The 72,089-nt window shown below is 37.2% G+C and overlaps 1 protein-coding gene across 1 annotated transcript; it reads right to left on the minus strand.

The window, feature by feature from the left end:
• Nucleotides 1-2,177: 2,177 nt before the first annotated feature.
• On the minus strand, nucleotides 2,178-34,082 carry LOC149806172 (TNF receptor-associated factor 6-like). Its single transcript, XM_089935260.1, has 7 exons — nucleotides 33,925-34,082; nucleotides 28,835-28,892; nucleotides 24,003-24,107; nucleotides 21,860-22,018; nucleotides 15,569-15,733; nucleotides 15,043-15,215; nucleotides 2,178-2,858 (listed from the first exon to the last, which is right to left on the minus strand). Exons 1-7 carry the CDS (start codon nucleotides 34,080-34,082, stop codon nucleotides 2,351-2,353), a joined length of 1,326 nt encoding a protein of 441 aa, XP_089791386.1. The 3' UTR covers nucleotides 2,178-2,350.
• Between the last annotated feature and the right edge of the window lie 38,007 nt (nucleotides 34,083-72,089).

The raw sequence follows: 72,089 nt of genomic DNA on the forward strand, positions 1-72,089 counted from the left end.
AGGTTGGGGACAACTTGCTGTTGTTCTTGTATGGAAAAAAACACCAACCCATGAAAAGCTATTGGGAATCTTTCTCACATACCCACATTGGCTGAACCTGAAACTTGAGCCCATGCAGACAGAGGTGAGATGGCAATGATCTGTAACAGTGAGCGCTTTAGACCACTAGAAACCCTGGGGACAACTTTAGTTATTGTTCCAAACTGAAACTGGTCAGATGAACATCACAACATAAGACAATCTGCCTTACAGTGGGTAATACAAGTAAAAAGGGATCAGCATTATACCACTGGGAAAAAACCATTTAAAAGAAAAAGAGTTACTTTTTCCCCCTGAACCTAGATGAAACAAACAAAATGTAACTGATGCTTATTTACACAGGATGAAATTACATAAAAATATAGACACATACAATTTTAAAAAAAATATTAAAACAGAATTAAAATATTGTCTAAATAGTTTATTAAAAAAGTTACAAACTACAAATGCTTTTAGGCATTCTATTTAGCATAAAGAAATTCTATCAAATTCTTTAATACTAGTGTAGAAAAATACAAACACCTGACTAGATCAATATAAATCTCTACTGTTATCAACAGAAACTGAATAAAATGTTGGTCACTAATGCAGTTTAAATGCCAAAATATGAAACGTCAACGATAAAAAAATAAAGAGAACAGCTTTACGAAAACATTATTGAGCGACTTGAACAGGAGAAGAAATACTGCCAGAATTGTTGAATGAAAAAAAATTGCATGAAATATTAAGATATAATCACATTATTTTATGTTAGGAATCTACACAGTCTCTCAGTACTCACTTGATTTTCTTCTGTACTACACATTTGTCATAATTTAATTATAAAATTTGTCATAAAAGTGTATATATAGTTGTAGTATTATGTATCACACAAATTTTTCAAAGTCTTTTTTGGGGGGAAGGGGGTCAAAAAAGTATTCTGCTCAAATGAATTAGTACAGGCAAATTTAATTTGAAATTTCATATGATGGTATACATCATTCTACAATTAAACTGAAGAAATTTCATTCACATTATGGCTAAAACAAACATATTATTACACTATTTATGCTACTTTAAACAATATTTATGACTTCTTTTTTTTACAACACTAGTGTAAATCAACGTTCACAAGACTGAATAAATACTGAAGGTAAACATAAAGAAGAAATTAAAATTTGTACATACAGTAAAGAGTCCTATTCAACATCATGGAAATGTTTTAAAAACTAATAAGTGTAGAGCCGGCAAAAGAAATCAGATAGAAAATGCATTCCAAGTTCACAATTTGACATTTTATTATGAAGGGACAAAAGAAACACAACAAAAGGTAATAGTAATATTTATGTCTTTGCATCTATTTCAAGACTTCAGTTGACCATGAATGTAACAAAATTGTTTAGTATAAGTTAAAGAATTATTTTGATCATCTCATCATAGCAAGCCGCACACGAAAATCCATTACACTCTTTTTTCACAGATGGCTGCATTCGACAAGATTTCATCCTTTTAAGTGAACAAGCTTAAAAAAATGACATAAACAATACAGGGAAAAAAGTTCTTAACATCAATGAAATCTGCTGTTTTTGTTGATTAATAAATGACTGTGTTAAGAAGAAGTCTCATTAGTTTAAACAGCATGAAAGGTCATGTTAGATCAACTTTCCAAGAAAACTGTCCTCAGGTTCACAATGATCATTTATGCGGATTTATTCCTATTCACTGGAAATGCTGAAATTTTATCTCAGGTAGTTATCAGTGAAAAAGGCAAAGTGGAATTTCGCTTGTGGCTTGTGGTGACATGTGTTGGCAGGAAATTTATGTAATGTTTATTGATTTATACTCAATATACATATGTCCCAAAATTATGTGAGGTTTATATTTTCTTCAGCTGTCTTGAGATGCAAAAGACCAGAGATCTGCCCTGCTTCCATGGCACAAAGCAGTTAAGGATAATAGACTCCACATTGGTGGGACAAAGTCCATAAAAGATGAACCTCACAGTGGATGATGAAACCATCCACAGAGATTCATTGACTGGTCAAGTCCCTCAAAGGTGGATTCAACAGCAATGACTCGCATGTTTATTTACTGAATGGTCCTGGCTCATTAGAGTAAAATTTATGCAAATAAGAGATGAGCTACAGTTTTAACAAATTTCAAGTTATGCAAATATGTGATGATGTTGAATATTTTGTCAAATTGAGTTGATTCTTCTAATTCTGCAAGAATTACAAGTAACTTAAGTAAATCAGGAAAAAACAGCTGATGATGATAGATACAAATCTGTGAAAAATTGGTCAAGACAGCCAAATGAAAAAATTCTGGTTTTTCAGGAATATGGTAGACAGTGATTCACCACAATATCTAAGTACAGACAGCCATCAGCGATGAACTTCTGACTCAAAAGCTCTTGGGTCTTCATAAATCTCAATCGCCCACGACAAAAATTAAAACTTGGTTCCTCACTCTGGCAACGAGACACATTGGTACAGTTAATCACAACAGTGTATGGCTGTGAATGATCTGATTGGTCATGAACAGTCACATGACAAACTGAATTGAATGGAAAACGAAGAGAGTCGTCAAACTCTCCTTTCTCCAAGATAACAAAGAAGGATGTGTAGTCTTCATTACCTTCCTTATGACCTGACAGCTCCAAGCAGACAAAAACTTTGTAGCCAGGACAACCAGTGTAGAAAGAATCACTCTTGAACTTTTGTACCCTCAGATCTGATATTGGAATCTTCCAGTGTAATGTTCCATTGTAGCTGGTGTTCTTAACTAAGTTCAGCTCTTCATTTTGATGAAGAAGCTGCTGTGCAAAATTCTCTATCACACTGTAACAGAATCAGAGCAGTTATATATATATATATATATATATATATATATATATATATATATATATATATATATATATATATAATTTTATACAGAGCCCAAAAAGTTTTATGTAGAGTGTAAACATACTGCTATAATAAAAAAAATTTATGTCCACATATACAATTTAGTATATGTTATATAATTCATTTTTGTCTGATTGTTTCTTTCTATGAAGTAATGCCAACCCATCCCATACCAATAGGAAACAGGAACACCAGCTTTATAAAAAAATCATGTAACATTTTCACATTTTATCCAATTATTTATTTTAAGTATGAAGTCTTATTTATTTAAAGTGGTTTTAGTTTGAAATATGCTTTCAAAGGTCATTTTTCCAACTGAAGTCTGTCAAGAAATGACTGTTGAAGCATAGTATTCTGTCTTGTTGGTGCCTCATATATGCCATCTTTATCACTTATTTTGTCCTTCAAGGGATAAACCGACATCAGCCATTTTCAGTTCAAATTTTACATCTTTGTTAAAAGTTCACTGTGTGCTAAGCTGATCTGACATGATCTTCTGGCAGGTGAGTATTCAATTGTTTTTGCAAAACAAGCACTTATGTACCATTTCACAAAAGATTTACAAACATACATTACTAGCATTTCTGTGATCTAGATATACCAGCAATGAAGTTCACATATAATCATATCTGATTTGAAAATCTGGATCTGAGAAGTAATTGTAGTGGCATAAAATGAGGTAATAATTAGAATGAATCTTTCTAGGAACATAATTTTGCTTTTAACTAAACGAATACCATATAACAAGCAATTTAAAGCCAGAAGTGTGCAATATTCCTACACTTTTCTCAGTTGTCACTAACACCTTGTTATACATAGGAACAACAGTGTGCCTATCCCACTAGCTCCACCATGTAGGAATTAAATTAACTGCACATATCTAAACCACTCCCCAAGTTTAAAGTCTCTGTCTGAAACAGAGCAGCAGGAGTGTGGAGTGTGACATGCATGGCTATTTGTTTGGACAGCAGGATCACACAACCTCTAATTTGTCCCTCCAAATAGACCCCTCCCCCCCAGGTTATATAGTGTTTTTTAAAACAAAAGCTTATAAGAATTAAATTCATGACCCACTCTAGATACTCAAGAGAAGGCCGTGCAAGAGTCCATCAAAGGGACTAATGCTCTACTGAACAAAATGAGTGTGTAAGGAACTCATGAAAGTCCATTTCATCCCTCCTTTTATCTTTTATTTCAATGCTGAGTTTTGAAATCATTTCATATTCTGGAGAAACAAGAACATAAATTTGCCAACAATATTTTCTTTTAAGTTTGAATTGAACCTGTTGATTGACTGATCATTTTCACTGTGCAGATATTTACAATAACTGAATTCAGTGACAGAAAGACCCCCAGATGTATATGTACATCAATAGAACATCTCTACCTTTCATTATTGTGCTCTAATAATCACACACCCACGTCTTTCAAAAATGTAATGGGGCATTACGTAGTGAATATATGGTAGAAGCAAAGGAAACAAACTTTAAACTATAGGTATTTTAGTGAAAACCCAATGGGAATGGCACCATTTTCAAAAGAAGTAACTGTAACAAATATTTTTACAGGTCATATCAGCATGTTTTTCATCATGAACCCACAACATGCTGTGAAAGTGGTTTAGTGAGAAGTCCATGCTGATACAACCATCTATATATAAGAAGATAGAATACTAGCTTTTAAAGATGGAATCCAAAGGCGGCCATTTCAGAGGTTTGATCAGCATGATTTCAATATATGACCAGCTAGATAATGGTTCTTAAAAACAGAGTTTTAAATAAGACCTAGGAAAATGAGGTTGGTGGGGGAAAATTAACTTTAATGATGTAATACATACCTTTTGTGATTGCATAGCTGGTACTTTTCCAGGAGGAAAATATCATTACCAAATGATTTTATTCTCCCATCAGGGTGATCCAGAAGCTTCAAGAACATTGAATGACCATGGCATGAGAACCCCACACATATTGGCATGCATGCCAGTGTCTTTTCAACATTTTATGGGAGCAGCCTCATTTACTGGGACACTGGTGTGTTATGGGAGAAGGGAATCTGGCAATAGCAACAGGTAAGTATTATATCATTAAAATTAGTTTTTCAATTACAACCAGTAATAAGATATTTGTTACTACTGCATAGTTGAATTTTTCAGTTTGGTGGGAGGCTGATCATCCCACAACTGGTAAATAAAAAGCCAATGCAAGGACTACTCACTCTCACAAAAGAGTAGCAGACTAATAATGCAGAATGGAATACACATGGCCCATTTTTTATGTGAAGGCAGATTAGCCCAGTAAGAAAATGTCTTTTCTTTAGTAGGTTAAGAAGTAAAGGCAGAAAGGTGACAAAAGTAGTGTGACAGTCTCAAAATGCAGCTATCCCCACATCCTCCATTGATAAATGTGTCAAATAGGACCACAAGAGAGCAATGGCTTGAACCTCATGGGATCTGATTTTAATGACAGAAAGATCCATATCCGTAAAGGACTGGTAAGCTTTCTTGACAGTTGATACAATCCAACTAGAAATGGTGGAAGCTGAAGTATCAGCTAACTTTTAATAGGGAGGAAAAATCACTTCCTACCCTTCTTTCACTCTTTAGAGACTGCCAAGTAAGAATATAGGGCTATAACTGGACATTAAAGTTGACCTTGGTCATCCTGATTTCAGATACGGCTGAGACTGGGGATCTCAAATGTGAGTAGAACAACTGAAAGAAGCTGAGTTTCTTTTGCGTAAAAACCTGCTTTTTAATGGACAGAAACTGACTTTGCACGGAACCTTTTGTGCTCAATGGATAGAGCATGAAGCTTGATCATTCATCTTGTAGACTAAGAAGGCCAGCAAGAACACCTTCTTTAGAGTAAGATTCTCAATACAAAACTTCACCCAAAGATTCATAGGGAGTTTTATTTAGAGATCACAAGCCGTTAGAAAGATTCTGTTTAGGCATTTAAAAAGATACTGGCCTTTACAATCTGAAATAAATGATCTATTTGCAAACTGAGAATCATCCCACTGGCAGGGCCTTTTAAAAAGCTGAGAATGCTGGAATGTGCTGCTCCACAGACCTTAATAATAGAAAGGAAGCGTTTGAAAAAGAAGAGAAGAAAATCAGCCACTGCACTCAGAAGGAAAGCTAGGATTCACATTTTCACTATACCAATCACAAGCTATCCTCCATTTTGCAATATACATTTTAAAGTCAATCTTCTCCTGGAATGATCGATGCACTTGGCAACTATGACTCAAAAACTTTTTTTGCAGAGAGATTGTTTGAGATGAGCTAAGCATGAAGACGAAGAATCTATGGGCTGTTGTGCAGGAGAGTCCCTGTGTCGCTACAGGAGGTCCCTCTTTTGAGGAAAGGTCCTGGCAGGGTCCACCAGCAGATCAAGGTGATCACTGAACTATGACTGCTGGGGTAACAGTGGGCAAATCAGAATGAACTGGGCCATGAAGTACCTGACTTTGTGTAGGACCTGTGGCATTATCCTGATGGGTGGAAAGGCATAAGCAAGTAGACCATCCCACTTCAGGCTGAAAATATATACTGCCCATGCCCTCTGCTTGGGGACTGGGAAATGTTAAAAGGGAGCTTGTTGTTCAGCTTACTAGCAAACAAGCCCACCAAAGGAGTTCCCGAAAAGGAGGAATAAGGATTCTGCAACATTTCCATAAGGACTATCTTCTCTTTACTTTTCTGACTCTTCTTTCTGCCAGGAATTTGGTGAATTCAGGTGAAAATTCCTTCTGGTTCCAAACCTCGATGCAGAGACAAGGTACATTTGTGCCTCCTTGTCTCATGAGGTATGCTACCACGAATTTATTGTCAGAGAAGACCATTAAGCAGTGACCACTTGTCTGGTGGCCTAAGAAAATGTCCCTCATTATTTCCATATTGTTGATGTGGGGTTTAGATTCTTCCTGAATAGGCAAAAGTTGGGTTTGAAGAGAAGGAACAACACACGGACTCCAGCCAGATTGAAGATAATGGTCAAAATACCAACCCAGAGAAATTGGAGAATTCAATAGGTCCCTGTGCAGTTGCCAAGCAGCTAAAAGGAGAAACTAGAGAGGATATAAGTGCAATCTGCCTAGGGGAACCAAGCCAGCTACATAGTTCATGGTTGCCAGCAGGAAGATAAAAAGACAAGCTGGCAGCATGGTCATTACTCTCAGCATCTCCAACAGGGACAGGATCATGTCAACTCTGTTGAGAGGGACATGGTCTAACCCTCTGCTTGTGGTGAAATTCATCCATAAATAGGCAACATTTTTAGATGGATTGAGCTCCAATTTCTCTAAGTTTGGTAAAGACATAGCCTGAACACTATGGACTAACAATTACACAGGTATAGTGTGAGGGACTCTAAACTGCCATTGTGGATCAAAAAATTACCAAAATATTAGAGGACTAGGATACCTAATGACCTGAACTGGGCTGCAACTACTCCCATCATCTGGTGAAAACTCTGGTTGTAGAGGCTAGACTGAATGGCAGAGCTCAAAATTGGAAGACCTTCCCTTCCAAGCAAAACTGGAGGTACTTCCTGTGTGTAGAAAAGATATAAATGTTAAGGTACTAATAATGAAGATTGATGGCGACCATCCAATTGCAAAGTCTTATGGTATCTCTTACTTCAAGTGCACCAGATTTAACTGGTGGAAGCAAATAGGCGACCTTATTAGATCTTTGAATCTAAGCTGGTACCCATCTCTTATGATAGACGGGAACCATTATGCCTGATCAAGCCTATTAAAAGAGGCAGTTTCTGCAGGATAGAGAGAAAGCCCTGGGGGCTGTCTACCCTTACCTATTGGAGTGGGGGAACTTGTGTGAACTTCCTTCCTGGGCTTTTGCAGTGCACCCTTCAAGGACTTATTTGTCATGGGGTTGTTTTTTCTGGGGCTGGTGGCTTGAAAGAATTTAGCAAATGGGCCCTCAGGGTGGTCAGGATGGCTTTGCTTCTTGACTGGTTTCAAAGAGTCAGAAGTTTGGATGCAATGGCCAAGTGTTGATGGTCTCTTAAATCCTTTGCAGCCATGGAGGGAATCAGAAAACTATCTTTGCCTCTAGGGGAGCAGCCCTCAAGCTTCTAATTGTGCTACAGATAAATGTTAGAAGCGTCAACAGCAACACTGCTGCAAAGGTAAAGCTCCACTAATAAGACCATGGACAATGACATAGCATGCCCAGAAATTTTTGCCACTGTTCTGAAAGCATCATGGAGAGCCATTGGCAACAGTGATTCCTTCTTGAACTAGGCTGCAGTAAAGATCTCTGCATGGGAGGCTACAGTTACTAGTGACCTTGCCTTTTATTCTAAGGATTCCAGTGTTTTACTGGAAGGCGAGTGAGGGTCCTCAGCATCAAAAGTGGGAGGTTTAGTGGGCCATGAACACTGTAGCTAGAAACATCTACCTAGAGTCAAAACATAAAGGGCTGGGGGGGACAGGCCACCCCCTACATTGTCTAGCAAAAATTTGGCCCTTGCTAAACCTTAAGAGTGTACCTTGATTTTAACTGAGGAAGGAGCAAGACATCTGGTCAAGAGCAAGTGAAGAAATGTTTTCCAAACTGCAAAGAATTCTGTAGTCACCAGAACCTAAAGGTTTGGAACATGGATCACTGGATAACAGATGGTAAACCTCATATACTGAGATGCTGCCAAGATTTTATCTAAAGGGGGAACTCCACCAGGAACTGCACTGGGCTTCACCAATGTCACAATCTGTGATTTTGTTTCCTTATTAGCGACAAAATATACCATCTGGCAATTTCTGGGGTGACAACATTTTTGGCTGTTAAAAATTGTTTATACTGTCCTGAGTTGGGAGTGTAGAAATTCAAAGGCACCACGACAGGAAGCCCATAACATGGATGGAATCTGTTTGTTACATAAACATATCCTTTGTTCATATGGACAAACCACCCTAACAATGCAATGTTGTATCATAATCTGTTTATGCCGATGCCTGGCCTTAAGTACTGTATGCTGTAATATAACTAAAATAGTCATGCTACTTGACTAGCCACAATCAACCACCTCTGAAGGCAGAAATGGGAATGACTACAATTGACCAGATGGTAATATGTTTTGTTTTTGAAAAATATACCAGAACAAACAGTTTTGCCCTATCTTCAATGAAAACTGATTACCTTTGAAGCACCTATTGTTCTGTATATATACTAAACAAATGAGAGATAAAAATTCTGTCGCAGTCAATGTTCTACAATTGTTTGATGTTGCCGCAGCAATGACAAACAGGCATTTGTTTGGTCCTTCAAAGAGGGACTTGAGTGACACCTTCAACAGCACATGCACCTTCATTAAAACAAGCTGACGACCTTTGATCAAAGAAAGTCAGCAATAAACTTAAATAAAAATACTGTTTCATTTTTCAAAGTGACTGGAACAAATATATTGTGCAGTGAAAGTTTCCTGTTTGCAACAAAATGTTCATGCTTACGATCGGTAGCAATGGTGGCATAAAACCCATTAAATTTCCAACATTTTGAACCAATAGATATCTGTCCATCAGGATAAATAAAGGTGGGACATCTCAGAAGAATGTTAAACTTTTTAATTTGAATTTACATGATCTAATACTTGAATTCATGGATTTTTATATACACATATAGTACACAAATGAAGTTGTCAATATACAAGTGTTTTTCTGACTAGTTATCTTGATTTAATCAAAATTTTCATTGTTTTTTTTTCCAGTGTGTGTAAATCCTAGTTACTGACAACAGGTCACCTCTTAAAGATTTCACTTGCATGCAAACTTTCAATTTGTTTTCAGACCCACCCCCAATTTCATCTAAACATCCCCTTATGTTGGTCCCAATGATGTCAAGAGAAACAGAAAGTACTGTATTATAAAACGGTGACAAGAGAAGAAACGAAAATTACACTCTACTTTTAAACTATCTGTGTTTTAATTGGCTTGTGAATCTGCCTTTTCTACAGCTAAATTAGAAATACTGCTGAAATGAGGAGTTGACAGGTATGCCATGTTTTTTTTTTTCCAACCAGTATGTACAACTAACTTGTATTTAACACAATTTTGGGGTCTAAATCACTTACTGGTATCTACAGCAACACTTTCCCAGCTCTAATAATTATAGGTTACTGCATTTGTATGGGAAGTTTTTCTAATGGAAATACAGCATGACCTTGAGAGTGCAGTATATCCATCCGACATGTTCATATTTTCCCATACAAATGCAGTAACTTTTTTATTATATACTCATTTTTTTATTCTACCTAAGGCTTAATTATATAAACAAAAATACACTACAAGAAACAAAGTAAATGAATAATGCCATATTCCAAACTAAATACACAAGCATAGATTCACCATTACTCAACACCATTATTAATGTGCACATAACTCAGCCCAGATAAATTTGAATTGAATCGCGCCAGACATAACTTTTGAAAGAAAATGGCGCTTTGGTGCACTTGGAGTCACATTGTGAATAAATGCACATTGCAACAACTTTTCCATCTGATCTGGAATGAATAGATTTTGGTATTTTTTGTTGTTCCTATAAAATTTTGTGATTATGGACTGGATTTATCTGATCCAATTCTACATGAAACACACCAGATTTCAGTGGCAACAGAGCAGCATGTTGACATTTGCATGTGTGTTTCTGTTCTGTTATTGAATGCTATAATCTTAATGTGGGAAAATTATGAACTCTTTCAATTGCAATTATCAAAAAGATGCTATGGAATATAATGTTTATTTCATTTTTAGTGCAGTAATTGCACTAGGAATATAGTCCAAATTACAGTATAATTTTGAAATGTGTAATCAAGGATCACATGGCTCATGCGATTCGGATTTGCAGAGCTAAGAAAGTAAATTTTGAGGAAATTCAGAATGTAAAACTGTAAGTATATTTTTTGCCATTCTTATTACCAGCTAAAGAAGACAGTTTATGCCTTGTCATTTGCATGTTGTTTGTAGGGACCCAGCAATTTTATGAAATCTGTCATCTATCACCCCTCTAAATCTGAAACATTGTATCAAAAAAAGTTAACGTGGAATGTGACAAAGCAGCTGCTATGTGGCAGTCCATGAAACATCTGCTTTAGTTCATTCAGAAACAAATGTAATCAACCAAAACATAAAGTGCCTACTATGTGAGTTTACATGATGTGTTTACAAAGTAATTATCATACAGCCATCACTGCACATTTCTGATATCATGTTCAGTCACCTGCTTCATTGAAAGATGGGTTTTTTTAGTCTATGAATTCATCCACATGGTCAACTTTGGCATCTCTACTTTCAAATGGCTCAAACAGTTTGTTTACAAATAGAAAGTAGTTCCCTTATTAATGTGAGTTCAATATGAAGTGAATGCAAGTGCAATATCATAAAATACTGCACGATTCTAACAATGTAAAGTTAATGGAGAAAAAAATGAGCATATAATAATCTGATACACTTCTAACTTAAAAAAAACCCTGCCTTATTCATTATCATCAGATAATATATCCCTAATGAAAAAATCATCTACAGATGACCCACACTGGGAATAAGCCATTTAGGATTTTCTAGATAACCCGTCTTATAAATGACCATTTGTAAAACTTCCTTGAGGCAAGGTTCACACCATAACAGAATGCTTTTTCAAGTCCCATTGTGCCAATCAAATTTAATTTAGTTCATGCCAAGCCAAAGAAATCAGAAGTGTAAACAGTTATGGAAATATACACATTGCTACAAGCACCACAATATTTCTATTTTTATGCTGTGACAAGTGCTTTCAGGGAGAAGAGCTGAAAAAAACTGTATACCGTGCAGAGTACATTTTCATATGCATGATTTTAAACTAATTTGTGGGAGACCTTGCACAACACTTGTCTCCAAGTGCAAGAATTCATATATGATTTGTGCTATTCATGCAGTTGCATGCTTAAGCATGTCTGCATATAGTCCTTTATAGAAAGATCAGGAGTCATCATCCTCTGCCTCTTAACCAAGGGGGGATGAGGGGGAAAGGTAACACATCATTCTGCACTCTCTTCTCGAAGGGAGGTCTACATGACTCATTGCCTCTATGTTCTGGGAGCAACTTAAGGGAGGAGAAACTTGAACTGGTAACAACTCTCAAGGAGATAAAAGGACTGTTTATAGCAGTAGCCTTTGCTGGTGGCTTAGGGTGACTCGCCACCTGCCTAGAACATTAGACCTAACCCTGTAAGATGCATGCAGGTCCATGGCCTGTAGGCACAACCCCCATTACCATGTGACCCAGGTCCATACCATGTGACCCAGGTCCAGAAGTCCAAGGATATGTGTAGGCAAATGGCCCATCACTTCCCTGTGGTGGAAGGCCCCACATCCAACAGCATTCACAGGATTAAAGGAGGAAAATGAGGGTGATACTGATCCAATCCACTGCTCTAATCTGGTACGGAGGGAGGGGGAGGGGTTCTGCCTAATTGCTATCTCTGTCTCTGCCTGTTTTTTGGCACCAAGTCAAGGGCTCTGCATGCAGCTCAGGTCTGATCAAGCCCTTCCCCAGATCTGAAATTTGGATCTTAACTCTCCCTCCATCAGGGCGCTTGATATATTTGAAGAATATGGCGCTGGGACTGAAATGGTGCTGATTCCCCTCTTATGGGGGGGGATGACTCTCTCAAACAGCCCTTACGATGCTGTGGGTCAGAAAAGGGTGCTGCTGCCCCCTCACAGTGGTGGGGTGTGTGAAGGACAACTTTCTCTCCTTCTGGACATGAGAGATGCTGCTCCTCCCAAAGGAGAATGTGTCCGATGCTTTCTGTCCTAGTGTTAAAATGAGGGTGTTGCTCCTCTTGCAGGAGGGTGCAACTCATTTTCTGCACTCAAGGGATGGGGTTGGTGCTGCTCCTCCCTCTAAGGAAAACATGATTCACTCACCACCCATTCATAACCTCCTTTGTGCAGGGGCCCTCTAATCCTATATGTTTTTGAGGAGAATTTGATAATCTTCTTGAGTCCTGAGATATTGTTCCTGAAATAAAGATGCTGAAAGGAAGATATGGTATTAAAAAAATCTATTAAGTCAGTATACACCAGGTAATACAAGGACAAAGTCTATGATAAAATAATTTACATGGGTGGTTTATGAAATTTAAATGTTAAAAAGAAAGCAAACACAAAGTTTTCAGGACAGAAAAAGTAATAAATCAGTCAAACAGGCTTAAAAAGAGCAAAATACCAGTTAATTATAAGGAAACATTTTAGGTAATCTATCTGAAAATAAAATGGAAAAAGAACCCAAGCCTGATAACTGAGCATGAAATGAAAAGTGGTGTGGGACCTGCTTACCACGTATAAAAATGTTAAAAATTCACAAAATAGGAATGGTGAATAAATGATTGGCAGGTGAGACCAAAGACTTCAAAATGCATGGATAGTGAAATTAAAATAAAATACCTACACTTCACTGCTCGGAAATTTTTCAGACTAAATAAAACTGCCCAATCTGAAACACCTTGAGAAGGGAAAACAAGGTTCAATTAAAATGCTAAGATGTGCAATGCATGTATGGAACAAAAGTCTAAAACAAAAAGCTCTTAAAAGAGCTTAAATAACAGTGATAAAAGTCAAACACACAAGGCAATAATCTGCTCACTGACCCACGAAGTTGAGGTTAAGCCCAATATATGTAGAGTAATCATGCAGGAGTGGTCAAGTGTTCTGGAATCTTCTGGTTTATCCTAATGGGAGGATGAAATTTTTATCATTCAGTTTCCTCCCAGGAAAGTACTAGTTATGCAATAGTATCAGGCATTATATTACTGATATTAAAACACTTGGACTACAAAACATGACAAATTGTTTCAGAACCAATTCATGTTGCATAACTCTCACTTGCTTGGTCATCAGTGGCTCTAACTGATAAAAATAAAACTGATGTGCTGTTTATGTTGTCACAGATTCTGCATACTACATTTTTTTCATTGTTCTATCAATGTCCACATAAGTAAGGCTGAATGAACACTGATATGGTTCTCAGTAGGACAGGAAATAACCATTGAAACTAAGCAGTATATTTCCACATCTCTGTTAGGAGTAATGTTTACTTGGAATTTGTTGAAACTTGTATTTGTTTGTTCAAAACTAGATGATTTTCACAATAAATGTGGCATTGCATGAAAAGCCTAAAAACTTCTTAGCATTCCATTATTTACTTCTAAAAGAAAGGTTCATTAACAGAAACCTGGATGTGCGAAATTTAATTTCAAAGAGACACCATTTAAAGTTTCCACATCAATGCCAAGTTTCTTGGTCACTGCAAATCTTACAATCAAGGCATCATATGTGTATGTCTAGACAGTATATCCAGTTGCAAAGCTGATATTTTCATCATGTATATATATATATATATATATATGTAGTAGTTATACGATATCATGTCAATCCAAAGCAGATTTACATAAATTGTGAGATGCATTCAATAAAGGACATACTTTAGAAACTGATTTCTGTCAATGTGAGAGATGACAGATGTACAGCCAATGAAATAATAGCAAGCTTATTGGGATATGGCCAATGTCTTACAGCCAGTGAAATAATAGCAAACTTATTGGTATATAGCCAATGTCTTACAGCCAATGAAATAATGGCAAGCTTATTGGGATATGGCCAAGATCTTACAGCCAGTGAAATAATAGCAAACCTATTGGTATACGGCCAATGTCTTACATATAAAGAGCTCTTAGTTGTAAACCTACCATGCATATTGGGGGAAAGGTTGAGTTCTGATCTAGTTCAATTAAACAGAATCATTTAGGTCACTGTATACCATGAGCCCATCTAGAAATCGTGTAAATATTGCAGCCATAGGCATAAGGGTCAATAATTGCAGTCTTAGGCATGAAAGGGGACAATAATTTATAGAAATAAGGTCAATACTGCAGCCTTAGGCATCAGAGGGGTCAATAATTTATATAAATCAGGTCAATATTGCAGTCTTAGGCATAAGAGGGGACAATAATTTATAGAAATGAGGTCAATATTGCAGCCTTAGGCATCAGAGGGGTCAATGATTTATATAAATCAGGTCAATATTGCACCCGTAGGTATAACAGGGGCCAATAATTACCTTTCGTTGTTATACAGCCTCTCTGCCAGTTCTTTTACAGTTCCTTCCACAGTTTCCAGCCTCTTATTTAGACCAGTAATAAGTTTTTCTTGCGTGTCCACCTTCCTCAGTAGCAAAACATTGTGATGGTGGGCACCGTCTCTGTAATGATCAGGCATCTTGTGACGCTTATCCTGTAAAAAAGACAACATTTGCATAAATCTGAAGCAAAGAATCATATTTACCATACCACTTCTATTATCCTAATGCCCTTCTTGGTCACAGGTGTAGAAAGTGGTACATCAAAAACCAAACTTTTCATGCTCTTGGTGCCTATGCTGAAGTAGGTGGATATGACTAATGAATTAAAAAACCATGAAGCCAAATCTTAGTATTTATCACAACAATGGTGAAGATGTTAATGTTGTCCATGGAAGAGTGACACCTATCTTTTGCTATATGCAAAAAACAATTATTGGTACTCTACCTTTATAATTAATAGAAAAACTTGAATGGATTAACTCTAGATGAAAGACACTCATTTTACCTGAAACTGGCAGCCATACAGAAGAAACTGGCATGTGACAGTGACTTGAGAGCAGTCTCCAGTGTCTTTCTCTATATGTCTAGGAATGTCCTCCCTGCATATTCCCATCCGTCCACACAATGTACAGCATACTGGGAACTTCTGGCACATCAACACCTGGTGTTTCTGTAAATGCATAATTATATACTGTATATCTATGCATAAAAGTCAAGTCCAACTGCATGATATGTCAGCAGATGAGGGTCTATGGTGATCATTCAACCGATTACACCTAATAAACAACATACACACATGCCAACCCCTGGCGAGGAAAAAGTGTAATCCAAGCAGAAAAAGAGTAATCCACATATAACATAATAAAATTCAATGAGCATATGTACAAAATGATTTATTTACCCCTTCTGGTCTTTTAACATCAATTACTGTTTTAAATTTTCATAAATAGTACTTTGAGCTTTAAAAAGCAACAGACTCTCATAGTGCATTTCAAAACACTTTGTATCAGCTGAGATTATAAATGTTTTGCACACCAGTAGAGAACTAAGTACTGGATTACAAAGCCTGGATCTGATTTCAGTTTTATTTTTGTTAACAATAATGAACAATCTTTCACAGTCAGCATTAGAATGGTAAAGAACCAATATTCCTTTCATAACCTGACAAAGAGGAAATATATCTTCTTCCAATTATTGGATCGTTTAGCTGGGAAATAAGGTGCTATTGCACATCAACTCGTCCGCATGAAATACATTGTCAGGTAGAATGTCAACTTGATACTTCAGGGGTTCTTCTAATTTATCAGCCGCCTTTCCTGCAGCAAGGTGCATTAAATGGCAGGGACAACCTGATATCTACAATAATGTTGACATTTTCAAAATTTAGAATGCAAACCCATTATGAATTCACTGATGCCTTATCAGTTGAAAACCCCATACAGTTCTTTATTCAAAGAATTATCAGGCAAATTAAAAAATGTTTTCTTCAGTGGAATCTACTGTTAATTCTGGTCATGAAAGAAGAGCACTCTGACTTTGCCCTTTTTGTTGTCAAAGTCTCTTACACAGAATGGGTACAACTTTTTGTCATAATAATCACTGCTTCTTTCTGTTGCAATACTAAACAGCCCAGTTTTCATGGCTTCCGCAATTTTAAGTGAATTATCTTCTGCTAAACACCTAACATTATTAGATAATTTTATTCTTGCAGATGCATATTTTCTGCAAGTTTGGAATCAGAAAACATCTGTTTCAACAAAGGACCAACCTAGTCTTCTACTGCTAGGGGGAGTCCGTGTTCTATTAAGAACTCAGTAAATAATGCCTCTGCATTTATTAGTTCTGCTATAAAAAAGTTACAGTTACCTCAGCATTGGAGTTTGTAAAATGTGCTAATTCAAGATTTCTTAGTTTTACCATCATGACCAATAGTAAAATTCCTTCTACACAGCCTGCAGCAGGCATGAAGCTGCCCTAGAATGGAACGCTGTATTGTGTAATTCATGTAGTCATCTTTGAATCAGTTTTTCTTCATCTGTGCAATTATTTGAAAAACATTTTTGCTCTAACACACGCATCTACTAGAATAAAGCTGATTTGACTTTTAGTGCCAAATACCTACAGATGGTTCTGTATCGGATATGAATTAGAACAAAAAATCTGCAAGCAAAGATTAAAAATTAGAAAACCAGTCTGTTCCCTCCTACTGAATGCATACAGCTGTTATAAATAGAAACCGAAGTTGAAAGTTTGAAAGTAAAACCAGCATGTTTCTTGGAAATAGGGCCGCTGCTATAAATAGAACATAATACTGTTAGGAAAGTGCATGCAAGGACAGACAAGCATACTCTTATGTCGCAGTTACGTAGAAGCCATCTTTTCTAGAATACGGTCTGAAAGATTAATGGAATGTTAATAAAAATAAGAAAACAAATTATAAATTTTTTGTGGAGGGGACATAACAAAAACGCATAATCTGAATACGTTTATGCATAAGGCGTAAGTTAGTGAAAAAAGCCTAATGATTATAGCAAAAGCATAATAGTTTGCATGTATGTACACAGTCCTTGATCTGCCAGCACATTATGCAATGCAGATCTAAATCTAGACAGTGTGCAGTTGGATGTGACTTGTAAGTAATTAATGACTATTGCCTGACAGTAATTTTTAAAATTATTCATTTGTGCTATAGGTCTTGATTAATAGTAGCTTCATCAGTTCAAAAAGACATGTAAAATCAACATTTAAAAAAAAATGTCACAGGGATTTTCATGTGTCTTACTTTATATCATTTTGCATAACCTAACTTGAGAGCTCATCAATGAAAACAGGGCACTGTGTGTGTGATTTGGATTTTAATGTAGCTTTATTAATTTTCCAGTCATATTACTACAATGTCTGCAGTGTGACAGTTTATAGTGATGTCCAGAAATGGGGCATCATGTCCCACCTAGTCATATTATGCTGACACCAAGCCAACCAGTCCTAATGCTAGCCTCTTAATGCTGAACACCAAGCGAGACAGCTGCTAGTACCATTTTTATAAGTCTGTGGTACAACTCGGCCAGGGTTCAAACCCATGAGTTCCTGCATTTGAGGAAGATACTCTAACCACCTGGGCCACCAAAGCAGTTGGGACTATGTGCAATTTTATTTATAATTTTTGTCAGTTGTCAAGCATTTAAGATCAATGCTATTTAAGTTTCTCTTTCCTGATGAAAGTTCCAAATTTCCATGCATAAATTGGAAATATACACATCATATTCTTGCTGGAAATCTGACTTGACCTATAGTAATTCTCTTTGACAACACCATATCACAAATTAATAAACCAGTTTCTTCTTGGTTTAATAATTAAAATAAAGCTATAACCATAAGAAGTATGCCTGTTAATCCTATGAACAGAAGTAATATCATAGTCTGCATTATCATTATCAGAAATGTGTGAAGACAGGAAAGTTTAATGTACATTAGTTTGAACATATGAGAAATAGGAGCAATCTGATGTTGACTTTTTGCCACGCAAATGAGGAATACAAATGATTTTAATTTAAGTAAAAGGCATTTTTGAAGATATAAAATTTCTTCCAAACAATTAAAAAATTCTTACAATATTTTAAATAAAATATGTTCATCTATTGCATGTATAACTGGTAAGCTTTAAGACCAAGTTCTGACAAAGCTACATATTAACTAAGAAGTAAAAATTTTAGGAAAACTCAACTGGGTACCTGTCAATCTTAATGATCGGTTACCTGGGTACCCAATCAAAGGGAAGTTATATTAAATGTGAACCTAAGCTGCTCTGTCATAAGTTCATAACTAAATCAACTAAATCCATGTTTATTAGTATAAGGATACAGACACAAAACAACATAATAAATTATTTATATTCAAGATTCACTTTAAATAGGCTACATCACATTTAACTTTTGCTGAAAGGTCATAAAGTAAGGTCCAAAAATTCTTAATGCTGTATTACATCCCTGTTTAATTCCTCTTTCAAAATTTGTAGAGTGTTATTGATTTTTAATTTTCTTGATACAACATGTTCTTCAATTTAACAAAATCCATCTCCTCTAACATTTTTTACTTTTATAACATCCATGAGTCACAAAGTCCATTTCACTTAACTGAAACTATTATGAATCTGTGACACATGGTTTCAAATTTAAGAAACCCATCTCTTTTCTTGGAAACATGTCATGGACATTTTCTATACAAAAAAACATAAGAAAACTATTTGATGTATATAGCCAAATGGTTGCACGAAATAAAAAATATAAGATTCAGTAGATGGAGGTCTATGATGGATAAATATACAGCAGCCAATAGTCACATTACACGAGCCTTGAACTGTACTCATTTTTCTGTGTCCCACTCAATCCTGAAATTACTAGATATTATCTTTGATTTGAACTTGGCAACGCTTTTTTTTTTTTTTACATGAACTAAATGGGTAACCTGCTAATTGTATTATGTAAGTATTATGAACAGGAGGGTACCCAAGTAACCATTGGCACCTTCAACATTAACTTTAAGATATGTATTACAAATCCATCCGGCAAGAGGGATTCTAATTGTACCAATCAATTATATTAAAAAAATGGAAAGCGGCAGTAGATCAGCAAGGTACACCACTCCCTCGATAACTCACGCTCTGATAACTCGCGAACCTGCTTATAACACGGTGTCAGGCATGGATCCCATTTTTTAAACCCAAAAATACCCCAAAAATGTATCCCTATTTGTTGAACTTGAAGAAAATCGCGATCAAAATTGGTAACGGAAACTTTGATGTATCGCTCGTTTTATCACTGAAAACGGTAGATAGGACCTGGAAATGTTAATCAACACTATGGAATATCAAATTTAAAAATAACTCATACAATTTTTTACATTTTCTTTCCAAACGACATTCCTAGTACACCGCAATTAACAATATGTAAGGAAATTTTGATAAATGAAAATGTCACTTACGCCAAGTGGAGGCAGTACTTTAATAAATAAATACAAATTAAATAATTTTTTTATCAATTGAAATTTGTGTTCTAGTTCATCTTTTAGTTCCTTTTAAGTGTAATCGTCATAAGTGCAATGTGTCCTCTTGTAATTAAACGTAAAATGCATCAATCTACCATAACAGCTATGTCCGCGAGCGGTTCTCTGAGAACCTAATTAAGTGCCGACTGTGTTTTGATAACTGACTTGCGGAAGTATTTGTTGTATTGTTGCACTGAATTAAAAGCTGGCCTCTTTTATATTATCACATTAATTACGTCTTTGGAATAAAAAAAGGAGGTGGAATAAAAGAAAAGTTAAAAGGCACAAAAATCAGACTAACTTAAAATCTAGCGGCCTCGGTCGTATGTTGGGTGAACTCACTTCATTTGATCAATCGAACACTGTACAAAATGTTATTGTTTATTGTGCATGTAACAGAAACTAACTTAAATTAACCGACTCTTTCATAACTGATCAAAGATAACAAGGCAGCAAAGCAAAAAGAATACTTCATAAAATAAAGAGCTTGATTTCACAGATACGGACCATTGTGGGCAAGCGAGTTTCAGAGAATTCTTGAACTGGCATTTTGAGATATCCTCAGCGATGATAAGAAATTTCATTATTACTTCCAATGAAATAACGACGTTAACATTGTACTAATTGAACAATAAAAAATTGAGTTTCGATGTAAACATGTCACGAAATAAATGTCGCATATTTCTGAAAAAAAAAGGAATCTTGTTTGGTGGTGTATCAACAGTTAGTCCAGTTCCCAAATTGTGGACTACCGATTTGGCAAGAAACTATTAAATACCACTAAGGGAACCAGACTCATCAAGAAAACAAAAAGTAGTCATGTAATACACAGATTTTTCACGTACATGTGATGGTTGTTCAAACCAGTTGGAACGATCTTTCATATGTTGGATATTTTGAGACAAAAAATGTTATTTAAACAGAATAACGAACAACTTCATTAGAAAAAGCACATTTTTAAAAATTATTATCGATGTGATTGTAAAATGAGGATTCAGCCATTAAACAGCCCAGTTCCCGAACGCCATCTCCCCCCATTTTTCTCGATGTCAAAGCGATTTGTTTCAATTTTTGGAGGTCCCTCGGCAACTCACGCATCGCTTATAGTGCAGTTTATGTTTGTGGACCCCGTTGTGCGCGAGTTATTGAGGGAGAGGTGTACATTGCTTGTGGCAGTCATTTACTTCTAAGCTGTATAACCCAGCATCAGCAGTTTATTTCCACATGTTTGTGTCCGACCTTTTGACCACAAAATCATTATGTGTTTTTTCTTTCTCTATATGCATTCAATCCACAAGGTTTGATCAAGGTATGTTATCTAGAAGTAAACTTATCATGTTGAAATATAAATTAGACTGGCCAAAATTTCCTTGACTTTCAACCCATGGTATATAAAGGATATCTATATTTCTAAGTTAGGTTTAAGGAAATATTTTATTTGTGAAGTGTGAACGTATTGTCACATTTTGAGCTTTAACTCCAAAACAAACTGGCTACTTCCTCACCCCAAAGTGCAAGCCAAGCACAAAGTTTGATCTAGGTCTGTGATCTTGAACTAGTTATTTCACAGAAAGCAAAAAAGATTGATAACATTTTTTACCTTGTGGCAGGCATACAAAAAATTCATATTCAAAGATTTCAAGTCACAATTTCGTACGAACACTCAAAAGTTCAGGCATACACAGACATAATCAAAATATCCTCACATTTTCATTGAAAAAGAAGAACAAACATCATTCCTTCAAATACTTACAGTTAAATCAACAAATGTAACTTGTTGCTGACAGTGCATACACTGCACCAGCCTGCGCTCACATGAGCTCAGATGAGTGGTCACATCACGCTGTAGAATTGAAACCCCACATCCATTCTGACATGTGGTCATTAAGAAGGGACAAGAGGAGGAATGTTCCTAAAAAATATAAAAAAATGTAATTTTTCTATCTTACAAACATATTATCTATTTAATGACCAGGCTACCTGCCTGCCCATTTGACGCTATAATTATGTATGCATATATGTCTACTTCCCTTTATATTTACATATTTCTGCATTCACAAACATAACTGCACATAATCCAGGGCCAGTTTTCATGTATTTACCTTCACTGTACATTTAGTGAAGAAAGCTGGCAACATACTTCAGTTTAAAGCTATGACAATAGGGAATTAAATAAAGTAATATTGCCATTTTTTTAAATCAAGGTCATCATTGATGGTTATAATCAATGATCAAGCTACGTGTTGAATGATATCAATGCTATATACCTACACTGGTGTAAACACATTCAAAACATTTGATTTTTCAAAGATGTAACCCATAGCAAGTTATTAATAAACCAAACCAAATGAATTCATTTTATGTTACCTGTACATAGCATGGCATATGATGCAATTACTTTATCCATCAGCCCATAAGGTAGCTTTAACTTTCCATTCAATAACTAAAGTTCTACTTGAACTTACTTCACCAAGCTTGACAAGTAAATAGATTTTAAGAAAACTAAGAAATGTACTCATTTGGAGGTCAACTGGTCAACTATCAACCTGTGGTCATGATTTCCACATGATACATATTGCAAGTATAAAGACTCAATTTCGGCTGAGTATGGCTTTGCCAGCTATTACAGGTACAAAGAACTTTTAAAATTTTAAGGATACAAGGCAAAAGGTCAAAGTTATATTAAACCAAGATGGATGAAATAGTATCCAAGTGATTTCCTGTGTCCCAATGTCAGTACATTCACTAAAATTACAACCACATTCTCTGTGAGATACAAGGGTTGAAAGACCTTCACTTCATTTCTTAATCAAACCGTTTAAGGCGTTTTCACTAAACACTGCAACAGACCTGCTTGATTTTATGCTGGACAGCAAAAAGTAATAACTGCAGTTTAAAGAAAATTTCTAATGCAATGCTTTTGAAGTTTTAGCTTTCCTATTTTCTAGATTTCATTGCAGTACATTCAATCAAAACTGAATGAATGAATATAGTTAGTACACTAAATGAATAAAGTAGCACATTAAATCCACAAGACATCAGAATGCTTCGGTGGCCTAGTGGTTAGAGCATCTGCCTCGGATGCGGTAGGTCGTGGGTTCGATAACCAGCTGAGTCATGCCAAAGACTTACAAAATGGCACTAACAGATGCCTCGCTTGGTGCTCAGCATTAAGTGGTTAGTGTTAGGACTGATCGGCCTGGTGTCAGGATAATCTGACTGGGTGGGACATCATGCTACATGTCTGCGGCATGATGCCCCAGTACTAGGCATCACTATAAAGTGTCACACTGCAGCAATATGACTGAACAATTGGTAAAGCTACGTTAAAAATCCAATCACACACAAACACACACACACACAAGACCTTACATTTCATAGCAAATCAGTATGATCAATCAATGACTGAAGTCAGCTTATAATTCTTCTGAAATTATACATATTAAAGTCACATGTCACGTGTCAGTTATATCCAGTTACATTTACGTGGTGCTCTTTGTCTAAGTTTTAAATAAAATGAATAAAACATCCATATCTATTCATTGTACATAGCTATCTTTACATCTATGCAACATGTATGGAGCATGAGTGATGTCAAAATATAGCTAAAAAACATCACCAGTTTCAAAGACAATTAAAAAGTTATGGGATTTAAAGAAAATGTGTACATAGTTTGTTACATAAAGGACATCTGTACATCTCTGAAAATAGAGTCTTTGTAAAACAATTGTCTCTACCCGCATATCCCAATTCAAAAGCATACACCATCAAAAGCTCATCTTTTATTCAGCACCTAACTGATGTGGCTAAGAATGTCTGACAAAAAATGATCAGATGTAAAAATTAAGTTCTTTGAGTACAGATCATAAATGAGGTAATTCAGACTTTAAACTGACCTCTAACTTTCTGAGCTCTCCAACCCAGTCACAACCATTGTCTTTATGATCACATCTCACATGCAGTGACAGAATCTCTCGCCTCACTGCATTGTCTTCAAAAATCTGCAATAATGAAGGAAAAATGAAAGTGGCTGATAAATAAATTATTTGCAGAACCCAGTGTCTTAAAAACGACTCCACAATGAAACCTATTTTAATACCAAACTGGGCTGGTGGTAGAATTTGTTTCAGCTCCAGAGTTCATATTCATATCTAATCATTATCCATTATTAACCAGTTTTGTTTTCTTTCATAATTCACTACTTTGTTCTTTTTTTAATTTTTTTCCTGTACCTCAAGATAACTTTTTAAAAAATATAATGGACAGTCTTTTGTAATCTACAGGGCAATTTTTTTCTTTTCATGTTAGATCCCTCCCTTGATAACTCACACCTGGATAATACCAAAATAATTGGCTCCAATTTGTTGAACATGAAGAAAAATGTGATTAAACTTAATGAATGAAACTTTAACATACTGTTCATTTTATTTTGTTAAATTTTCTATTAAAAAAGATTCTCAGTACACTGTAAATAACAGTATTTGAAGATATTTTGATCCATGAAAATGTCAGTAATGTCTACAGGTGGCAGCACTTCAAAACATAAATACCAATTAAAAAATAAGTTTCATCAAGTGAAATTTGTAATTTAGTTCAATCTTTTAATTTGGTTTCAGTGTAATTATTAAAAGTGCTACATGCCATCTTGTATTCAAATGTTAAAAGTGTTTTTTTACTGTTGCAATCAATTAAAAGTAATCCTGCTTTATATTATTACAGTATGTCTATTATATTACCAGTAAATCAGATAGAGAGAGAGAAAAGGCATGCAAATCTTACCTACATAAGAGCTAGCAGTCACAAATGTCAGATCAACTAATTTCCATTGACAAACTGCACACCGTTATAAATATTATAATGTGAGTAACAGTATTTGTTTCTAACATTAGTAAGTGGTTCATACTACTAATTCGCAAACGTGATCAACGATAGCAAGAGAAGTAAGTATTAGGAGTGCTCAATGCATGATTAGTGGTTCATTATGGGGAAGGGAATCCTAAAGTGTGTAGAAGATAAATATTTCAAATTAGCACTCAGAGATCTGCTTAAGAATACGAAAAATTTTCACTATTGCTTGCAATAAAATCACAACCTCAATATTTTACTAATGAAAAGTAATTATAATAATAATAATAATAATGACCTTATTTAAAGAGGGTAACACAATTAGCTAAAAACTATTCCACCTTGAGGCCCTCATACAAAGGAATTTATTTATATTAGCTGCATCTATGAAGCCACTGGATATACTGGGTTTGGAAGAAGGAAACAGAGTGGGCATTTCTAATCTCAGCTGGAATACTATTCCAGAGCAGAGTTCCAGAGTATTGGAAACTTTTTTTTAAATAACTCCTTATTTGGTTTTGGAATTTTATACTGTTTGGTAGACATGGATCACAGGTGGGGAGTATTGCCAGGTAGCCTATACTGGAATAGTGATTGTAAATATTCAGGAGCACTATTATGAGATATATTGTACATTAATTTGGCTTTTCTCAAACAGATTTGGTCTTTAATAGGTAATATTTTTAACCTACCAGCTAAATTTTCCTTGCTTTCTTTCTGGATTGATATTAGCCCAAATGCTATTTTTTAAAGATGTGCCAGCTTTGCTATGTTTTTCTCATTTGAATTACCCCATACTGTATTAGAGTAGTGTAAATAGGGTTGTATGTAACTGTTATAGAATAGTTTTCTGTGCCTTTCAGGAAGAAAATGTCTTATCCTACTGAGAAACCATAAACTTGAATTGACTTTTTTACTGATATGTTTGATATGTTCAGTCCATGAAAGGCTATTATCTACCAGAACACCAAGTAGTCTATCATGACAGACCATTTGCAAATTTTTATCCTTCCATGTCAGACATAGTTCATCACTATCAAGATTTGTAACTAACTTTTTAAAAAATAATCAGAAATGACTGTACAGTAAGATATTAATCCATAATCACCCATTTATTCTGATGGTAATTCATATTTGTAAAATTATATGAATAGCATTTATGGATAAATTTACTTAAAGAAATACAACAAATGGTACATGATATGCCCCTTTCTTGTCACTTCCTCTACAAATTATCTTGACCTTTAAGCTAGGGACATATGATAAGATGTGGACCTGAATAACGTTTTACAAAAGTATCCAGTGGTCAAAAAGTGACAGACTGGCAAGGAAAACGATCACTGACTTGCATTATTCCTAGCTGTGCCATAGTCAAAAAGTGACAGACTGGCACTGCTAATTAAATCATGATACATAACATGGCCATGGCATGTGACACTGTTAAGTCATGATCCATAAGACAGTGTTATATTATGATGCATAACATGGCTATGCCATGTGACACTGTTGAATCATGATACATTACTATGGCATGTGACACTGTTAAGTCATGGTCCATAAGACACTGTTATATTATGTTGCATAACATGGCTATGCCATGTGACACTGATATATAACATGGTTATGGTAAATGACACTGTAAAATCATGGTTTCATTAAAGTGGTTCAAAACTTATTTTCTGGTCAATGATGCAGGTCCAAATTTTCCAACTGTGACCTTGACCATAAGGCAGGGTGTATGGCTATTGTATCAAACACAAGTTAAAAGACATTGACAACACACAGTATAGTCATGATATATACTTGGGCAAGGTTTCATAAAATCTCTCCAGCCTGTACCATGTTATGGCTTAGACAAGCAAATGTTAAAGAATGATGGAAAAATGCCATAACATAATAAACCCATCATAAGATGGGTTTATAAAATTGTTGTGAAAAGAAACTTTGCTAAATATGAGATGTTTGAGCTTCAGATGACAGTGATGCTTACCGTCTTCCTTTCTATTTCATATTTATTTTAACTTATATTTATGTTAATATTACTTAGATTTAACTGTATTTACTTGAAAATGAGGCTCCAATTATGGCTACAGTATTATTTCTTAATCTGTATTATGATTTTGATTTCTGTTCCATGTTATGTGTTCTTTACCATAGCAGGGGTAAACTTGACATTTGATTTTTTGCTGGCCAGCAGAGCCATCCAACTAAGAAAGAAACTGGCACTGCATAAATCAAATTTGCCCAACTTTAGACTCAGAAAGAAACTGGAACTGCATAAATCAAATTTGCCCAACATTAGAACAACTTTTACCATAAAAAAACTGCATTAATTAGCCATGCTAGAATGTAATGAAAGTAGAAATTGCTAAACTTTACATAATACAATGCTTTAATGAATAACTGTGTCAACCTGAATAGAACACATAATGACATTATGATTTTGTCTAGAACATTAAATATCGTTCCATTTCAAGAAGTATGCATCCCAAAATCAATCTTGCAAAACAAAAGCAGAGACTGCTGACAGTCTTAGATCAGAACCAAATAGTCATAGTAATGTGTGCTAGGAGTGGTTGAAGACTGTAACTGGCTTATTGTGTAAGTTCAGTTTACATAGTGTTATGAAGTACCCTGCTGTAAATGGTATACATGCTGTAGAAATAATAGTCTACAAGCAGGACATCAGCCTTACAAGATCACTTGCTGAAGAAATAGTCCGTAAAAATCTAACAGACAAAATTTACGATAATCATATTCAAAAATTGCCAGCTGACCAGTGCTTAAATGGACTCCTGTCATAATAAATGCCATTAGTTACCTCCCTGCAAACTTCCTTTATTAAGTGAATGGATAAAACATCAACTGAAGCTTCTCTGCAGCCTTCTGCATACACTTTGGGATAAAAACCTGTTATCGCTGAAGTTATGTTTACCACAAAGGTACAAGCAGATGGTGTTTAGAAGGTGAATTTGGTAGAAGTACTGGATGAGAAGTACTACCTTAAATATATAATGGATTAAATTTGGGAAAACTGTTTTAAAGATGTTATGACTCTAGGTCTTAAAATATGGAAGATAAAGATGTGATAGCAACAACTTAAATAAAACCAACAATTTATTTATTTATTTACAATGCAAAGTGAAAATTCAAGAGACACAGTATTGTGAATTAAATCCCAAATTTAATCATAAATGTCCTAGCACAAGCATAAAAAACCCACAGAATGTTCCAAATGAATTCCAATAGTCTTGAATGTTTTGATGTACCACAATGATGGAATCCAGAATATTATTGAAGGAGTTCATAATAACCGAAAAAGTGGGTTAGTCCAATGGTCAATAAGTACTTTTGTAATTCCAATGAATATTTTAAATAAATAATTCCTCTACCTTGAACTCCTTCTATGTAAAGAAGTTGTTTACAAATCATGTGCAAATATTAGCTATGTAAACATCCTGTTTACTATCTAAAGTACAACTTATAATCATGGACAGAAATTAAACATAAATATACATAATAAGTGAAAGGCTGACCATGTCTACAGGCTTGACAATCCCAAATCATATTTTGTGTGAAATACCATATCCTATATCATATAGTCTGTGTGAACAACCATATTAGGGCTTGACAATCCCAAATCATATAGTTTGTGTGAAATACCATATTAGGATTTGAAAATCCCAAATCATATAGTTTGTGTGAAATGCCGTATTAGGGCATGACAATCCCAGATCATATTTAGTGTGAAATACCATATTAGGGCTTGAAAATCCCAAATCATATAGTTTGTGTGAAATACCATATTAGGGTAGGTATGAATTATGAAGAGTATTATGGATACTTCCTGATCATGTATATACTAAATTCATTATCTACTTACCCCAGACTCACGGTGAAACAAAGTATTATCTAGTGGACACTTTGAAACAGATCGTCCGCTGAAAAATTAAAGATCATTTTAGAAACAAAAGTATAAACCAGGCTTTTACTGAAATAGTGAGACAGGATTCAAAACTCAGTTTAAAGAAAATCTTTCTCTCTTTGTATTACCCAGATGATGATTTATTTATGATGTAAATAATACAGATAATGAAAAATTCTGAGTGACTATCAGTAATTTCTATTACTGTATTGATACCCAATTAATACACCATCACTTTGTCTATGTTTGCAGTGACAATTCTGATGTTCCCCAAACATCATATCACTTTGTACATCTAAGGGAATAAGCTAATAATATTCTACAGAAGATGATAGTTCTGATGATTGCAGGTGGTTGGAAATGCAGTTTCCCCACTAGAATCTTCATTTACATATAGTATTTACCGGTCTCTGCAAAAAATCCTTTCTGGTCTTGTTAATTCAACCTCTGTTTAAGATGACCAACTAACTATTCCTTTTATAAAATGTCCTGAACAGAAATGACCTAGCTATTCATTCAACTGATAACTCAAGTTACATCCTTACTAAATCAAAAGTCCAAGATAAAAAAGGATTATTGCAAAATATGAAGCTATATCAAGAATTAATTTTAGAAACTGACTTCAAAATCAAAAATAAAGTCCCAAAGATCAATATCTGCTACTTGAAAGCAACTATGAAAGTATATTCCTCTTTCATTTCAGTGTTTTTGGGGGGGATAAAGAAGAACATCAGAACTGGCATTTATGATTTATGTGGTATATCATGTTTTGCTTTTTGCGAATCATTAACATTTTATGCTGAGAAAATAATAAAGTTGTTTCAAAATGCAAGTCGTTTGAGAGATTCACTAAAAATATTGTAATTCATTGTGCAGGACTGATCAAATCACAGGTCATAAGATTTTTCCAGTGTGCCAGTCTTGAAAATGCTTTTTCCTCTTTCAGCCAAGAGGTCATTTTCATTCTTAAATCCTTTTTATTGATCTGTATCTGGTCATTCATGCTCTCTGGTCATTCTGAATACTTGAATCTACCTGTCTCCACTTATTCATTCAAACTAATGTAAGTGACTAAATTATGAGCCAATCAAAACACTTGAAACAATGCCAAGATGGTATTATTAGTTAGAAAGGCTTTGTTACATTGTACTCACTCATCTCAGACACAAGCAGATCATGCACTGATTTCAAGAGGTAATGTAATTAAATTAGTTTGGAAGTAGTGATTTGATATTTACTATGTAGATAAAATGAATGTTATGATTACTTTGGAGAAGTCAATTGATCTTTACTATGTAGATAAAATGAGTTAACTGCAAGAAAATTTACATGAATGCTGCTGGATAAAACACAAGGCTGCCAATAAAAGTCTGAGCTAACTAGTTTTCCAATGAGATAACAGTCAGACTATTCCAATGAGATGTCAGCCAGACTATCCCAATGAGATATCAGCCAGACTATTCCAATGAGATATCAGTCAGACTATTTCACAGCAAAAAGTGTCAAATATGACCAAAATAAGTGTCAGACATGTTCAGTTATATTTAGTTCATTATTATTCTTTTTGATGGAAAGCTGTTTTTCAGTTATTGCAAACAATATCCCAGAAACAGCAATCAACTGTTGGCTTACTGATGATCAAAGAATTTAAAGGGAAAGTAGTAATGTTTCATTTTATTATTATATGCATTATACAGGTGACATCTTTTATATATAGTATGTAGGAGACATTTTAGCTGCAATGTGTCGGATATACATTTTACACACAATATGTATGAGACTTATTTTATAACCAGTACAAGAGAGTTTATATACATGTAGGAGACATATTTTATATCCAGTATATTTTATATACATGTAGGAGATATTTTATATACATGTAGGAGACATATTTTATATAAGTGTCATACAAATGCAGAAAATATTTTGTATGACTACAAAAAAAATCACTTGAATGTACAGTCACTCTCTGCAGCCATATGAGACCACCAAAATGCCAGTTACTATTTATAATGCCTAGCTTCTCGTGGGTTGGTGGTTCTTCCAGGATTTTCTCAGGTTCTTCCTCCACCATTAATACTGGCCACCATGTATAGCCTATTGTGTTGCGGAAAAATGGTGTTAAAACCCACAACAACAACAACAATGGCTACATGTATGGCAGCCATTTGAGACCACTGTAGTATTACAACGTCGTTACTGTTTGCAATAATTACATGTACAATACAGCAGAAGGTCAAGATTACAATGGTTGCATGCAGAATATAGCCATTTGCATACTAGCAGGGCATTACAATGTTTGCATGCAGAATATAGCCATTTACATACTAGCTGGGCATGCACCATGCAGAATATAGCCATTTACATACTAGCTGGGCATTACAATGTTTGCATGCAGAATATAGCCATTTGCATACTAGCTGGGCATTACAATGTTTGCATGCAGAATATAGCCATTTGCATACTAGCTGGGCATTACAGTGTTTCCATGCAGAATATAGCCATTTACATACTAGCTGGGCATTACTGATAGTGAAGCTACAATCAAAACCAATGCTTTGATTTCCAGCACATAAAAGTGATAGTTCCAGCAAACATACCATCATCTTTCAGCCTTAAATTAGGTTCAATCATCACAAACTTAAGTTCATGGCAAGAAAAGTCGCAGCTGAATTTAAACCAGACATATCAATGTATTTTGTGGTTAACATTTTTATTTTAGGAAATTATTTTACCCAGACAATTTTTTTAGCAACAGTGTATACATCATTGTAGTGAACACCAAATGACCTTGTGTCAGATCAAGCTGTTAGAGATCCTCTGATGCATTCAGATTATTTATAAAGACTGCATCTGCGGTATGGAGTGCTGAACATACAAAAGATATACAAGACTGTCACAAGTTTGAACTAAATTATTTCCATAAGCAGTTTTTCTGGACTGCTTTCATTACGTTTTCCAGAGTTTTAAGTTAACATTTCTAAAGCCTTGCTTACCTCTTCCACAAGTCAGAGTTCAAAATTGCAATTTTGCATGCATAAATGCTATAAGCATCCAAAGAAGACAAAATGTATGAACAGGGCAAGGTAGTCAGACTGGTTATGGATTCGTTATTCCAGATTCAAGAAAGGTTCTATATAATGGAAGGCTGGAATTTTAAGTTTGGATGAGGAGACTCACATTCTGGAAGAGGTAATCAGGACAACTGTGACAGGTAATGTATTACTGCTATTAATGTGACAAGATTTAGTTGTAAATAATAATCAACATAGACTGCTATTAATGTGACAAGTTTCAGTTGTACATAATAATAATTAACATAAGTCTTGCTGGGATTGTACAAGTAGGAGTCCACGACTCCTATTTTGGTAAAAAATAGGAGACCCACCAGCAAAAGTTGCATTCCCCTCCTATAAGCATATTGGGCATACTTGAAGTGGCTAAATGTCCAGATGAGAAGAACCAGTGGTTGTCATCAAACTTACTTTTCCAAATTCTTTAAACCACTGACATATAGCTCTTATTTGTCCATAATTAGAATCAGACTGAATTGTGTAAATTCAAGGAAAGGTCTTATTCCGAACACAGCCAGGCATCACACTTTGGGGTCGTCCATTTACTATGTATGCATGTTTTTTTTAAAAACCAAAATCCATATGCTTGCGCATGGGGGTGGGGTGCCATCTGATAATGTATGTATGCATAGGAAAGGGGGGGAGGGGAACCTCAATAATAATTTGTCTAATACGTAACCTGTTTGACTGGGTTGAGTAGGCGTTTGAATTTTAGCAGACTCTAGACAAACTTTTTGAATTTACGCAGCTTATTCCTTTCAAGCAGCCAGACAGTCAACGTCGATGGACTATCCGTTTTATTAAACATATTAATATTATTAATCCATGATCATTTCTGTGTGGATTAAACATAGACTGTTCAATAGAATTCAGTGTGTGTGTGTGCGTCAAGCGTATGTACGCAGGTGGTGGGGGTGTAAAAAAGCTTTGCCAGATTTTTGCGTATGTACTAAATGGATGGCCCCTTTCTTACACTTGTCTACTGTTCCATCTAAACTATCAGTTCTAGCAACTTTAGCACTCTTCTAAATCTCATCACAGTCTCTGTCAATTTGCTCTTTAACCCCCAAAATATTATCCAAATGCAAATGGCATTTTGTCTAAGACTTGACATGTCTTGATTTTGAGGTCATATGCTGAACTTATTCAGCTACACTAGGAAATGAACAAGAGAGTGAAAGTTAAAGTTGTAATAATGACCACATGTACATCTTGGGGGTCTTTCTGCTCCAGACCTGTATTCAGTCTTTGTAAATATCAGCACATTTCCCACCACTCAGCAGCTAGTCCAAGTCTCTGAACTTATCTCCCAGCTATTGTGTCATGTTCTTTTGATCTATTCTTTTAACGACAACATGTACACCTGGGTGCCTTTCAGCCACTGAATTATGTCATTGTAAATATTGGCAAAGCTATAATGATCAACTGATCAAGACATTTTACTACTCAGCAGGTGGTTGAAGCAGGACTGGCAAGCCATTGAATTTGTCACCCAGTTACTGTGAGCATACAGATGACTCATGTGTACATGATTTTCTGTGTCCCAGATAAAAAAAAATTGCTTCCAAATATTGAATGATTAAGCATTTCCGAGACCTCTGATCAACACATACAAATTTTCTTTAGATAAATTCATTTCAATGTCAGACAGAAAAAGAACCAGAGGACAGTCATACAATTTTGTTTCCAAAGCTATTTTAAGTGAAATCAGAAAGTACAGTAACTGGGTAAAACTCCAAATACAGTGGCATGAGCATCTTCACTGAATAAAGTTAAAAGCTAAAACTTCAAACAAGATAATATGAGAACATTTGCTACACAGTGTCACGATTATAAAGGAACAATGAAACATGCACAATATTAAATATATCTCCACAGTGTCACAATTATAAAGGAACAATGAAACATGCACAATATTAAATATATCTTTGAACAGTCAAAACAGAAGTGTGAGCTTAATACAGAAAATCTTACACTGATACACCCAGGATACACATCCTGCAAAATCTGTGTCCGCATGAGGTCTGCATGGCATCTCGCATGACAGCCAGACATATTGGACAAACATATTTCCGGTCAACTTCAGGCTCAAATACAGCATCATATCCAGACTGACCGTGCACTTCTTCCATGATGACTGACTGACTGACCAGAATTAGAAAGTGTACACTACGAATTAGAAATGTCATTTTATGTACAATGAATTAAAACTAAAGCTATCTACTATTTTCTTATAGATAAAACAAAACTACATATTTTTCTTTTTACTTCTTATATATATATATATATATATATATTGCAATTCTGAATAAATAGCAAGCCCCAACCTGATCTTCACACATTTCTAAATTAGTGATTCCCCCAAAAGGGTCAAAGTGAAACCCTAATTTCCCTGTCCTGTACCCCAAAACAAGTCAAAATGTGTTTGCACATCATTTGCTAGAAAATACACCTTGTATACATTCTGATTACAGTAAAAATGCTTTTTTTTTCAGACATAGTGAAATTGTGGCTCTTCACATGTTCTAGTCTAAACCCTGAACTTGAAGAAGCGATCTTTTCTTCCTCAGCTCCAAGAACATTTAGGGTATACGAAATGTTCTTGAAGTAAATGAAACCCGCAATGTTGGGAGTTCTAATGAATCTGCCAGTACCGACAGCAATGCACATTAAGAAAATATTGTAACAAATATGAAGCACACTGTGATGAGATCTATTTAGTATTCTGCACTCTGTCAAAAAAAACCTGTTTTAAATATGAGCAACACCGACAACATTTATTCATAAAGTCTGTAAAGAATTTAATAGTATCAATGTATTACACCAGACTTCAGATTTATCATACCAGTCTTAAAATTCACTTAAGGTCTTAGCAGATTTGAAAATAAAATAAAAATTCAATGTAGTGCTCTATGAATCAGACTTATTTAGCATACCACTCTTTGTCATATAATATATTTTGTCAAGAATGTAAGAGCTATAAATACAGCATCCTTTGGTTCCAACTTACTCAGTGTCCTGCTATTACTCATTAAAGAGTATTAAAACAATTTCAAACAATTTCATAAATAATAATATAGTGCCTTGTGATTTTGACTTACTAAGTATACCACTCTTCGACAAATAAATATGGTTTACTTAGAATTGCTTCATTTTTAATTTTCTGCAGTACTACAATACTTGTGTCATTATATAACATCAGCAAAAGAGAGAACATCATGAAACTCAAATATTTCATTAACATAAATCTGTGAGACATATGAACATTATTCATATTTCTATATGATTTTTTGGGAAAGAATCATTTCCTTAAATTCTCATATCTTCTGCCTGGCCTGTATTAAAATGAAAATATTTTTCCCTTGCTGATTAAAGACAAAGGAAAGAACCAATCCCACTTGATAATTATACAATGCTGGAAATTTTAAAATGTTGTCAACAATAACTAAAAATAATCAGGGAGGGGTTATTTTGTTTTCATTAAATTGTATGCAGGGTAATTTGGGACCATCTTGTGGTGTTTTGAGGACATTAGATGCACTGACTCTAAGGTTTGCGCTAACGCTCATCGAAGGAGCAGTCATGTAGATTATACATCTTAAACTGCCTATCAGATCAATTATAATTTTAGATATCTAGTGATTGAATAGTTAAGAAATCGTCATATGGTTTGCTGCTTTTGGTCCAAAAGTTGACCTACTTTTGCAATACAACATATTTTCATGACTTAGGAATGCCATCACTAATTGACTCGTACTACTTCCACCATGTTGGCAATGCATCTTCTGGTTTGGATTACAAGCCTGACAAACTTAACTAAAAGCTCAATTTCAGGCAACAGCATTTGTTAAATTTGTTAAAAATATCCTTAAAAAAAGTTCAAAGTTTAGACTTATTGTTATTTTCTGAAAGCTAATTCAAGTTAGATATAGTGATATGGTCATGTATTAATTGTTACTCTAAAATTTAAAACTAATATCAAAGTCTATTCAATCTCGATTACTGAATGTTCTGCACCTAAACTGTCATAAAAATTCTTCCAGACGAAACTTTTTTTTCTCTCCTTGGGACTTTTTACAATGGTGGCCAGGTACTAAACTGGGTAAAGAAAAGAGCACTTTTGGTCAAATCACTGCAATACAGGGGAGTATAAATTTTTTTCTCACAAGTATCCAGGAGTTAAGTAACAGACAACTTCATCATGGAACAAACCTCCAAGTGCCCTAAGCCTTGTCAAACCTTTACCAAAGTTCTTCTTTTACAAAAGTTTTATGCGGAATGGAATCTTGTCCCTGAGAAAGTTTGAAATAATCCTTCAATGTACTCTTTTAAATCATGCCTAAATACATGAATTAAGAAAAGGCGCAGTTTATTACCATAAGGACAAAGAATAACACAAATTACGCACGCAAGACGTGTGACTTACTTGTGATTTGTTAAGTGAGGATCTTTTCAAACACCATTTTTGTGGAGAACCAGAAACTGCAAAGCATTTTCTCTTAAACTGTACAAAATAATGTACTATCAGAAATGACAGAACTGGAACATTGCCCCATATCACATTTAACATGGGTAGCCCATTGCTATGAATCGAGGTCAAAGAGATGTTCAAGGCCATCCATAAATGTATAATTACATCTGAAAGTTTTGCCTGATCATTAATGATATCTTCACGTTAAGCTGTTATATCTCCAGTATAAATATATACCACCCAAGCTCAAGTTAAAAGTCCTTTATCTACCCTCCCCCACTCTATATGCGCCAACATCTTTATAATTTATTTTTTCCTTCCTTTTCTTGATTTGCAATAATACAGTAACATTTATCTGTTACTGTCTTATTATAATAATATTGCATTTACAATTCAGGACTGTCTTATTATAATAATAATGTATTTACAATTTTTTTACTGTCTTATTATAATAATATCGTATTTACAATTTGTTGCTGTCTTATTATAATAATATTGTATTTACAATTTATTACTGTCTTATTTTAATAATATCATATTTACAATTTGTTGCTGTCTTATTATAATAAAATATTGTATTTACAATTTATTACTATCTTATTATAATAATATTTATAAATTTACTATTTCTTACTTTATTACCTCATTTGCATGGTTCAATGTTTATATTATTGCCTTTATTATTAAAATCAGCTATATTATAACAATACAGTCGATGAGGAGAGAGCTATAAATTAAGTTGATGCTTGTTACTCAGTCTTTCATATCTCTTGTTCAGTCTGATGTACATTCTAAGACATTAATGGTAAATAAATATGGTTTAAACCAAACTAAATATGTGATCCAGTAGAAACAACTTTGAATGTGCACGTTGTGATGTCACAAGGAAAGCAGCGTCTACTGAAAACAAACTCGTACTACACTGCTATCTGATATGATTGTTCCGGTGTTCTCTTTTCTCGATCCAGTTTAGTACCTCGATACCATTTTCTAAAAGTCCATAGCGATCAATAATTTTCGTCTGGAAGCTTACCTGTCCAAGAACCAAATCTGGCTAATTCAATTTGTAAATCTGAAATAGTATTACCTGATCGCGACGGAAATCTGTTTTTCGATGTAGAGTCAATTGATTTTCTGGTCACTTTCTTTCGACACAAGCTAAAATATCACGCTTTAATACCTTTTTCTACGTGACACTTCCGGCTTGGAACATCCGCCACCCTGGAAGAGCATCAATTGAAAGGTTAAGTGACAGGAATTGCATTAGACTGGTCCCCAAAGTCTGTAGCCTGGTACCATCGTTCCCATGATGCTTCATTGTACTTAGTCCGCGGAAGAAAAGTTACTGGGTTACCAAAATCCTTTGATTTAGAACGGTGGACAGGCTGTATCATTCATTTGCAGGTTTGAAAATTACGGGGGGAAAATATCATTATCTGTCAAGATAAAACATATTAAAGTTTATGGATGTCAAGATACAACATATTAAAGTTTATTAATATCTGCTTTCACCCACATAGCTAAGAGAAAAACGTGTTTGAAGAAAGTCTTGATCTATATTTTATAGCCTGTGCTTCCATGATAAAAGTTCAATCTTTTAAGTATATCGATGTTTTTGATCAAATCCACATATAATTCACTTTAGATATGCTCACAAAGTTTAAAATCCTACTAGCAATAAAGGCACGTTTTCAATTACGTCCGCACAAAATATATTTTCAATCCTTTTGAAATATAAATCTTTCAGAAAAAGCATTAAAATATAACCAATACATTCATGGGCGTCTGCACGAATGTTTCCGGGATGAGTGTGCGGTGGTGGTGGTGGCAAACCATAATGTTAAGAAAATCTTCATGTGGTTCATATTATTATGTATACTATAGTACAGTATGTGTATTATCATTCATGATTATAGCTAGTAATGGTCATATAGTTAGTGACATTTTTAATACGTATATGCTATGATCGTAGTTTGCACTTTAAAGATGAGTTTTGCATCAAGTGCGTAAATTCATTCATAAAGTTCCAAGGTCGAGTCGATACATCACGTGATCCGACAAGGACATGAGTTTCTATTGAGAGGCAAGAGGACATAATTCTTGATTAGACGGTGTTAAAACAACTGATTTGTTTAATGAGTGATTTCGAATTGCCAAGATGATTCATTCCAAGCCTCGTGTATCATTCTCTATCGCGTTTGAGTAGTCTGTATAAGAGAATAATCACGAAGAATTAGGCATTCTTAGTAGTAAACACCAGTCTTGGAAGTTATTCATTAAGAGGAATTTGTCTAGGTAAATTGATCATTCGTTACAATTACAGTGCTCGAAATATTTCAGATTAATTGGAATAATATATGTATGGACTTACTGTGAATTCATTATAAAACATTTTGGATTTAATAGTTGTCTCGAGATTACTGTGAATTCATGTAAAGGAATTGTGGGATTGTATCATAGTGCTTCTTCTGTACTGTTGATACGTACGCACATTATTGATCATCATTCGGAACACCTTTGAAACTCTTTTGGATTACTCGATACATTTGGAATTGATAGAACATTTAGGACTTGTGATTCAATTTACCATAATGTAAGTTAATTTTAATTCTTTCACTTTGTATTTTATGGAAGCAAATAATATTTTCAATTTAGAAAACCAGTTCGTTTTCCTGTTATTTGTTTTAAGATCACAGAGTTGTAACAATTTAAAATATACTACAATACACGCGGCCAGATATTTTAGCACCGTGATCGCCTGCGCCTACAACTCTTTTGCTTGGTATAACTTTAATTTGCTATCAAATGCTGCAAGCGCTAATTTGTCCAGTACTGACAACGCGCTCAAAAGTCGTACTAGTCATAGTCTGTATGCCTCATGATGTGATAATATGCTTATGCGTTTTTAAAAAAAAATACAGAATCTGGAATCTCATCTTGCTATGGTTGCTCTGGTTCAGGCTTTGTATCGTTATCGTGAGTCTGATTCCTTGTTTTCTTGTAGTATTGTTTCTACGTCATCATTGTCTAATCAATGTTCTCTGTAAAGTCTTCTAAAGACTCTATCTGACAGCTTTTTTAAAAATACTTTTTAAAGAGTCTTCGTCTGACTTGCTTGTTTTGCAGTCGTGGTCTTCATTGTGCTCCATATCTTGTTGCATTCACATTTTGGCACCTGATTTTTTTTTGTGCTCCTTATTATTGTTCTAGTGCTTTTTGTAGTTATATCGCTTGTTATAGTTCTTACTGTCGACTCAAAGTCTTAGTTTTCTTAGTGAGGCTAGCTGAATCTTTTTCGTTACAAAACGGTTTTTGTTTCCTTATCATGGTCAGCAAGTACGTCATGCATCGTTTTTGCCAACATATCAACAACAGCAAACATAATCTTCACTTCAGTATCTTGTCTCATTGTAGTAGGATTCAGACGAAATACCTTGAACAAGTTTTTCATAGAGTCTATGCTGCCATAATATGTTTGGCAAGCACGCCGTCAAATTTTGTTTCATTATGCGCTTCCTCAAACAACAGCTTATTATGCACGCGCCCTATCCTCACGAATTTTTTCATGAAATATATTATGAAGTTTGCACAATATCATAGACCGTAACTAGTTCTGTAAGTAACCCAGGCCAGGACCTTTTTGGTTCTGCTGAACTAAAGAATATTCAAAGCAAGACAAGCAAAATGAAGGACCATAAATATATTGATGACGTCATAGCAAAGTAACTGCTGGAGCTAAATACCAAGCAGGTAAAGCCAAAACAAATACCGGAACGGTAGCTTTATGTACTAGAAAAATGGACAGAGCAGGCATCACAAATAGAGGAATCAGAACAGGCCGTATCTGGGTCAGCAGATATTGATTGGTTTGAAAATTTCACCTAAGTAAGCTAAAAAAAAAGAACTTGTTGATACCTTTTGTGATTGACTGAAAAACGTGAAATCGTTAACAGGAAATGATTACAATCACTTGTTCATCCTCAGGAAAAACCATTCAAATGCGAACGCACAAGATAGGAAGTAAATAAACTGCTCAGCAAAACCTGGTTTAGTATACCTGTAGCAGGATTAATCGGGTTGGAATAAAACTTTAGCAAAGACATTGAATGCAGTTTTGTGAATGAGGTGTTTATTTTTAATGTACTAAACGATGAATGAATCTTAAACAAAATTAGTGTGTAGAGTCCAGCAATGGATTTTAGAGAACGATGCATATGGTGCATATAATGTTTTCACTCATATAGTGGTAATGAATAAATTGATTTAACAACGAAACATTTGTAACTCCGTGGCGTCCAGTTGACGACCACGACATATTGCCGGTTCTACAGTTCTGGTAGAATGCTATTAAACAGCCACCATGATGTCCAGCTCCTCCCAGTCTGCCAAAGGATTCCCAAGAGCCTCCTTTTCCCAGGCGGGCCCGTTGGTCCCTCACAGCTTGAAAACCAATACCGTCCTCCGACCTAAAGTCACCATCGACAACAGCATACATGTTACACAAAAGCAGACAGTACTTCTAATCCCCATCCAATACCAGCTAAAATTCATGAATTGAGACGTTTAGTACATGAGACTCGGTTAACTACGAATGTACTTTATACATTACGCAAGCACACATATGAATTTACTTTATTACATATTAAATTATTTCATCAAAACTACTCTATCGGATTATTATTATTATTATTATTATTATTATAACCAGGTTCGTACATGAATATGAACCCGACAAGAATAATCTCGCTGAATTATAAGAAAGCGAACATTACTCATCATGCAATGCATGGAACGAATAATTGAATATAGTTGTCTATCTAGTTATAAAATGTCTAACTTCATGGCGTTATATAACATAGGTCGGACTATCTGTACAATTTAGAGTAAATACTGGAACATCTAGTACATTAAACAATTCTACCACATAATACTGATAGCGAAAAAAGAATGCATTGTTATATTTCACATACCTCGACACCTGAAGAGTGCTGATTTGAGTGGTCAGATCCCCTGTAAGACCTTACAGTCTGTTTGTTTTGTTCATAAAGCCATGAGTATAATGTACCCTGACAGAAGGCTTTGTGATAATACAGCCATAATTAACTCCATAAGTACGTTGAGCTTTTAGCCGAAGAGGGGGGAGGGCCAGAAAGTAGTGGCCAGCTATTAAGTTTAACAGATCTAAGCCAAAACAAACTGATATGTAAATAAGGAGTGGGGAGGAGACAAGCGCCCCCCCCCCCCTTGCCCCTGTGTGAGGGCGCCCATGAATAAAGCTGGTACAAGAAGTATTAATGCAAGAGATGAGGACATTTACTTGCTGTCTCAAAAAAACTTTTCTTGAAGTCAGAGAATACTTGCAAACAACTGCTGCTAATTATCCAGCAAATACAAATGTAGATTTGGCAAATGGTGGCTGAAAGTTATTTAAGACGGTGCGATATCAGATCAATACTCAAACAGTGGAGGACATTAGCAACTATCTGCTTGCTGCTAGCACCATTACGAATTTGATTTCTATGAGCGATGACCACAGCAGAAGGTATGCAGCTAATATATTTTGGTACAAGGATACAAGTAATACAGCAGTTATCATTAAATTTGAGCAAGGTGCTGATGTTCTTACCGATGCTGATTCTGCTATGTCAGAGCCACCCGTAACTAAAATTTGTGCTGCCATTTGTAATGCTTTTATCAATCCATAAAAACCTGGATACAATTTCTGCTTTGATATGCAGCGCGCTCTTACGGAAGGTCACAATGAAGTTTGTTTTGTTTTGTCGCGCTATCGATGCTGTATGCTGTGTTTTGATACGACTCTAGTTCTAGAGCGAGTCGATCATATCACTTATATGTACATGCTATGTAGCTAGTGTAAACGATGGACAATTTATTCTTAGTAATTTATTCCTCACGATGCCAAAGATGACGTACTATACTTATCACGTGCTAGAATTAGATAGTCTAATGCTGACTATTTGAATCATATACTAATATACTATGTCGTACTACAACTTAGATCCTGCTTGATATTATTCTTGCAAGGCCTATTATGGGACGCAGAGCTGAAGTTGACAGAGATTCAGCCAGAATTACTTGCTGTTATTGACACGTATCATTTTGTTTAAAAAGGAATACGAGGTGAAATGTTTTCATTTCGATGAGGCACGCAGTGGCCGACAACAATTATCTGTCTAGTAATATTCCGTATACTGTTTAAAATAATTTGTATGACTAGGCCATGTCGCAGAAGCTTCCTGGAGAAGATTTTTTTTTTGATGCCACCAGAGAACTTTACAGAATAATATTAAGTGGCGATGACGACACAGGCTATGCTCTCGATGTAGATTTAGAATACCCAGCTGACTTAAAAAACGTTCATTAAGAGTGCTCTGATGCACAATAAAAGATGATTATTTATAATGACAAGCTAAGTCTGTATTCTTTAGCGCTTAAGTAAAATAATTGTATTGGCAATTATTGGATGCCAAAACTGCTTGGAAAAAAAAATGTGTCACGTTATCCACTGCAAGAATCTGTAACATGGCCTTCACATTGAATTGTGCCTAATCAGACTTCACCGTTAACGTAAAATTTAAGCAGGAAGTCGGACTGCAGTCTGATATTGATTTCAATTGGACCAAGAGAGCAATCATTTTGAAGGAAGGTGAGCTGGGACTTTTCAAGATTAGGTACAATCATATATTTTGAAAAACCATTGAGCTTTTAAGAAAACGTGTCACTATTGAGGTAGTGAATGGCATGACAAACAAGTTGCTGCCCCTGGATTTGTCCAAATTAAATTTTGATCAGAACTTGGCTGCAATCAAAGGAAAATATATAACACTAAATAATCCTCTTCATGTTGAAGTCTCCATACTTTAGGTGTCCAGTTATTTGATGCCTGACTTTCATTATATGATTTTAAAAGAAAAGGTCGACTATGCTCAGCTGCTGTTTACAGACACTGACTCACTCTGTTACGAAATTAGGTCAAAACATGATTACGACGATAGTTTTGGGATGGGAGGCAAATCTGATTTTTCTAGTTGCCCTAGAGAAGAAGGTAACAGGGTAAGCAAGTACTATAGCAGCAGAGGGGGAGAACAGACCGAAACTAACTTTTTAAACAAAAACCCTTTATGAAACTATTCTTCGATTTTGACGAAATAAACCCTTCTATTCAGAATACAAAACAAAAAAAAAATGTCCCCCGAAAACTTTTTGAGTTTCCAGGGACAAACTCGTTGAGTTTGCACTGACAACTTGGGTTACTTCAATAAATCTGAAACAGTTTCCGTGGCGGGGTCCGTCATTAAAAAATCCATGGGTCGGGTCCAGCCCCCTCTGCTGCTAAAAACGCTAGCGTTTTCAGAGAAATCTTCGAGTTTCCAAGGAAAAACATTTTTATGTTAGCGGAATTAAATCATTGACAAATAAATAATGGCAAATATCGGAGAAGCACTTACTACTAGATTAGCTCGAGAACGTCTCGAAGCAATTCAGAAATTTCTTCCTGTCCGTGATAGTGTCAGACAAAAATTACAATTAAGACAGCAAGCACGGGAAGTCTTTGCAGAATCCGCGGAGGAATTATTTAAACCCGTCACTGCAGCTACTGAACGGGTTACAACTGTCATCAAAGAAGATCTTCTTCCGGTATCAAAACAAACTGCGACGCAGGCTGAAAAAATAGCAAGAAGAACTAAACAGACAAAGAAGATTTTACGAGATCTTCCAACTGGTATAGCTGCGGCTCAACCTCCACCTGTCGGTGAAGAAATACTTAAGGGTACTGACGTCGCCGATGTGGGAGAAGAACCAAAACCAGTAAAAGAAACCGCAGAATTGATTAAAAGATTTAAGGAAGATTTTATCGAAGAAATTAAAAATACTAAAATGGAAGAATTACCTAAAAAAGTATTAATTAGTATATTTAAAAAATCTAGTATTTTAAAACCCCCCCATGAAAAAGTAACTGATGATAATCTTATCAAATGGATATATCGAATATATACAAACAAAAGGCAAGCTAGAGATGATGATTTAGATTATATAAGTCTTAATAAAGAAGTAATAAGACTTTATGACGAGCAAATAAAACAACTAGGACAAAAACAACTCGCCGGGTATCAACTTCCTCCATCTCTGCAACAAATAGAACAACAGCAATCTTCTTCACCGCAAAAACCATCTAAAGAGAAAAGGAGGCAGGTGGTAAAGGAAATGAAGCGAAAAGCAGAAGAAAAATGGAAACAAGAAGAAAAAATATTAAAAAATATAGAAACTAAACAACAGGAGAAATTACTTTCCCTGGGTAAAGAAGGAGATCCTGGTGATGATACTCCTCGACCGCAATCTCCAGAGGAAGAATTTCACGACGCACTAGCCGCTACTGGTAGTGGTCTGGGAAATAATTTTATTTGCCCTGATAATATCGTCAATGACGTATCACGGTTGGAAGTTCTCATCGGAGGAAGACGTGCCGGAAACAATTCTCCGGAAATTATAAATGAAGCCGCAGATATCTGTCAGAGACTATTTCAGCGTGGCATCATGGATATCAGCATCTACCGGGGGCTCATTGATGAACTCGCAGACGGTTACCACAGCGACTAGCAAATTCAGTTAGATAAACAATAATTAAATAAAATGATACTACACGATTCTTTTCGCAGACCAAGAAGTGTCAGAGTAGTAAACTCACGATTACCAGTATACGAGGTTGTTTACGGAGATGGAGTCGGTGATGTTGTTAGGGATTTAGTCACAAGAATCGCTCCGAAAGCTGGACCGTTAGCAAAACAATTCGCGATGAAAGCCGCTGATGTTGTCAAGGATAAAGCCATTGGCACTGTTGGTAGTCTTGCCGGGAAAGCATTTCAATCAATCAAGGATCGACTAGCACAGCTGATACGAAAAAAAAACCCAGTCGAGAGGTTGGTGCCAGTAAAACTACCATCCACTGAAGCTATGCCGGCAAATGTTAGTAGCGTAGTAAATAAGGCCGTAAATCAGAAATTAGCTGAGATCGCAACAGCAGGAATTACCTCCAAAGCGTTGCAAGATAGTGTAACTGCTAATTTGATAGCTGGTAGTGGTTTCCGGTGACGATAACATTTTAATTAGATCATCACAAATAATAATAATGTTTGCACGAAAATCCAATGACGCGTTTGATATGTCCAAACCAGTACTTAAAGATGATTCTGTACGTGATTTTCAATATTATTCTTATGAAGCACGTGATCCTAACCAACGCGGAAGAATTGAACTACAGGTCCAGGATACAAGTAGATACTTCTTGCCCGCTGAGGCCTTCATCGAAGTTGAAGGTAGGCTTTTAAAGAATGATAACACTAACTACGGAATCGGCGACCGAGTTGGATTTGTTAACAACGGCATCATGGCGTTATTTAAATCCGCTATTTACATGATAGATGGAAAAGAAATTGAAACAATTCATGATAACGTCGACGTTGCCACAACAATTCTCGGGTTGGCGAGATACTCGGATGATTACACCAGATCAGCCGGACCATCAATGATGTTTGCAAAGGATATAACCGACAGCCCCGAGAACAGGAATGTAACAATGAATAATGCCGGTGACGCAGTTGCATCGATGAACGAAAATTTTAATTTGGGTTTTGCAACACGTAGATCGATGTTAAGTGGAGATGAAGAGTTCTCAGGTGTGATTCCATTGTCTCACATCTTTGGATTCTGCAGAGATGTCCACAAGGTCATATTCGGTGCCAAACACACAGTTGTGCTTGTGCGAAAACCTGATGATAATGACGCTATCTGGCGAGATGCTGCTGTTGCCCCTGGTCAGGTAATACTAACTAAACTGTGGTTGTGGATGCCAGTGTTGTCTCCGTCAATCACCGAAGAACAACGACTGTTGTCTTTCATGGACACGGGCGGTAAATCACTGCTATCCTGGAAAACAACAACCACAGACGTTATTCAGGGTGATAATGGTGGGTTGTTTACATGGCATATATCATCGCAACAAGGAGTATCAGCACCACGACATATTTTCATTGCATTTCAATACCGCGCTAGAACAGATAGCCAGGAAAGAAATCCAATGGTATTTGATACACTTGGAGTTTCTGAAGTTTCGTTGAGAATAAATGGGCATCAGGAGCCATCTGAGGATATATTAATAGATTTCGAACATCATCGTGTCGCACGCGCGTATCATCGTCTGATGTCATTTATGGGGCGCGACCTTAATGTAGACACTGGCCTGCAAATATCACAGCGAGACTTTATGAGTTTATATCCGATTTATTACTTTTCGCTGGAACATCTTGATCTGGTTAAACAATCTGTTGTCGACCTACATTTCCGAGCTCGTGTAGGTGTTCCTGCTGGTGGTTACAGAGCGATTGCTGTCATACTCTCCGATAAAGCAATGCTGCTTGAAGGTGTTGGCGGACGAATGAGGGTCATCGACGCTCCAATCGAGAATATGTAACGCAATTAAAATCAAACTTAGGATATAATGTCATACAGTCATGTTAATGTCACCTTGACTTCCGGTCAAACGAAGAAATTGCAATCAAAGAACGCAAGCACGTGCGGGACATCAATAACACTAAAACGAGATCAACTTGTTGGTGGTCCAGACAAGCTGTCGTTGACTAATACTCAGCTTAAACATTTTAATAAGGCACTAACAGCAAAAACCGGTGTCCGACTTGATTTCTCTGCTGCAGCTATCAAGGACATGACTAAAACCGGTGGAATATTTCCTCTTCTCGCAGCAATACCGGCGTTGATTGCCGCGGCAGCACCAGCCGTAGCAAAAGCCGCAGCACTCGGTGCAGTTGGAACTGCAGCTGGAATGGCACTAAAAAAGGCAACGGGAAAAGGATACAAGAAAAAAAAGGGACGCGGTCTAAGACTACCAGGAACTCCACCATCATGGTATCCAAAAAAATTCTAACGCCGTTGAGCAATTTTGATTTACTCGATGCTGTTAAAAAATTGCGTGTAAAACATTTCAGAGGCGTATTTATGCGAGATCAATTACCGCAACGACCGAATAATCCAGAAACTGGCATTATCAATCTCGACAACAAAGATGGTCCGGGAACTCACTGGGTTGCTTACGCGATCGATCCACGTGGAATTATCTATTTTGATTCGTACGGTTTAGCACCGCCAGTTGAGTTTCTCAGGTATGTCCGCGGAGTGCCTCGCACTCTCAACAGCAGATTTTCTAATGTTCCAGTGTGGCAGTCGACGTTACCAACACAAACATTAATTGATCCGCCCATTTGTGGGAACGAGGTTTTAAATGTTCTTGATGCAATCTCAAGAAATCCAGCAACTCCTCCTCATAAAGTAGTGTATGAATATACCGCATCGAGAAATGCTTGGCATTTTCATGCTAGCATTTGAAAAACAGCAATAAGAATAATGGTGGATATTTACGGAAGACCTTTCACACGAGGAGGTAAACCAAGCACAGATGCTGATCTCTCAAAATATGCGACCCGAGATGAAGTCGATAATCTTTTGAATATAGCTGGAGTTGACCCAGATGAAGTTGCTGTTTTTCAGGACAAGCAGGGAAAACTAAAAACTAGCAACATCAAGTGGAATGATTTAATCCGTAATGTTCGTACAGCTGTCCCTGGTAACTTTCCCGTTTTTACTGACCGTGGTAGCATCAGGGATTCAAGTATATCGAACAAAATCATCAAAGACATCAACGATGAAATTAAAAACTGTGTGAAAAAAACCGGCGACGTAATGACCGGAGAACTCAGCATGAGCGGCAACAAAATAACCATTCTAAAAAATCCGGAAGGTCTCGAAGATGCCGCAAATAAACAATACGTCGACACGCAGTACCAACTCGTTGCTGGCCTAATCATCGACAGAGTAATAAAATCCGGCGACGTAATGACCGGCGAACTCAGCATGAGCGGCAACAAAATAACCGCGTTAGCGAATCCCGAATCCGACCAGGATGCGTCAAACAAACAATATGTGGACATCATCAACGGTAAACTAAATACGCTGCGGTCAGAGTATGATGTTCACGTGAACGGGTTTAAAAGACTCCAAAGAAACTTTCAAAAAACCAGTGAAACCGTGGATAAGTTCTTTGGGCCTCCTCCAGTCGTCGATGTAAAACTCGCTGATGTAAAGACCGACATCAGCACGATCAAACAAACACAGCAGGATATCGTATCGGGTATTCCTGAGATCGTTAACAAAACCAGTTTGATTAAAGTTCCCACTGGAGTTACTCCCGGGCATATCACCAACATCGTATTCACGGTATCATCGGGATTCGCAACATGGTCACGACAAAATAACACTATCAAATATACAGCAACAGCCACCGGTGTTTACAGGTTGTCTGTGTTTTCAGCTGCTAAATTTGAAATCTTCACAACATATCCTTGGAGACATTCCACCGATAAGTATTCGGGGGTTTGCACTGTAATACTAAACAGCGGAACCGAGGAAACATTTATGCTTGAAGCCGACGACGATAGTTTAACAGCAACATCTTACTGGTTTTGTTTGGAATTCGTCGCTGCAACGCCTCAATTGGTTACCGCGTAATTGAAAATCGCCAGCGATTTTAAATAATATGTCAACGTTGAAATCCGAAGGATTTCCAGATGCTCAACAATATCGGTATAATCAAGTCCGTGAGTGGCAATCTGAGTTAAAAACTGTCATCGAAGTAACCAGTCAAAAAGTAAAAAAATACCGCAGACGCATAACAGTGTTAGACATTATGGTTTATTCAGTATCTGCCGTTGTTGCATCCGCGGGAGTAATACTATCAGCGGTCACTCCGGTAACTGCAGCAGTCGCGGCCACAATCTCTGTTTGTACGACCACTACCGCGGCAGGAGTTTTCGGCATCATAGCAAAAAAAATATCCTCGTGTGCTAACACAAAATTACACGATTACACGACAAAATTAAATACAGCCACGACCGCATATCAGAAATTATCATCGCTGATATCATCATCGTTAGACGTGCAAGGTAGCGACGCCGCGTCGATATCAGATTCTGAATTCAAACTAATGTCAGATGCGTACAATGACTATTTGAAAACTAAACAAATAAATAATGTCACAAGAACTGCTTCAACAAATAGTCACAAACACAACACCGGTAAGGACCACAATGATCTCAGTGTCCTCGACGACACCAGAATTCGGTATTAATTTTCGAACTCCAATTCGTGCGAGTGAAATCGCGTTGGCAAAGCTCAGCGTGTATCACAGCTGGCCCAATATCAGGTCGGCATCATTTGGCGGTCAGCAGCCGAATAATTCGTTCGTGTTCGGGAAACCCAGCGCGACCCCGGAACAGGGTGAACTTGACTGGAATACAATTACACTTCCCACTGGGAGTTATCAGATCGAAGAAATCAACAATGAGATACAACGCCAAATAAAACGAATCACCGGCAAGGAAGCCAAAATATCTATAACAGCTCATGAACCAACGCTGTCTGCGGTCATTGAAATCTCAACACCGGGATACGCCGTGGATATTTATAGCAGCTCAATCCGAACAGTATTAGGATGGCCAAAACGACCCGAGGTTAAACCGGGTCCACCAAAACCTGAAAAATCGGATTTTATAACCGATAAGGAAGAACTACACGACCTCGAGTACAATTATTATTTATTATTTTCAGATCAATTACAATCAGGAGAAGCCTGGTTTACAAAACCAACCCCCCCCTTTGATATAGGGGCAGCTTTCGAAGACGGGAAATACCGTCTTTACCTTATAGAAGATATAGAAGCTCATTTTTTTGATCCGATCAAACAAGCACATAAACAACAGCTAGAACTGTTGCGAGTATATTTTCAGGATTATATTTCTGATTTAACAAGTTCGCGCAATAAAATTATCACAGCCATAGAAAAACTAAACAAACTCGCATCCGCGATGGAAATTATAAATCAAAAAGTAATTCAAAAATTTCTGGATTACAAAGATGATTATGGAAACCAAAAAAGATCGGAGTTTGCAGCCAAATTTGGTATTTCGGTGAAGGATATTCCAGATTTTAAACTTCCTGGATATAACGCGCACACGCTGAGAAAATCGGTCTCTGATCTCATCGAGGAATCTTTCGAAAATATTTCTGCCACGTACACGCGAACAAAACCACAACCTGTTATTCTCAAGCACGACAACAGTACAGCATCCGATGGCAGACACATCTCACCCGGGATCGTAAATATCACAGATGTTATTGCGGTCAATCTTGTATGTGACGTCATCGACGGCAGTTACAGCGCTGGCAGCGCTAGCGCTGACACAACGACGGCCCAACAGGGGTTTATCCTGTATACGTTCACACCAAAAGACCTCCCTGGTTTTCTGATTGTGCAAGAACCAATCAATGTGGTCTATCTGCGGTGTCATACCACGTGGTTGTCAACGATAAATTTCAAACTCACCGACCAGAGGGGAAATTTGTTGGACCTACGTGACGAGACTGTCTCCGTGAACTTACTGGTGAAATCCTAAAATGCTCTCCCCGGTGGTTCGGCATAAGTTATCGTTGGAAACTCAAAGAGTTTCTCCTCAAAGAGTTTCTCAGGAAATGCAAAGCATTTCTCCTCAAAGAGTTTCTCGTGCTAGCACGCATTTAAAAAAAAACGGTTGTATATAATGTATCAATGTGAATACATTCACGCACGAGTTCATATTCATGATAAGCAAATTCTTCACGAGGCAATAAAAACCGCATTTGGAAACTCTTCGAGTTTCTCGGGGCAGCCCCCTAGGGGAACCCTAGGGGAACAGTATTTCCCCGTTAAAATAATCGTTGACGTGTATGGCAACGAAGACTTCTTGTTAACTCCGTCACAATTGACTTTATTACAGCAAAATCATATGATCATAGTTTGGTGTCAACGAGAACAGATTATGAACTATTCTCATTGTTGTATTGATGCTGAAACGCTCGAGTTAATCCTGAAAATGTAAAACATTTCCAAAATCTGAAAACCCCCCTGGTAACGGTTCCCAGAAACTCTTTGAGTTTCCAAAGGCAAAAAAAAAATAATACACTTTTTTTTTACCCGGAATTCATTCCCCGATGTGCTTTACATGCGGAATATAATTCCCTGGTGGGTCACACGCGGTGGTATTTATACTTCGGCGTCACAAATACTATTATTCGTAGGCATTTCCGCGTCTAGATTCTTTATATACCCTTTTAACAGTCTCACCCTGGTGTTAATTAATTTTCGAGTCTCATACTCGGATGACAATCCAAGCCTGATCTTCTCAACTGCATGGCACAGTGGAATAAATTCAGATACCTGATTTTCAGTTATCGACGCAAGTGATTTGTAAACACGATCCTGTATATTTTTAATGAACCTATAACACGCAGGGAGATTGTTCTTCCCCAAGCGTGATAGCTCATTCAGGGATTCAAAATCTGACATAATTGTTTCAGTGTCTAGTAAAATATTAAAACCCCGCTGTTGTAATTCTTTAATTTCAACAAGTATGGTATTTATGTTTTCGTGATTCATATTATTATGTATTTTCATATTTTTAAATGCATGAAAAGTCCCTTGGACTTCAGAGAAATGCTTTACTGAGCGATGCTAGCATCGCCAAAACAAAAACACACACGTGGATAAGCGGTTATCACTGGAAACACTTTGTGTTTCAACCCGGTACTCTTCACCGGGTTACTGTTCTTTGTTAGGATTTTTTTTTGTGATTGCATTTACAGGTCTTATATTATATCGTTGTTTGTGTCAATGATATAACAGAATGAAATCTTCTGTTTGAGCTTCTTGGAAAATGCTGTTTTGTAGATCCCATCTGCGACACGCTGTACAACAGGTGGACAAATACCGAAATACCTACCGGCTGCGGCCATTGATTGAAATATCATTTCTTCACCTGTAATTGCGTTTATAGATTTAATAGCTCTTCTTGCAACTGTTTTACAACGCCCTGTGTTACCCAGTAGGCAGTTCCTGCTCTGAGTGACCACGCGAAGATTGTTTATAGAGTTATCAAGTATGTTACCGTTAATGTGATCAATGACAAACCCCTTAGGGATCACTCCAAAGAAACATTCGTAAATAAAACGATGACATAAATACCTCTTTCCGCACGTGGCAGTAAATCTTAAATAACCATTATTATTAACTCCACCAACTGGTCGTCTTCGCGTACAGTTTCTCACTATGCCATCTCGGTTTGCCTCATAATTTGGAATAGTTGGATGTGGGACGAATTCTTGATTCATTATACTATAAGCAAATCATTTGTCTAATTCATAATTTGTCTGAAAACTTATTTATGTAATCACGCTCCGAGAGAGTGTTATCACAGTCTGGATTTTTTTTATCATAATACCGTTTTAGTTCTCGATAGCGTTTTCCACCACACGCTGAACATAATTGCGTTTTTCCTCGTACTCCAATGCCGCATCTGATACACGGTATCGGTCCTAGACTTCCCCCGCGGACCTGTTGAGCATGTTGTCCACAGTATTCGTGTCTGCATGGTTTGCTACACGGCGCTGATGAATTTAGTTTAATCCACTTGCATCGGTTCATTATATATAATATTTTTGTCTATTTAAATACTTGTCTTAATTATAATATGGAGGAATTTGAAAGACTATCCAGAATAAAACCCGTATCAGGTTCTCGATTCGATCTTGACCGGTTAACCGCTGATCCACGACGAAGAGAGTTAGCAACGGTAATTGGTGTTATCAAGAACGCCAAAGAAGAGTTTCGTCGTGATGGTGCCGCACACACGTGGTCTTCGTATAAAATTATCCCCGACGCGGGCATTTCTCGTGGCCGTATCATTGATGCTACCATGAACGATACAATCGCGCGTAACATAATTGGGTATCTCGACGATAGAAGATATTTCATACAGATAAAATTTATTGTTGGAGTCGACGACGGAAAGTGGATTATCAGAGACAAACTAGACCCTGTTCTTGATGCCAGAGGCGTTCGTGGAAAAACCGTTCTGTTAAGTAAAGACTCAAACCCGGGAGTACTTGTTGGGATTGATATTCCATATTATGCCAGAGCGTATCCTGTGACCGCAGTCATTTATGGAATTTATCCGATGAAGAAACCACGCGTTGATAAACTCAAACCGATGAAGGTGTCGCCGTTGACAGAGTCAAAGATGAATTGTGTAGCTGAGCGAGTAATGGAACATTTTAAAAATGCAATGCGAGGAAACGGCCTAACACCGCTAAGACAAACTAAAATAACAGCGTGGGCGACACGAGTAGCGGATAAAGGAGCGTCAATAAATGATGTTGCTGAGCTAGAGCGATTACTAAAATTTCCTATAACGGTTTCATCGTTAACCGGTACGGTATTGTATGAGTGTAAATACAATTCCCGTGGAACACCAATAACTATTATCGATCATAACAGTCACGCCTGGACTGACTCGGTTAGGATCTTCCCGCGAGACCGTGTTGTGAAGTATTATCCGGAATTGCCGAGCAAGGGAACCGCTAGCGGGGAGAGTGCGAGGCGCTCCACGGGTATGTTTGATTTTATTTATCAGATAAGTAAAACCGATCCGGTGTCTGTGTGGTTATTTAGAAGTAGTGAAGATGGAGAATATGATCAGTTTGTGAGACCCGACGGGGAAATATATAGAACAACGGCGTTACAGCAGGAAATGAAAAAACTCGCAGAAAAATATCATGCGGGCAACACTGATACGTTACTGACACACTGTTTTACTGTCCCGGGTGTTGCCGCACATGTAGCCCGGGAACGAAATTCATGGAGACCAACTCCGAAAAGTTTTCTTGCGGATATCCAACAGAGCTGTGTTGAATACGGACACGGCGGTTTGTGGAATACTCGATATGATCACCGCGATATGATATCCGTGGACATGACGGCGTGTTATCCAGGAAGTTTCCTTGGGCGTGGAGAATGCAGCGAATATTTTAAACGGTTTGGCCACGTTACAAACTCGATGACAAGAGTTGCTGTAAACGGACCATTGCCTGATTTTGACTTGACCGGATTTGCTTGTGTGTCGTCGTTTAAATTCGCTAAGGATTTACATCCTGTGTGTTATGTTTGGTTTGGCAGACATTTCGTTGAGAAGCGATGGGCACCGATAGTGTTATTGCGATACATGCTTGACAGTCGAATACTGTTGTCGCTGACGGTCAGCGAAGCGATTATATGTTATTGTCGTCAAACCGAAGTTTGGTTGCCAACTCCAACGCCGGTTACGTTAGAAGAAGTCATCGAAGATTGGTCACGAGAACATCCAGAAACTTCTATCGACGCTATCATCAAGGAAGCTCCTGAAGTACTTAAAAACAAACTCAGAAATGACGAAAGCACAGCAAAAGATCTAGGACGAAGAATAATAGGGAAATTCACTCAAGGTGGAGCGTATGATCATAAACAACATCACAGTCGATTAATCATGGACAAGACTGAATTGGATCTTGTTGTCGCTGATGCAGCCACGAACAACATGTTCTGTAACCGCGAAGATGTGTTTCTGTCAAACGGGGAAAAACTAGGAACTGTTTTTAGTTATATCGACGGAGAATCATCTCAGTACACACATTTGAGATCTTCGATGCTAGCTTATGTATCCATAAATTTGTTGTCGATGATTAATAGATTCCCTGTTGTCGCAGTGAGAGTTGCAACGGATTCATTTTATATTAATAAAAAACACTTAGCGGTGTTGAATAATGTTATATCGGATGATCCATCGTGGGGCTCGTGGAGAATAAAGAATGAAATGTTACAGGGATATTGTGAATCAGCTGACGTTGAAATCGTGGATGAGTATCGCAGCGCAGAAATGTCTTCGACGGTTTCGTCGGGGGCAACTTCGTTGTTGCCGCCGGTGCACGATCCTGTTACAAGACACAAAACAGTTTATCTAAACGGCCCTGGTGGTTCTGGTAAAACAACTCGGGCGATTGAATTATTTCGCGGTTCTGACTTGGTCGTGCTGACTCCCACACACAGACTTGCCAGGGAGATGAGACAACGGGATGTTAACGCGTGCACGTATCACAGTTTTTTCAAATACAGCGGCGGCACGTGGACACCTGAACGAATGGGAACGAAATATATTCCCGAGAAAATAATCTGGGATGAGATAGACACTGTGCCGTTAGATATATTAAAACAGTTTCTGGATTGGTTGCTAAAGAAAAATACCGCAGTGGTGATGTGCGGCGATCATGGTCAACCACCGCCATTTACAGGTGAATCTCCACACGAGTGGCTGAAAACTTTTGTAGATTATTATGAGGAAATAACTAACGATGTTAGAGCACTCGATGAAACGCTGAAAGAGTTTAAGACACTGATCAGGCTACAAACCAATAAAGTCCAGTGTGAGATAATGCGTGAAATAATTCCAGAGACTTCGCTGAGCGACTTTTGGAAAATGTGGAAACCAAGTGATCTCATAGTGGCAAGTAGAAAGATAGTCAGGGACACACTTCAGCAGCGGTTATTTCAGTTACATCAGAAGAAATTTCCCATGTTGGGCGTGCCGTTGTGTTATAGACCAGCTGATACGCGATTGCAGAATATTGATGTTGATATTCCAACGCGCGTATCTGCGTCGGGTCCGGAGAAACAGAATTTAGTATTAAATGATATTGTTATCGTTGATGTTGATGCTGTCGAACAGGCACTGAAAATGAGCAAATCCCCGTGGACGCTAGGATACGCTATGACCATCCACAGTTCGCAGGGACTAACTATTTCAGATACAACAGTTTGGATTGTTGATGATCGCATCGAGTGGTCAAATTTAGTTTATTTAGCCGTGTCAAGAGTAAGAAGGATAGCTCAGTTACAAAGAATTGTATTAGATGATGTTGTCAACGACAGCATCAACAGATCAATCGCTGATGATACAATAAGAAAGAAATTAGCCGGTTACAAACAGAGCGACAAAAAAAATGGTAACGAGTTTGATCTCGACGAAGCATTTATTATACAATTACAACAACAGCAGAATAATCACTGCGCGAGTTGTAATTGTTTATTGCTGTGGCAGTATTCGAAAAATAATCCAAGGCAATTTACCGTAGATAGAATAGATAGTAATCGCGGTCATACGCGTGAAAATGTAATGCTGACCTGTCTTGAGTGTAATCGACGCAGAGGTGCTGCTGCAGTTATTTAAGTGATCGAGGTGGTAATTGTGTATCCGTGGGAATCACCTGAAGTTGCTCGCGTGTAAATCCACGCTGAGGAGCAGTTGAATCTAATCTGTAGATTGCGTTTCTCCCAGTTGATCTGGTTATGCTAGATATCTTGTGTGTTGTAACGCTCCATATAGGATCAGTTGCCCTTTTTTTTCCTCCTTCGAGTTCGCCGGGTTCGTATAAATACCTAACGGTGACATTACCCAGCAGTGGGGACGCTAGCGTCCTTGGCCGAGCTGAAACATTTTGTTGCTGTTTTCCGCGCGTGTTGCCGCCTGGTATATATTTTTTTGTGATTGCATTTACAGGTCTCATGTTTGTTGTTCTGGTAATTTCATTATTCAGTGCGGCTATCACGTTTGGCAGTCTTGCAACCCATTCACGAGATCTCGTATCGTAAATGAATTCCCTCGCGTACTGGTATCCGAATAATCTCACAGCGAGTGTTCTATTAAATCGCTCAACAATTGCCTGATCCCGATGAATTTCAGTATGTCCTCGTCGTATAACAACGTTATGCTGCTTTGTCAGTGATGATACCGCGCCCTGAAATTCTTTACCAGGATCAACTTGTAATAATCGGGGCCAGCTTAGAGGTCCTCGCTGATAAATTCGTTTAAACGCAGAGGCAACTTCAGCGGCTGTTTTAGTCGCTAACGGTTCTGCTTCTTTGTATCTACTAGCAACATCAACTACTGTTAGCGCGTATTTGTATGTTTTTCTGCGGACAGTATCATGAGGCAGGAATAGTATGTCAGCCTGATGAACTTCATTGGGCACACTAACATCAAAATGTGCAAAGTTGATTTGTCGAGGTGGTGGTAAGTAGATTTGCCATATTGCTTGTTTTGACAGCCATTTTTTGGCAACCTCGCGTGTTACTGATGCCGCGTTGGCGAGTTTATTAATTGCTGAGTTACCTCTCCAGTATCCGATTGGGGAATAATAAATCGCTTGCATTTTTATTTAATTATCCAGCGCCTAATACTAATTTAGATTTCATCGCTGATCTTACTAACCAATTAGCGAGTGACTCCTTAAATGATTTATTTTTTATGGCGCTTAGTGCATGAATTAATTTCACATCCGCGATATGCCTGTCTTGTAGATCTTTACTTCGATAAGCAACATCATGTATGTGACACGCTGCGTCGATAGCGTTTATCGGATACTCTCCCGGTTTTGGTTTAGATTGTTCATCAAGTCTGATATCTAGTCGGGTCCCTGGACCGCAGTAATTGTATCCTGGGAGATGTTTTTCTCCGGGATACTTTGCCCAGGGAGTTCCGGGGAGCTTTCCAAGTTTGGCTGCAATGTCACCTCCGCTAAATTCTTGCTTTTTTTTTGAAATCTAAATTTTTTTGTGCCACATCGCGTACACTTACCAGAAAGTGCTTGTCTGTTATTTTTTGTTGTAATGGTTGTTAGATCATTCGTAGGGGTTCGTGCCTTACACTTCACACAATATAGATCCATAATTATTATTCTTTATATACAAATGGAAATTACAGATTTTTCTGCGACGCGAAGAAAGGAGCCAGTTAAGCATAATTTAGTGCTACCAAACTCTATCAGAATGATCATCATAGGACCGTCAGGATCGGGTAAAACGCAACTGCTGTTGAACATGATAATGAAGTGGATGAAGTGGGATAAGCTGTATTTGGTAGCACCATCTGTAGATGATCAGCGATGCTATGATGTTATAAAAGATTTTAATGAGAATGCAAAAGCGCTGAGTGAAGACGGCGAGGAAGTAGTTGAATTTATCACTGATATCGAAGAAGCTCCCAGCGTTGAAGACCTTAACGGGGAAATAAATAACCTAGTAGTGTATGATGATGTGATGCTGGACAAGCAAAAAAATCCTGCAAGAATATTTTCCCGGGGTCGTCATAAAAACACCGATGTCATTTATGTTACTCAACGTTACACACAAATACCAAAGGTAATCAGGGATAACTGTAATCTTCTTGCTGTGTTTAATGGAGTTGATGTTCATACGCTGAGAAATATTCATCAAACCTGGTGTGGTGGCGATATGGATTTAAATAAATTTAAAAATTTCTTCAGTCATGCTCAAAGAAAACCTCACGGATTTGTGACAATAAATTTACACGATCCCAGAACAAGATACCGTATTGGACTTGATACACTATGTGCAACATAAAAATGTTTTTCCTTGGAAACTCGAAGATTTCTCTGAAAACGCTAGCGTTTTTAGCAGCAGAGGGGGCTGGACCCGACCCATGGATTTTTTAATGACGGACCCCGCCACGGAAACTGTTTCAGATTTATTGAAGTAACCCAAGTTGTCAGTGCAAACTCAACGAGTTTGTCCCTGGAAACTCAAAAAGTTTTCGGGGGACATTTTTTTTTTGTTTTGTATTCTGAATAGAAGGGTTTATTTCGTCAAAATCGAAGAATAGTTTCATAAAGGGTTTTTGTTTAAAAAGTTAGTTTCGGTCTGTTCTCCCCCTCTGCTGCTACTATGACGACAACAACACAAAACTTGTAGGATCATTTAAGGATGGGGATATACGACCCAAAATATACGTGCTGAATGTGCATGTCGATTCAGAAAAACGTGTCAATGGAATAAAGAAAGATGCTGTAAAAAATGTTATCACGTATGATATCTACGATGCAGTGCTTTCTGGTAAAAACAATATCTCAGCATAAATTTTGTTCGGTTGGACCATCAAGTGCTAAGCACAATCACACTGAATAAAAGTTTACTCTGACTATACAGATTTATTTCGGATGACGAAGGAAATACGATAGCTCATGGAAACTTTAGAAATAATGCTGCAAAAATAATACCGCCAAAAGTTTTTGAAGAGTTGAACCTGATTTTACCCAAACCAAACAATAGTACGGTATACAATTATTTATAAAACTGTAATACAAACATTATTCTTTGACTCTCGGGCAAAGAAATCTAGTACTGAATACTTTGCCACAAACCGAAAACTATCCACAGATCTAGCCATTCTTTCCTCAGAAACGTTCTTTCTCTATTAAAAAACTATCGAATCCTAGCAGAATGGAAAGTATTTCTCATCAATGATGTTACTATGTATGTCAGTACAGTGTCTCTAACTTTTCGGCAACGACTGTATATTACAAATAGCTATAAAGAGGTTGTTGATCTGTTGGGACGAGGAAATATATTGCGAAATATGTCACGTGGCAGGTATTGCGACGGCGATCGAGCAGGAAAATACTGAGACGTGGAGCCTTAGGTGGCATTTAAGCTGGAAGAAGAGAACAATTAATTCATTCAATATTCCTATTTCCTATGTTCGTGTTTGAAAATAGGTCTGCAGATGTATTTAATGCTGTTTAGATATAATTTGTTAGGAACTGTTTGCTTGGATTATTCAATTGAATTATAGAATAATCATTGTTTTAGGACTAAAATATAATTGTGGGATTATTTTGAATGCATTCAAAGAAGTTTTAGACAATGTCATTGTGATAAATCAACGTTGCTGACACGTCAGGATTTTTATGGAAATTCAGGACGTGGAATTAATTTTGAACGTATTCTTTTGGACTTGTGATAGACCGTTTTTGGATACGTTTTGAGTTAATTCACAATACTGTAAGTTTCTCTTAAATTTTTGTTTATAACTTAGAGAATAAATTATTTGTTAAGTTTTACAAAACTTGTTGGTTTACTTCTTTTTGTTACTTATGTTTAAGACCACAGAGTAGTAACAGAAATTGGGGGCTCGCGCAAGATGCAAATGTTTCAAAATATTTTTGACGAGTTTGATTAGCTTTAGAAATAAACAATAATTTTGTCTCAGAATTTTCTTAGTCGCTGGTGTTTTAATTTCAAATTATACAATGAAATAAACGAGAAGGGACTGTTCCGCCATCGGCAGGCGCCGTTTATTGTTGCTATGGTGGTAAATCTGGTGCAAAGTTACAGGCGAAATGTGGCTTAAAATCAGAATTTGACTGGCCTAAGGTGGCGTAGTAAAAATAGTTCCCTATATTAGGTGGTTAAGTTGTATAGTTTCACGGCGTGAAATGATGGCAGTACGTTACGGAAAGGTAATGCAGAGGAACCATACACTTGTTCAGTTCACAGACAAGAAGGAAGTTGTGAGATTTGTGGTTTTGTATTAATTATAGTAAAATTATTTACAGATTGCATGCGTTGGTCTTTCCAGTTTACAAAAGTAGTTGCATAGAAGTGTTTGGAATCGAGGGGAGACTTATGACTTCTAGCGGGATTCGCGCCAGGGTTTGATGTCGCTCGGTCAAGAAACCCCTGCAAGAATATTTTCCCGGGGTCGTCATAAAAACACCGATGTCATTTATGTTACTCAACGTTACACACAAATACCAAAGGTAATCAGGGATAACTGTAATCTTCTTGCTGTGTTTAATGGAGTTGATGTTCATACGCTGAGAAATATTCATCAAACCTGGTGTGGTGGCGATATGGATTTAAATAAATTTAAAAATTTCTTCAGTCATGCTCAAAGAAAACCTCACGGATTTGTGACAATAAATTTACACGATCCCAGAACAAGATACCGTATTGGACTTGATACACTATTTGCAACATAAAAATGTTTTTCCTTGGAAACTCGAAGATTTCTCTGAAAACGCTAGCGTTTTTAGCAGCAGAGGGGGCTGGACCCGACCCATGGATTTTTTAATGACGGACCCCGCCACGGAAACTGTTTCAGATTTATTGAAGTAACCCAAGTTGTCAGTGCAAACTCAACGAGTTTGTCCCTGGAAACTCAAAAAGTTTTCGGGGGACATTTTTTTTTTGTTTTGTATTCTGAATAGAAGGGTTTATTTCGTCAAAATCGAAGAATAGTTTCATAAAGGGTTTTTGTTTAAAAAGTTAGTTTCGGTCTGTTCTCCCCCTCTGCTGCTACTATGACGACAACAACACAAAACTTGTAGGATCATTTAAGGATGGGGATATACGACCCAAAATATACGTGCTGAATGTGCATGTCGATTCAGAAAAACGTGTCAATGGAATAAAGAAAGATGCTGTAAAAAATGTTATCACGTATGATATCTACGATGCAGTGCTTTCTGGTAAAAACAATATCTCAGCATAAATTTTGTTCGGTTGGACCATCAAGTGCTAAGCACAATCACACTGAATAAAAGTTTACTCTGACTATACAGATTTATTTCGGATGACGAAGGAAATACGATAGCTCATGGAAACTTTAGAAATAATGCTGCAAAAATAATACCGCCAAAAGTTTTTGAAGAGTTGAACCTGATTTTACCCAAACCAAACAATAGTACGGTATACAATTATTTATAAAACTGTAATACAAACATTATTCTTTGACTCTCGGGCAAAGAAATCTAGTACTGAATACTTTGCCACAAACCGAAAACTATCCACAGATCTAGCCATTCTTTCCTCAGAAACGTTCTTTCTCTATTAAAAAACTATCGAATCCTAGCAGAATGGAAAGTATTTCTCATCAATGATGTTACTATGTATGTCAGTACAGTGTCTCTAACTTTTCGGCAACGACTGTATATTACAAATAGCTATAAAGAGGTTGTTGATCTGTTGGGACGAGGAAATATATTGCGAAATATGTCACGTGGCAGGTATTGCGACGGCGATCGAGCAGGAAAATACTGAGACGTGGAGCCTTAGGTGGCATTTAAGCTGGAAGAAGAGAACAATTAATTCATTCAATATTCCTATTTCCTATGTTCGTGTTTGAAAATAGGTCTGCAGATGTATTTAATGCTGTTTAGATATAATTTGTTAGGAACTGTTTGCTTGGATTATTCAATTGAATTATAGAATAATCATTGTTTTAGGACTAAAATATAATTGTGGGATTATTTTGAATGCATTCAAAGAAGTTTTAGACAATGTCATTGTGATAAATCAACGTTGCTGACACGTCAGGATTTTTATGGAAATTCAGGACGTGGAATTAATTTTGAACGTATTCTTTTGGACTTGTGATAGACCGTTTTTGGATACGTTTTGAGTTAATTCACAATACTGTAAGTTTCTCTTAAATTTTTGTTTATAACTTAGAGAATAAATTATTTGTTAAGTTTTACAAAACTTGTTGGTTTACTTCTTTTTGTTACTTATGTTTAAGACCACAGAGTAGTAACAGAAATTGGGGGCTCGCGCAAGATGCAAATGTTTCAAAATATTTTTGACGAGTTTGATTAGCTTTAGAAATAAACAATAATTTTGTCTCAGAATTTTCTTAGTCGCTGGTGTTTTAATTTCAAATTATACAATGAAATAAACGAGAAGGGACTGTTCCGCCATCGGCAGGCGCCGTTTATTGTTGCTATGGTGGTAAATCTGGTGCAAAGTTACAGGCGAAATGTGGCTTAAAATCAGAATTTGACTGGCCTAAGGTGGCGTAGTAAAAATAGTTCCCTATATTAGGTGGTTAAGTTGTATAGTTTCACGGCGTGAAATGATGGCAGTACGTTACGGAAAGGTAATGCAGAGGAACCATACACTTGTTCAGTTCACAGACAAGAAGGAAGTTGTGAGATTTGTGGTTTTGTATTAATTATAGTAAAATTATTTACAGATTGCATGCGTTGGTCTTTCCAGTTTACAAAAGTAGTTGCATAGAAGTGTTTGGAATCGAGGGGAAACTTATGACTTCTAGCGGGATTCGCGCCAGGGTTTGATGTCGCTCGGTCAAGAAACCCCTTTGGTTATTACAATAAGTTTACTCTTCTTCTGTCAATATCATATATTTTACACTCTTTTATCTTACTTCATCGGTTACGAGTTTTGCAATCCTTCGTAACAATTTGTTAAGTTTTTGAGAACAGTCATTACATAGATAAATTCTTGGACTGTAACTCTAACGAATTGATATTAGGTACATGCACAATCCTGTTTTGTTGAAAAATAAGTTTCAGTCCAACTTTGCTACGTCTCTGACTCAACGAGCATTCAGTTCTAACTAAAGACAAGTTGAAAGTCACAGTAAACTACAAAATGAAATTCGAACTGATAATGAAATTTTGCGAATATTACAGCAGATCCTTCGTAATTTCGTGGCTACCTTGAAGTGACTGTAACACTTCCTGCATATAAACTTGTGACCTTCGTGTGTATATATTTGGCTCGAAACAGGTCTAGAAAATATTGAATACAAAATTAATGAGTTTTGTCACTTCCAACAAAATGATAAAAATATCAGTTATTTGATTCCTTTCCCTTACCGTTACTGAAACCTGTAGTTGTCTTTATTGATTTAATGCGTATCTACAAACAAATCAATATCGTTTTCATATGTGCTTATGTTTTCAACGTTTATAGAACATCTATCAATTCAATGTAAATACTTGTTCAAAATAGTATTGTGTGGGCCTCTGAGAGTCTGTTGAAGGTTTATAATTGATCCGACTTGATAGATATATCATCTGTCATCTGTGTTTTGAACGTAGATACACGCTTTCTATTTTTTCTTTCAGGTAGGCAGATCTGTTCTACGTGCCACTCTTTCATAGCTTAAAATGATCCATGTCGAGGTAAAGTTAATCGAATATGTCAGATTACAGACAGTGTTGCTTTTAATTATTAAATTGCTTGCTAAGATTGTCCAACATAACACTATTATCAATTACCAAACTGCTAGTCATTTTTGTTGAACAGTAATAGTATATTCTCTCAGACTAACCATAAATTTAAGCTACTTATTTACTAAATTTAAGCTACAACATATCGATTCAATTTTTTTACATAAATTTAAGCTACAACACATCAATTATATATTTACTAAATTTGAGCTACAACATATCAATTCTATATTTACTAAATTTAAGCTACAACATATCAATTCTATATTTACTAAGTTTAAGCTACTACATATCAATTCTATATTTACTAAATTTAAGCTACAACATATCAATTTTATATTTACTAAGTTTAAGCTACGACATATCAATTCTATATTTACTAAATTTAAGCTACAACATATCAATTCAATATTTACTAAATTTAAGCTACAACATATCAATTCAATATTTACTAAGTTTAAGCTACAACATATCAATTCTATATTTACTGAGTTTAAGCTACTACATATCAATTCAATATTTACTAAATTTAAGCTACAACATATCAATTCAATATTTACTAAGTTTACGCTACAACATATCAATTCAATATTTACTAAGTTTAAGCTACAATATATATCAATTCTATATTTACTAAGTTTAAGCTACAACATATCAATTCAATATTTACTAAATTTAAGCTACAACATATCAATTCAATATTTACTAAGTTTACGCTACAACATATCAATTCAATATTTACTAAGTTTACGCTACAACATATCAATTCAATATTTACTAAGTTTAAGCTACAACATATCAATTCTATATTTACTAAGTTTAAGCTACTACATATCGATTCAATATTTACTAAATTTAAGCTAAAACATATCAATTCTATATTTGCTAAGTTTAAGCGCAACATATCAATTCTATATTTACTAAGTTTAAGCTAAAACATATCAATTCTATATTTACTAAGTTTAAGCTACGACATATCAGTAGTGAAGTGGGTCACTATACGTACAATGGAAATTAGCATTACAGAGACCCCTGGGTCGATATACATACAATGGAAATTTAACATGGCGAAAAATCGTGGGTCGATATACGTACAAGGGGAATTTAACATGGGAATAAATCGTGGGTCGATATACGTACGAGGGGAATTTAACATGGGGAATAGAGTTTGGGGTTGTTTAAGGGACAAGGGGAATTGAATATGGGAATTTTTTTTTTTTTTAAAATTTTTTTTAAAAAAGGGGTAGGCAATTGAAAAGTCATTCTCTTTTCGAGAAATATGGCTGGCCCTGAAAAGGGCCTTTGGGTTTATGTTAATGTATTCATTAACATAAAGGGCACCGCATTGGTCTTCTTCTTGTCCTTAGGCTCCGTCTCACTGTTGGCCCGTAAATCAGCACTCTTTTCAGGCATCCTTGCCTCTCAACGTAGATCCTACGTATCCACAGGCTGGTGTTTGTCCTGTGGACAACGGTCCACTTGGACCGGACATACATGAGCATGTCCGTCCTAAACATCATGCAACACACAAGGGTGGATGACTCAACTGTGGTCCACATCTTGAAGCGACGAGAACCGGTGAATCAATGCAGTGAACTGCGCTTATTTATAGGCAGAGGTAGGATTGAAACGGATTGAGTTCATTCACCAATCCGAACACGCGTTACAAAATTCAGTCGGCTCGCATCCAATCCGAAGTGAGCAGTCTGTGACGTCACGTAGTCTATATAGATTCGCTAGTGCTTGTGTACAGTCAATCTATGCAACAGTGATTCAACATCACGGAAACTCAGAAAACGATCCATTGGGGTGCACCAGCAGGGGAGACTGCCCAAGGGAACCCGGACTTACTTTCAGAAGAGGTGAATTGGGATTTTGTGGATTTTCTCTCCTCGCAAGAATTTGTTCCGGAACCTTCGTTACCTTCTTCATTACCGCAAGTGGAGAATTTTAGACAGAGACAGAAAGAAGAATTGGAGAAATTTATACAACGACAAAAGGAAGCGGAACAAGCTTTTCTCCTACAGCAACAGCAGCAAGAAGAAGAGGTAAGAAAAAAACAACAGCAACAACAGCAAGAAGAAGAAGTAGCAGAAAAGAAACAAGACGGTGAAAATCAAACGGTCACGGTACTATTGGACATTTTAGCGGAGTTAAGAAGTTTTAAACAAATGTATCGACTTCTTTATTACGACCGAAGAGAATACGACCTTCCCGAGCTAAACACGTCAACCCTGCGACTAAGCCTACCGTACCACCCTTAGTGATTTCAACCCAATCATCATCATTATCAACATTACGCAGTCCAGAAGTAGGCTTTGGCCGTGGCAAAGGCTTAAGACAGTTAAAGTTGATTGCTTAAACTCACCCCTACACCATAAAGAAAAAAGGCCCTTTTCAGAGCCACCCACATTTCTCGAAAAGAGATAGCCCTTCAATTTTGCCAATAACTCAAAAAAATAACCCACCCATTTTACCCTTATAGTACGTGTCTTTTTGTATGAGTGCGTGAGTGTACGTTCTTATTTTAAAATCAAAGCTCAAAGACACTTACCTTATATCATTAATTTATTCTTTTATCCATTTTTTACAATCCAATTCACAATTCACAACACAACACTTTAATAAAAAGTTCATTGACTTCTTCTGTCTCCTTGTTTAGTCTCTCTGTTTTTTAAATTTCTTCACCGTCACACTCTTTTCCTCTTCTTCCTCCTCACTTTCTTCCCTTCTTCTTTTCTTCTCCTGTTTCTTTTTCTTCACCTGTCTGCTTTCTTCCTCTGAAAAATCCCTCTCTTCTTCCGAAGAATCCCTGTCTTCTTCTGAAGAATCCCTTTTTTCTTCTGACTCCTCTTGTTTCTTTTTTGGGCAATCTGGAGACCAATGTCCTTTTTCTTTACAGTAATAACAGGTATCTTGACTTTTGTCTTTTTTAGCCCCTGTTTTTTTTCTTTTTTGACGGTCTGGACACTCTGAAGACCAATGCCCTTTCTTCTGACAGATATAGCAAGTATCTTGACTTTTATCTCGAAAGGAAGGAGAGTAGTCCGTGGGTTGGTCTGAAGAGAATTTTCTAATGACCCCTCGCAAAGCTCTGACGAAACGTTCGATTTGGTTAGTCTCTTCCATCGTTGTGCTCTGCTTGAGAGTGAAATGAATAGTGAAAGGACAAGACACACACCCTTTTTATATACGCTGGTCTGCCATGACTATAAATTAGTCTATGGTGTTTAAACTTGAGTCATTTGACGTTTTGCACTCAAGATGAAACGATCCTATTCATTTGAGAATTTAGAAGAAGAAGAAAGTAAGAGGCAGAAACGTGATCTATCGCCTCGAACCAGGGCTGAAATCTTGGCACAAATTCATGCCAGTGATTTTGAAGAGGACATGAGTGAACCAGAATCTGAAACCTCTAAACCAAGTTCGCCACCCTTAGTCAACCCTGAAAAATACTATTCCATTCGAGAGACGGAAAAGCGCTCCTCTAGAAAATTTAGAACCACGGCTTACAAATACACGGTGAAGTTTAAAGATTTCAAGGCTGATGTGCCGTTAGAGAAAGCAGAAGTGTTTATCACTGGGGTGTGGGATTCTCTGCTCACTGCACTCAAGCGACAATGTCAACCCAAAGAAGACGATCGCTTGAGACTTTCCATACAACACGACGGTTTGAAATCCCCTGTTTGGATCGAGTTTAGCACCCCTGCAGAATTGACTGCTTCCAAAGTCATGGACAAGATTCAACACGTGCAACAATCTAATGACCAGTTTGACATCACCGATGGAAAAGCCACATTGGACATGACCCACGTCTCTCCTCCTCAAGGGACCGGACGCAAAAAGATGTTATTGGTAAACGAGCTTCGCAGCATTAAGCGTAGCCTTGTCCAAATTCACAATCCTCATGACCAGATGTGTTTAGCCCGTGCCATCGTGGTGGGACGAACCTATGCCAACAAGAACGACACGGTAGAATGGAAAAGAACCTGGAACACTATTCAACGATCCGATCGAGCCAAACAACGAAACGAAGCAGAACTCCTGTTGCAACAAGCTGGCCTGTCCAAAGACACACCCTGTGGCATTCCTGAGATGCAAAAATTGCAAGATGCCCTAGCTCCACGCTACACCTTGAAAGTGCACCCTCAAGAAATGCGCGGGTCTCTGTTGTTTCGAGGCCAACATTTTAAGGACGGAAAATACATTCACCTTTATCATCACGATGACCACTTCGATAGCATTACCAGTATCACAGGATTCCTGGGATATGTTTATTATTGTGAGAAATGTGATTATGGTTATAACAATCGAGAGCAACACAAGCATTGTGGAATGAAATGTCCAGGATGTTTGGCCTCTCCACCCTGTCTGAGCGAAGAACCAGTGCCTTGTTCAACTTGTCTGCGCACGTTTGTCAGCCCTACCTGTTACCAGCAACATTTGAAAACACAAGGTTCACAGAAGAAATGTGCTTGTAAACTCCTGAGATTGTGCCCTACGTGTGGACAAGGCATACTTACCAACAATGCCAAGGCACACGTATGTCGAGGAAAGAAAATATGTCACATTTGTCACCACATCGTGGACTTGGAACACCAATGCTACGTGCAAAAATACCACCCCCCACCAGAGAAAGAGGACGGTCACAAGAAGAAAGGCAATTTCATCTTTTTTGATTTCGAATGCATGCAAGAGACTGGCATTCACATCCCTAATTTCTGCGTGGCTCATCGAGCGTGCGAGAAGTGCATTCAAGAACCTATCTTCAGTCATTGCCCTCACTGCAGCAAGATTCCTGGAGGGCGTGAAAAAATCTTTCGGGGACCGAACACGTTAGCCGATTTCGCTCGATTGGTCTTAGACCCCATCGACAAGACGTGGAGCCAAGAGGACATCGAACGTTACGGAGATTGTCATCGTCATGCCACAGTGATGGCTCACAATTTCTCCGGATACGATGGACAGTTTCTTCTCAGATACTATACGTAACAAGGCACCGAGCGTCCTAAAGTGACTTTGAACGGAGCCAAAATCATTTTCATGCAAGTGGGACAAGTGCAGTTTAAAGATTCGATGAGCTATTTGGCCATGCCTTTGAGTCGAATGCCTAAAACGTTTGGAATGACAGAAATGGCTAAAGGGTACTTTCCACACTTTTTCAATACGGAAGCCAATCAACACGCCGTTCTACCCCATTTACCTGAGGCTCACTATTACGACCCCGACAACATGCGTACCGAACAACGAGAAGCTTTCTACGCTTGGTACCAGGCTCATGCCTCGGACCCTTTCGACTTTCAGGAAGAAATGCTAAAGTATTGTCGTTCCGACGTGGACATTTTACGGCGTTGCTGTGGAAAATTTCGAGAACTGTTCATGGAACACGGAGGGGTCGATCCTTTGAAAGAAGCTTGCACCATTGCCAAAGCGTGTTCCTTAGTGTATCGACAACGATTCATGCCTGAAAACACCGTGGCTGTCATCAGTCCTCAAACGACCCACTTTGTCAAACGTCAATACTCGGTCAAAGCCCTACGTTGGTTACATTACTTGTGCGACAAGGAAGACAAATGGATTCAGCATGCCCGCAACGGAGGAGGCGAAAAGACCATCGGAACGTATTCGGTCGATGGCTGGGACTTAGAAAACCCTAAGATCGTGTACGAGTTTAACGGTTGCTTATTTCACGGATGTCCCGTCTGTTACCCTGACCGTGGCACTAAAAATCAGTTTTTGCAACGAACCATGGAAGACTTGTACCAGGACACTTGTCAGCGACGCCTAAAGTTGGAACAGGAAGGATACCAAGTGGTGGAAATGTGGGAACACGAGTACGATCACCGTATGAAAACCGATCCCGAGTTTAAACGCCTCGTGGAAAGTTACCAGTTCATGGACCCGCTGAACCCGAGGGATAGTTTGTACGGAGGAAGGACCAATGCCACCTGTTTGCTTTACCAAGCCGACGAAGAGAAAGGAGAAGAAATCAAATACTTGGACGTGTGTTCGCTGTATCCCTACGTGTGCAAATATTGTCGCTTTCCTGTAGGGCACCCGAAATTGCTGACGGAACACATCGACCTGAAAAACATTCGACAATACGAAGGCTTGATCAAGGGTAAAGTTTTGCCTCCCACTAACCTATGCCATCCCGTCTTACCTCACCATTGTCAAGGCAAACTGATGTTTCCCTTGTGCCCTACTTGTGCCGAAACGTGCAACCAAGACCAGCCTTGCCAGCACACCCAGGAAGAACGGGCCTTGACGGGAACCTGGGTCAGCGTAGAATTGTTCAAAGCTCTGGACATGGGATACCAACTGTTAGAAGTGTACGAAATTTGCCACTTTCCCAAGACACAACAATACCACAAGGGTGATCCCAGTCAGAAAGGCATTTTCGCTGACTACGTGGATGCCTTTTTGAAACTGAAACAAGAAGCCAGCGGCTATCCTTCCTGGTGTCACACTCCCGAAGACCAAATACAATTCAAAGAGAAATACTACGAACAAGAAGGCATCTCTTTAGACCACATCGAAAAAAACGAAGGCAGGCGATCGTTTGCCAAAGTGATGTTAAATTGCTTGTGGGGTAAAATGGCACAACGACCGTGTTTACCCAAGACGGAATATTTGACAGAACCTTCCCGCTACTTCCAGATGATTCACGACAAAACCAAATAAATGAAACACGTGGACGTCGTTGGAGAGAATTTGATCTTGGTCAATTACGAAGAAGATCTGGATTTTGTACAAGACGACCCTTTTGGAAATGTCATCATTGCGGCTTACGTGACAGCCCATGCTCGCTTAAAATTGTACGAAGCTTTAGAACTGTTAGGAGAACGTGTCCTGTACTTTGACACGGACAGTTGCATTTACATCCATCACCCGATTCAACATCACCCTAACATCGAAGGAGACCGTTTAGGAGCCTGAACAGACGAGCATCCCGACGACAAGATTCTATGTTTCGTTAGTGGCGGTCCCAAAAATTACGGCTACGAATACCGGGACAAACAAGGAGAAGTGCACAAAACGTGCAAAGTGAAAGGACTGACTCTGAATTATCGTACCAGTCGAGTGGTCAACTTTGGGGTATTGAAAGAAGCCTTACAATCGGGAGAGGATGGACACTTTAAAGTGACCACCGATCAACGTAACAAGATTGTACGTTTACCCACTCACCACATCGTCAGTCGGCCCTTGGAAAAAGTCTATCAAATTGTATACCAGAAGCGAGTGCGACTTCCCAATCATTTCACCTTACCGTATGGACACGTCGGTATTGGACTGTACATAAAAAGGAACCCTAGGCAAGATCAATAGTTCATTGGGACTACCAGGACCGAGCGAACAAGATGAATACTTTCAGAGAAACACGAGACAAGTTGTTTAGAAAGGCACAATTCAAGTGTGAGACTTCGGAAGTGGAATGCGATTGTGAGCCTTGCGATGGGTACGATGCTGTACCTTGTGACCTGAGCGATGCCGTAAAGCATCATGGGAACTTTAGTGTCCCTACCCCTATCATGGAAAGTGATGCTGTGCATGTGAAACCAGTGGGATGCGAAAGTGATGCCGCTCGTCCTCTTGGACATTTTACTGGGTTTCGTTTTAAAGGGGAATGTTCACCTTCACGTCTAGCCCCCTACGGATGTCATCCAGCCCTGAGCAAACTCCTGTCCATGTCACCCAACCCTCATCGAAACGAACCTGTGAAAGACGAATATTCGTTCCCTGTGCGTTTGTCGGAATACTGTGACTTTGAAAATCGGCTTCAATCGTTCAAAGGAAAATGGCCTAAGTATCTGGGAGGACCGACCCCCGAAGAATTAGCCAGAGCCGG

The sequence above is a fragment of the Sinohyriopsis cumingii genome, chromosome 2 (assembly GCF_028554795.1).
Source record: "Sinohyriopsis cumingii isolate HCF-2022 chromosome 2, ASM2855479v2, whole genome shotgun sequence".
Classification (NCBI taxonomy): Eukaryota; Metazoa; Mollusca; class Bivalvia; order Unionida; family Unionidae; genus Sinohyriopsis; species Sinohyriopsis cumingii.

Bases quoted from the DNA above. Each gene is read 5' to 3' on its own strand.
- LOC149806172 (XM_089935260.1), bottom strand. From the start codon at position 34,082: ATGGAAGAAGTGCACGGTCAGTCTGGATATGATGCTGTATTTGAGCCT. The intron at 15,216-15,568 runs GTAAAATGAGTG...TCTTTTTTACAG, and splicing joins TGTATGGCTGCCAGTTTCAG to GATAAGCGTCACAAGATGCC. The intron at 2,859-15,042 runs GTAATTATTGGC...ATTCTGTTACAG, and splicing joins AGGCTGTATAACAACGAAAG to TGTGATAGAGAATTTTGCAC.